At 41.0% G+C, this 72,089-nt stretch overlaps 1 protein-coding gene across 2 annotated transcripts; it reads right to left on the reverse strand.

Annotated features, from left to right (window-relative positions):
- Window positions 1–10,403: 10,403 nt before the first annotated feature.
- Window positions 10,404–31,864, reverse strand: ASNS (asparagine synthetase (glutamine-hydrolyzing)). 2 transcript variants are annotated; one of them, XM_030822126.1, is made up of 13 exons: window positions 31,738–31,828; window positions 29,155–31,376; window positions 27,980–28,251; window positions 23,318–23,555; window positions 17,412–17,597; window positions 17,052–17,153; window positions 16,481–16,608; window positions 14,895–15,021; window positions 13,559–13,665; window positions 12,791–12,891; window positions 11,503–11,584; window positions 11,257–11,412; window positions 10,404–10,745 (listed from the first exon to the last, which is right to left on the reverse strand). In XM_030822126.1, the coding sequence occupies exons 3-13, from the start codon at window positions 28,226–28,228 to the stop codon at window positions 10,536–10,538; spliced, it is 1,686 nt and encodes a 561-aa protein (XP_030677986.1). In that variant the 5' UTR covers window positions 28,229–28,251; window positions 29,155–31,376; window positions 31,738–31,828; the 3' UTR covers window positions 10,404–10,535. The 2 variants fall into 2 exon arrangements, with proteins under 2 accessions (XP_030677986.1, XP_030677987.1); XM_030822127.1 differs by lacking the exon at window positions 29,155–31,376 and having other exon boundaries at window positions 31,738–31,864.
- Window positions 31,865–72,089: the final 40,225 nt, after the last annotated feature.

The following is a 72,089-nucleotide window of genomic DNA, read 5'->3' on the forward strand; positions in this document are numbered from 1 at the left end:
AAATGAATAAATAAATAAAAATAACCATTTTAATCGATATTTTAAAATCAGGAATTTTTTTCCACAAAAATCTGGATTTCTGGATTCTCTCACAATAAAAGACCACCAGTGTTGCCACATGGCATCAAAAGGCTGGATCTGAGGAGCAGACTGTGCCTGGGCTTTCTTTGCCATTGGCCACAGCTCCCCACCCCTGCCCAGGAGGCTTCACATGTTCACCCGCCTGGCCCCTTGCAGCATGTTAGTGTGTAACTTCTGGTTGGGTGACAAAGTATGATATTACATATCACATGGTCCATATGTCCACTGCCGTCATCACCAACTTTTCTGCCTGTTCTAAGTCCTTTTGTGTCCAGAATTGGTGGGTTCTTGGTCTCGCTGACTTCAAGAATGAAGCCGCAAACCCTCTCCGTGAGTGTTACAGCTCTTACAGGCAGCACGTCTGGGGTTGTTTGTCCCTCCCGATGGGTTCGTGGACTTGCTGGCTTCAGGAGTGAAGCTGCACACCTTCGATATGAGTGTTACAGCTCATAAAGACAAAGCAGACCCACAAAGTGAACAACATTAATATTTACTGCCAAAAGGGAAAGAACAAAGCTTCCACAGCATGGAAGGAGAGCCCAGCAGCCTGCTTTTATTCCCCTATCTGACCCCACCCACATCCTGCTGATTGGCCCATTTTACAGAGAGCTGATTGGCCCATTTTACAGAGAGCTGATTGGTCTGTTTCGACAGGGTGCTGATTGGTGCATTTACAAACCTTGAGCTAGACACACAGTGCTGATTCGTGCATTTACAATCCTTTAGCTAGACACAAAAGTTCTCCAAGTCCCCACTAGATTAGCTAGACACAGCACTGATTGGTGTGTTTACAAACCTTGAGCTAGACACAGAGTGCTGATTGGTGCATTTACAATCCTCTAGCTAGACACAAAAGTTCTCCAAGTCCCCACCAGATTAGCTAGATACAGAGTGCTGACTGGTGCATCCACAAACCCCTGAGCTAGACACAGAGTGCTGATTGGCGCATATACAATCTTCCAGCTAGACATAAAAGTTCTCCAAGTCCCCACCCAACTCAGGAGCCCAGCGGGCTTCACCTAGTGGATCACCTGTCAGGGCTTTGGGTGGAGCTGCCCACCAGTCCTATGCCATGTGCCCGCACTCCTCAGCCCTTGGGCGGTCAATAGGACCAGGCACTACGGAGCAGGGGGCGGCGCCCCTCTAGGGGAGGCTCGGGCTGTGTGTGGTGGGTGGGGAGGGCCCTTGGGCATGGTGGGCTGCAGGTCCTGAGCCCCGCCCCACAGGGAGGCAGCTGAGGCCCGGCGAGAATTCGAGCACAGTGCGGGAGGGCTGGCAGTGCTGGGGGACCCAGCACACCTTCTGCAGCTGCTGGCCTGGGTGCTAAGCCCCTCACAGCCCGGGGCCAGCAGCACCAGCCAGCTGCTCGGAGTGTGGGCCCACCGAGCCCACACCCACCTGGAACTCACACTGGCCTGGGAGCACCACGCGCAGCCCCAGTTCCCGACGGCGCCTCTCCCTCCCCACCAACCTGCAAGCAGAGGGAGCCGGCTCCCGCTTTGGCCAGCCCAGAGAGGGGCTCCCACAGTGCAGCAGCAGGCTGAAGGGCTCCTCAAGCATGGCCAAAGTGGATGTGGAGGCTGAGAGCAAGCAAAGGCTGCTAGCACGTTGTCACCTCTCACTTTTGCATTGCTACAAAGGAATACCTCATACCAGGTAACTTACAAGAAAAGAGGTTTATTTGGCTGACAGTTCTGCAGGCTGTACAAGCATGGCACCAGCATCTGCTAGGCTTCTGGGGAGACCTCAGGGAGCTTTTGCTCACAGCAGAAGACAAAGGAAGAGCAGGCAGGTCACATGGCCAGAGAGGGAGCAAACAGTGGGGGCAGGGGTGGGAGGAGAGTCTAGTTTCTTTTAAACAACCAGATCTCATGTGAACTAACTGAGCAAGAACTCACTCATCAACAAGGGGGTGGCACTAAGCCATTCATTCATAAGAGATCTGACCCCATGACCCAAATACATCCCACTAGGCCCACCTCCAACATTGGAGGTCACATTTCAACATAATTTTGGAGGGGGCAAACATCTAAACCATATTACTGCCCAAAGAAGAACTCACATTTCCCGCCCTTCCGCAGTGGCCCTCCCCAACCCTTGCTTTCTCCTGTATTCACTATTTCAGCTAGGGAGACGACCTCCCCCACCACTAGCCAAAGTGAATCAGAGTCAGGGTGGAGCATGGGGAATAGTGTATTTCAATGTCAGGAAGATGGAAGAAAGGTGGCTTTGCAATGCCATCCAAGGTCTGTGACATTACATATCACATGGCACAATATGACAAAGATGTGTACAAGGTCATTAGCTGGGGTTTTGGTTTTAATCTATGACCACAAAAAGTGCTTAACTACAAATTAACAGATGCACAAGATTCAGATGTTAAAACCGATAGAAAAATTCCCGTTTGTGGAGCAGTCAGTTGAGGATCATCTTACCCCACCTTGTGGTCATTTGGGAGCATACAACCTATATAGCTCCAGTGCCAAATAAAACAGTTAATGTGTTTCATTATCCTTGGTCACAGGATAATGTAATAGGATTGCTATAAGGTTGCCTTCAGTGTGTTTAGCAAAGCTCCCAAGCTAGCAGTTCATTGAATTTGATCTGGTCAGTTGGTACATAGCGCCAGAAACCCAGCCACTTTATGCAATAATGAATCATTCTTTTTTTTTTTTTTTTTTTTTTGAGACGGAGTTTCGCTCTTGTTACCCAGGCTGGAGTGCAGTGGCGTGATCTTGGCTCGCCACAACCTCCGCCTCCTGGGTTCAAGTGATTCTCCTGCCTCAGCCTCCCAAGTAGCTGGGATTACAGACATGCACCACCAGGCCCGGCTAATTTTGTGTTTTTAGTAGAGACGGGGTTTCTCCATGTTGGTCAGGCTGGTCGCCAACTCCCAACCTCAGTTGAGCCGCCCGCCTCAGCCTCCCAAAGTGCTGGGATTACAGGTGTGAGCCACCGCACCCGGCCTGAATCATTCTTTTTAACTATGTTTTCTTCTCACTCCCTGAAATGGACTAACACACATGCTGGGTTCTTACCTGCCCCTCCACTTTCAAACCTGCTGCTCCATAACTTCCAACATTTCCACTAAAACCACTACCTGTGAGTTCAATTCTGTGAAGCATAAAGTTAATAGAGGATACAGCTTTGCTGATAGGAACTAAAGGCACTTCTTGCACAGAAAGAAGGTCATCGTAATGGGGGCTCACCACGTTCTATGAATCATCTGTCTACATATGAAAATTGCCTTGTAATATGGAACGCTTTTCTGTGGGATCCATTATAATTGACAGACGATTCTATTTGCCACAAATTGACCATCTTCTTGTTCAATGTTTGGGCTGCTTGTACATTGTTTCTTGAACCATAAAATGGGGATGGTACCAACAGTGGGTGCCTCCCAGAATTGTCATAGAGACTGAGTATGGTCGTACACCAGTGTTAGGTGCACAGTAAGTCATCAGTACACATTAGCTGGTATTATGTGTAAACTAAGTGCTCAATACACATTTTGTCTTTTAGCTACATTTGCATAAACTGAAACAAGTCAGGGTTTAGTGGAGTGGGTGATTATGAAAATGAGTTTATGTAGATTTTTGCTACATTCAAAAAGCAAATAACAGATTTGAGATTGTTCACATCTTCTCTTACCTTCCAGAGTATAAAGGATCTCACTTATGTAAGAATACACATCGTGCAGGTATGTTTAGGCTAGTGGATCAAAGAAGAGGGAGATAAAAGGTTCACAAAAACAATACATATACAGGTTCATAGTGGCCTGTACAACAGTCATATGATGTCTACAAGTTAAAACTGCTCACTACTTAAGCAAATTATAGTTAAACTGCTCACTAATTACTTATAGCTAATTATTAAAACTGCTCACTAATTACTTATAGCAAATTATAGAGCTTCTGTGCGTGGGTGATTTTATGAAATAAAGATGTCATCTCTTCAATTTAGCATAGGTATAAAATTGCCTCAAGAGAAAAATATGTGTTGTGGCTGCCACCCTGTGGTTTTGTTTTATATTGTAGCCCTCAGATAGTAAATATTTTATACTGCCACAACCAATTTCTAAAATATACTGGCAATTTCTAGGTATGGCTTTCTTCCTAGTATTATTAAAAATTCACCAAGTTGCAAAGAGGACTATGAATTAATTTATCGGTATCAATTTATTGACTAGGTAGGGCCTGAAATCAGGTAAAAACTCACCAAGATCAAAATCACATCTAAGTCACAGAAGATCTAAATTACTCCACTGATGCATACATATACATGCTCATGACAAATTTTAAAAATTAAAATAGTATCTTATGCTTAAATTTATAGATATCCTAAATAACGTATGAGCTACCCATAAAATAGGCCATATACTCCCATTAACAAGACAGAAGTAGAGAAAAAATATGGAATTATAATTTTTCCATGTACCTAATTATATTCTATAGTCTATCCCTTTGAAAAGTAACACAGAGTAGGGGTTAAGCATGAGGTCTCTAAAACCCTGAAACCTGGGATCCAATATCCCACTTCTATTAGGTGTTAGCTATGTGACCTCAGGCATGCAATGTAACACCTCTGTATGTTGCTTTCCTTATCCACAAAACATGGATGAGCTCAAAGGAACAAACTTCACAAACTGTTATGAAGACTGATTATACCTTTTAGAGCAGTCCTTGGCACTCAGGAAGGGTAACCAATTAATGTTAACAATTACTCTGTATAACCACAATTATAATGGTATGAGCCAAATTGGCTTTATTGCTACAAATCAACCCTTCCCCTTCAAACTGTTCCGTTTCTCACCTGTGCTCAGATACTGATTCTCTCAGTTCTTTCAGTGTGCCTCCTTCTGCCAACACATTGATGTCTTGGCTGCTGATGAGCCCTGAAGGGTAATTTTCTGCTGGAGTTGGAGGCCCTCAAATGACTGACCACAGGATGTCAAAATTGCTCTGAAGTAGGGCTTGGTATATTTCTTCTGTTTTATTCTTTTTGAATATGTTTTGTTGTTGCCGCAGTTATTCTATTCCTGCTGAATTATATAGTGGACAGATGGGGAGCAGATCACTTTTTTCTTAGTTCATGAAGTGCCATCTCCAGCCCTGAAATAGATTTCCACATAAGTACATCACCCAGAGATCCTAAACTCTGGGCTTGGAGTCCTTGCACAGTGGAATTCCTCAGTCGTAACTCTCCAAAGGGGGTGAATATATTTCTTGCATAGGAGAGTGAATTCAGTATTTTGTTACCAAAGAGCAGATGTGGGGAGTCGCTAGTGCTATTCTCCAGATATTTTATTTTCCTTTCTGGTACATGCTCCTTTGAAGTTAGGTGTGGCCACGTGACTTACATGTAATGTGAACAAAAGTGATGTGTCACTTCAGAGTGGAAGCTTTAAGTTTCAGTAAATAATTCACCACTTTCTCCATCCCCTGCCTTGCTGATGGTGGAATTATGTCAAGGTCGCGCCTCCATCAGCCTGGGTTCCAGAGTGCTTATAACCCCCTCAACAATGTGCAGAGCCCCCCATAGGCTAAGGTGGACACACAGTTTGAGAAAATTAACAAAAACCTTTTGTGGTAATGCACTGAAATTTTGGGATTGTTTTTTCAGTATCACCTAGCTCACGCCATTACAGAAAACAATTAGCCTCACTGCAATCCCTGGGAGATTCCCTGCAATCCCTGTTCTTGCTCCCAATAAAAGCCCTTTCCCTTAGTCTCCCAATTCACACCAGAGACCCAGGATACAGTTTCAGGCTGACATTGAAAGACAGTATTTAGAAAAGAACAACTCAAAGGCTCTGCAGTCAACCTACCTAGCTAATTTGAGGTTCCACCGCTTACTAATTAGCCAAATGACTGAGCAACGTATTTAATATGTGTAAAATGGGGATAACAGTGTTTATCTGTTTCAGTTACTATGCCCGTGTAAGAAACCACAAAACTTAATGGTGTCAAACAAGCTTTTATTATGCTCACAGATTTGTGAATGAAGAACTTGGACAGAGCGCACAGCAGAGATGGCTCATCTCTCCTTCCCATGCGTGGGCTCCAGGTAGAAGACTCAAAGATTAGCAGCTGGAACCATCTGGAGCCTCACTCCCTGACACAGCTGGCAGTTGGTGGCTGTTGTTGGCTGTCGACTGAGCCCTTTGCTAGGGCAGTCAGCCCAAACTAATTACAGCCTCTCCATGTGGCCTGGGCTTCCTTATACATCAAAAGAGAGAAAGCAGAAACTACATCACTTTTTGTGACCTGGTTTCAGAAGTCACGCAGCATCACTTCCACTGTATTCTACTACTAGGCAATTGCAAAATCTTGCCCAGGCTCAAGGAGAGAAGAAATAGGCTGCTTCTTCAGAGGGGCAGCCAGGCTCTGGAAGAGTACATGGGACCAGGAACACTGCTATGGCCACTTTTAGAAAATAAAATCTGCCACACTTCCTAAGATTGGAACGAGCTAACACAATAAAAGTACTTAGAAAAGCTGCTAAGTACATGCTTGGTACTGATTTTTCCACTGCACAGTCTAGAACCACACATAACTGCCTCCCTGCCCAGCTTCCACTTTGCTTCTTCGTGGCCAGACTTTCCCTTCCTAGGGACCCAGTCCAGGGATCCTTTATCAAAGATTCTAGACCAAACTAAGGCAATTCCAAGAGAGGAGGCATTCAGGAGCATGCTCTGACTCTGTGGCCTCAAGATGTTCATACCACAGTCTAATACAAGCACATTTCCCACAAAGTATAATCCTTTGGAGACTGCATTATCATAGGCTTAAGGTTAGTTCCTTTTTATATTTTTCCTTGTAAAGGACTTAAGAAACTTTCAGGCATTATGTTAACCAAGATAATCTACCACACATATACAATTGTCCCTTTGTAGCAAAACATCTTCAAGAAAATGTTAAAACTTTAAAAGTAGATATTAGGTGGATTTTACTTTTTTTTTTAAATAGAAGTGTGTCATTCTGTCAAACTATACGGTACCTTTTAGCAGATTTTAAGAGAAAGTGAAATAAACCTCTAAAGGGCAGGTCATTCACGACAGTGCTCACATCAGACTGAGATGGCAGAATGACATCAGCTAATAATCTTTTAGTTTATGCTCAAAAGAACTGGACTATTGGTTGTTAGAGATGCTGTGTAGATTAGTACCTCCTTGGCACTAAATTACCAATATCCAGGAAAACAGGCTTAGCCAATAAGTGAGCTATTAAGTCATGTGTACAACAACCCAAGGGCCATTTCTTCAAATCTTCTATAATTTAAATTGCAAAAGAAGAAAAAAAGCTAGCTTTATTCTTTGTGCCAAGAACCTTCTGTAAGCCTTGTGTGTAGTTTGAAATCCAGAAAGGTGCTGCCATTATAATTGACCTATAGTTTGCAGCTATGAAATTGGCTTAACTAAGTATCTTTACTATCAAACTTCTGGGTGATAACTAAATATGCCAGATCTCAGTCACTAAAGTTAAAAACCTAGAGCGAAACCCCACTCCCTGGAAAACTGGCAGTTTGGGGTTTATGTCATACATTATTCTTGTTATGTACACTGTGTAATCATTCTCAACCAAGTTTCCCAAGTATTTTCGATGTCATTTAGCTTGGCTGTCTGAGGCTTTACCAGGAATAAATATGCCTAGAATCAAATCATTCTAGGTTTAGGCAACTTAAGCACCTACAAACACAAGATTATCATTAAAAGTCATCTACTAGGCCCGGGTGTAGTGGCTAACACCTGTAGTCCCAGCAATTTGGGAGGCCAAGGTAGGTAGACCATTTGAGGCCAGGAGTTTGAGACTGGCCTGGCCAACATGGTGAAACCCCATCTCTATTAAATACACAAAAATTGGCCGGCACAGTGGCATCTGCCTGTAATCCCAGCTACTTGGGAGGCTGAGGCACAAGAATTGCTTGAACCCAGGAGGTGGAGGTTACAGTGAGCTGAGATCAAGCCACTGCACTCCAGCCTGGGTGACAGAGCAAGACTGTCTAAAACAAAACAAACAAAAAAAGTCATCTAAGATGAATGACTTTCCTCACTTTCTTAGCGATATTCTTATACAGGCTTACAGGTAGCCTAAAATACACGCTTCTTCCAACTTACCAGATAATTTTCTGCCTACTCACTCCTCTATTAAGCATCCTTGTATTTATCTGTACACCAGCAGTTCCCTTTTCAAGTTTCTAAGAGCTAAACTCACCTTTATAATGTATTTCAAAATGTTGTCCCTAAACAACCAATGAGCATTCAGATGAAAATCTTCTACCTGTTCTTTGAATGCATTATTGTACTTTTTTTTTTTTGTACTTTCTCTTTCAAGTTGGTTTAGACTTTTTTTATGGTACTCACTTTTTTTTTTAAATTATACTTTTAAGTTCTAGGGTACATGTGCACAACGTACAGGTTTGTTACATATGTATACATGTGCCATGTTGGTGTGCTGCACCCATTAACTGGTCATTTACATTAGGTATATCTCCTAATGCTATCCCTCCCCCCTCCCCCCACCCCACAACAGGCCCCGGTGTGCGATGTTCCCCTTCCTATGTCCAAGTGTTCTCATTGTTCAATTCCCATCTATGAGTGAGAACATGCAGCATTTGGTTTTTTGTCCTTGTGATAGTTTGCTGAGAATGATGGTTTCCAGCTTCGTCCATGTCCCTACAAAGGACATGAACTCATCCTTTTTTATGGCTGCATAGTATTTCGTGGTGTATATGTGCCACATTTTCTTAATCCAGTCTATCATTGTTGGACATTTGGGTTGGTTCCAAGTCTTTGCTATTGTGAATAATGCCACAATAAACATACGTGTGCATGTGTCTTTATAGCAGCATGATTTATAATCCTTTGGGTATATACCCAGTAATGGGATGGCTGGGTCAAATGGTATTTCTAGTTCTAGATCTTTGAGGAATCGCCACACTGACTTCCACAATGGTTTAACTAGTTTACACTCCCACCAACAGTGTAAAAGCATTCCTATTTCTCCACATCCTCTCCAGCACCTGTTGTTTCCTGACTTTGTAATGATTGCCATTCTAACTGGTGTGAGATGGTATCTCATTGTGGTTTTGATTTGCATTTCTCTGATGGCCAGTGATGATGAACATTTTTTGATGTGTCTTTCGGCTGCACAGATGTCTTCTTTTGAGAAGTGTCTGTTCATATCCTTTGCCCATTTTTTGATGGGGTTTTTTTTTTCCTTGTAAATTTGTTTGAGTTCTTTGTAGATTCTGGATATTAGCCCTTTGTCAGATGAGTAGATTGCAAAATGGGGAAAGGATTCCCTATTTAATAAATGGTGCTGGGAAAACTGGCTAGCCATATGTAGAAAGCTGAAACTGGATCCCTTCCTTACACCTTATATAAAAATTAATTCAAGAAGGATTAAAGACTTAAATGTTAGACCTAAAACCATAAAAACCCTAGAAGAAAACCTAGGCAATACCATTCAGGACATAGGCATGGGCAAGGACTTCATGTCTAAAACACCAAAAGCAATGGCAACAAAAGCCAACATTGACAAATGGGATCTAATTAAACTAAAGAGCTTCTGCACAGCAAAAGAAACTACCATCAGAGTGAACAGGCAACCTACAGAATGGGAGAGAATTTTTGCAATCTACTCATCTGACAAAGGTTTAGACTTTTATCAGAAATGCTTAGTTAGCTTGGTTGTTCCTCTAGAACAGCAATCAACAAACTATGGTCCACAGGCCATATCTGGCCCACCATCTGCTTTCATAAGTAACTTTTAATAGAACATAGCCACGCTCGTTTGCTTACATATTGTCTATGTAACTGCTTTTGCACTATAATGGCAGAGCTGAACAGTTCCAAAAGAGGCCCAGTAAAATATTTACTATCTGGTTCTTTATTAAAAACAAGTAAAAAATAAAAAAAAGCTGGACCCCTGCTCTAGGACAAGTCTCCAGAAGTGGCTTTAGCTCAACATGAAAGAGAAAAAAATGAACTGCTATCTTGCAAAATAGAGCTGTGATGAACTCCTATAGAAGATGCAAGTCTTGAGTCTGCCTAGGCAGCTGTTAGGAACGTAGGCAGAACAAAAATAGTGTAGTCCTTTGACGACGTCCCTAAGATGAGGCAAGGACTGGAAGGAAGCCACACGGGCACAAGACGCAAATGTCATCTAAAGCAGCTCTGCCGGGAGAGGGCTGTGAGTTCTTGCAGACATCTGATCATTTTCCCTTTTCCTAGCTTACCCTCCACTTTACTGTGATACAGCAAAACATTTCTAGTTACCTCTTATGAAGAGACTGTATGAACATAAATGACTACAGCAATGTTTTAGATTTAGGACTTGTATTTTTTTCACACCCAAGTTAGCCTGAGTTGACTCTCATTGTTCCCCTATCTACCCATAGTCCCCATACAACAGGAAGAAATATTTGCTTTCACATTACAGCATAAAGACCACCTAAACTTTGACAGCTGACTTGTAGTGGGTCAGTGTGCGGGCAGAAGGGTCAGTGGCATTGATCCACTTGGGCATCCAGTAATGGCTCAGCCAGTCAGCCCGGCCTGGGTAATGGCGTTCAAAGACTTGACGGTAGTAATATCCTTCTTTGGTTTTAGGAGTATTGAAGGGAAATTTCTGGGCTGCATTTGCCATCATTGCATCATCAACCTGTAACAGCAAAACGGTTTAAAATAGCAGGAAATACTTGTGTTTACTCTCATTTCACAGAACAGAAAACGTTAAGATAAGACATGACTGTAACTTGTATGAGACCCTTTGAATCACCCATCACTTAGAAAATGCTAAAGTATTCATAATATGGATAGCTGCAGTGCCTTTTAAAGAACACTCATATGCATATTTTTAATACTTGGTGGCTCTGTTTTAGTCATTTGTGCCTAACAAGATCTGGCACCCAGCAGGTGCCCAAAAATCTGATAAATGAAGATCAGTGATGATTAGTAGTAAGTCTCCTCTCTCTTTCGATTCTAGATGCTACTTTATAATCCTTCATGCTACTTAATTCTTACATAATTCTTATAAAAGAGATAATTGTTTACAGAGACTCTGAATCTCTCTGATAGGGACAAAGCATTCAAACTAAATACAAAATGAACAGCAATGACAGCTCTGCATCCAAATTATCTTATTCCTGAAAATGTTTTTAAAGACATTATACCTGATGTTCAACGTATTCCTGTAAAATCTTAAACCAGGAATTCTTAACTGAAGTTATTCCATCACTGAAGGCTTCTTTTGGTCGCCAGAGAATCTCTTTGGGTATCAGATTGGACTCCTCAAACGTCTCTCTCAGGAGATGTTTTTCTATCCCATTCTGACATGACAAAAAAAGGAGCATCAGTTAAAAATTACAAATATAATCTGATGGCAATGGACAGTTTTTACCTTGAGTTGATTTACCTACCTTTGGAATTCTCATTTCTGGTGGCAGAGACAAGTAATAGGAAGAAAATCGATGATCTAGAAATGGGACTCTTAGTTCAAGACTTACAGGAGAAAAGAAGAAAATCTAAATTAAAATGGGTATTTAGTGCCTGCCAGTTTAGGTTCTGATTCAGTTTCCCATCAATTCAACCAGATCTTAAGAAATGTTAAGGTCATACAGTCACATACAAGCCTCCTAATGACTGCCCTACACTAATGAATAGATACAAAAACAAAATCTTCATTTAAAAATAATATATATATCATGTCATCTCGGGAGTAAAACTAACTGAGACTATTACTTTTACTTTCCCTTCTAGGAATAGTTAAATGCGTATTTCAAAAAGCAGAAAAAGTTACAAATCATGAGTGACCCAATCATTAAGAAAATACCTTGCCTAGACCTCTCTAACTCAGTGTTTTCTAGGTGAGACCATCTCTTCTAACAATTGTGATGACAATACGTATTTTTTTGCCACTGATTAACAATTCACATACAATATGCAATATAAACCAGTGTCCCACTATATTTCATCAAATTCCATATCACCGGTTTCCTGAAGCCTAGTGACTCTAGTTAGGACAAGCAGAGAGGATAATAACCAGATTCAGTTCATTCCCCCAAACCCATATTTAATTATATCCTGATCTAGGTGTGATTCAGCAGAGGCAACTAAAACATTTAACGTTAGTTGTTTATCTTGTACAGTAAAAGTCTTCAGTTCTTCAACATAACTTTAGACAACCAGAAATGATACCAAAGAAACCTGGTTCTTTATAATGTAATCAAACCCCTTGCATCTTCACTACCCTATTCCCTCAGGGTCACTACAGCACCAAATAGGCATGGTGGGCACTCAGTACTTGTCACATGATGTTTAGAATCTTTACTTCTCTTTAAAACACTTAACAGTAGCTGCTGTAGCAGCCTTCCCTCTTCCATCTTGGTTGTTCAGATGTGAGCAGAATGTTGTTACCCTTTAAAGGTGAAAACTCCACCTCAAACAACCTATGGAAGAAGACTTCTCTCCATATACCACAACACCACTTTGAAATGTGGCCTAATCCTTTTGGGACAAAGTTAAGAAACAGCTTCATTTTCTCTATAAAATCACACTTTGTAACATATAGCCAACTATACTTAACATATAGCCAATCAGCTATTGATTTTTATTTTCTCAGGGTATTGAGCTTTTTGTTTTGTTTTGTTTTTTTATTTTTTTGGTGTTTTTTTGTTTTTGTTTTACAATAGCCTCTAAAAATATTACCCATGGGCAGCAGTAGTTCGATCTGCGCGGAGAACATCAAACAAATAGAGTTCCCTCAGAAGCCTCTCACTCTCCTCCTCGGCTTTTTCAGGAGAAGGAGCCTATTTCACAAACAAAAACACCAAGAGTTTTGCTTTGGCACACAAAGCAGTTTTTCTTTCTCCCTCTCCAATCCTAAAGATGGATAAGACAAAAAGTTAAAACAAATTTAGGGAAGGGAGTAAATAACTGAACAGAGGTGAGCAATGCTTTACAAAACATGCCTTCCTTCCTACCAAACTGCTAATATTAGAATAAAATGAACACACTGGGCAACAGTCATAATTCCATAGGATGCAAAGAAATGGCAGAAAGGTGATTCTCAAGCTTAACTAGTTTTATTTATTTATTTTTAATTTTTTTTTTTTTTTTTTAGAGACAGGGTCTTGCTCTGTCAACCAGGCAGGAGTGCAGTGGCGCAATCACAGCTCACTGCAGCCTCGATCTCCTGGGTTCAGGTGATCCTCCCACCTCAGCCTCCTGAGCAGCTAGGGTTATAAGCATGAGCCATCATACCCAGCTGTAACTAGTTTTAAAGAATAAAAATTATCTGACACATTAAAATTTCCTTCTTCCCCAAGAGATAGAAAGCAAATACTATATTCCCTTTTGTAACCTCACGAGATACTCAAAAATATTACTGTCATACTGAAAGATGACAGAAAATAGTCAAACAATTCATACTTTTCTTAATATAGCACGAATATCCCTCCACTTCAGAGTGGTTACCTTGTGAAAATATATGTAACCCTGCGTAAGTTCATCTGACCCTTCTCCAGAGAAGATCACCACGCTATCTGTGTTCTTCCGAATATACTTGGAAATTAAATACATACCTTAAATGAGAGAGAGAAATTAACTTTAATGTCAACATAACCTTCCACCAAAAATGCCTTTGATTTGATTTTTGGAAATAATTGAAAGCTTTACTACTATACTGGACTTCATATTAACATAAGGTAGTTTCCACAATAATGACCTTGTATTTACAAGCCATTTATATGTACTTAATCCAAAAGTACTACTGTAAAATAAAATAACCCAGAACCATTTTGTCATTTTATAAACAGGTTTTAAAATTCTAATGTTTTTAGACCAAGAATGTCCACCTCAAAACTTTGCTAAGCTGAACAGTGACTCAAATACCTGAAAATCATGACTTTCATAGTGGTATTATGACACAAAAATAAGAATAACCGTTTTGGTGGTTTAGTGTTAATTTTAATATGTATTTTCCCCCTGCCACTCCCCATTTACCAGATTTCACATAAAGCTGGGGAGACTATATAAGTTATTAAACTTGCCTCCTTGGTCCTTCACCACATTTCTCTAAACCAGTGTTTCTTCTCAACCTTGTTTTTATTATCACCTCAGCTAGAGAGCCTTTTTAGACACTTATTTTCCTATCCTCACCCCAGCCCCATGAAATTCCAATACCAGAGCTATCCTGTCTATCTGCTTATTTACTGTGATGTTTTGGAGGGCCATAAACCATTGTAATACCTAAGATATTTTTGCCTTCCAAGGCAAGTCTCTCAAGGGAGGCAGTAGCATATAAAGGCTCAATAACATTGGATCAGTCTGATTTGGGGTATACTGCCAATCTCAGTAGATACATTATCTACAAGATAAAATTAGTATTGTTTGCAGAGCAATGATAGCTAGTGACTGGTAAGTTGTGTGATGGAATATATCTAAAATGACTATTTCTTATCAAAAATGCATTACTAAATAGACCTATTTCTTCACTGTATATAGACTGTAGCCCAAGAGACTATAAGAGAAACGGGAGGTAGAGGGCAGAAAATATGTATCTGCTCCCTGGGGAAACACCAATAGTGACACCAACAATGTGGAGGTTGAACTATGTATTTATTGTTCCCTTCACTCCAAAAGAGACTCAGAGAATTCTTAAGTGGTCTTAAATAATCAGTAACATAGGGATTTAATTTGCATTCATCCTTAAATAACATTTTTAAACTATGGCTTGAAATAATTTTTTTAAACCTTACATTTTTTTCAGTATTAAAAAAGCTTTCTATTTAATAATATCATAATACCTTACCTACTGAAGCACGAACTGTTGTAATGTCATAAGTTTCCAAGGAAAATATGACTTCATCCAGAGCCTGAATGCCTTCCTCAGAGTTAAAAAGGACTTCATAATGTTCACTTCCAATATGATTTGCCACCTTATTATATAAAGAAATACCCATTTACTTGTTAAAGAAAATAACTTCCCTTGAAAATCAAACATGATGGGAGTTCACAAAGCTTTATGAATTAACAATGGTGAAAACTAAACAAGGGAAAAAAAGAAAAATGACTTTACAGCCCACCACATACAAGCCCCATCCAGCACTGTTCCCTTACCTGCTTCAACTCCATCACCAGGAAGTAAGTCTCCCCTCAGCTCCTCTGGTGCCAAGGCTTCAACCATTCTCCCAGTTGGCACCTCCCTCTCTACCTATTTTACCTAACCCACCTCATCTCTCTCTAGTCCAACATGATCCCATGCTAAGCTTGGTCTTTTTTGGTCCTTCTGAAATGCCTAATTTTATATCCAGGATGTTATTCTTACAAAGAATGGCCGTTCCCCTCATTCTGCTTCCCTTGGCTATTTTGGATTCTCTCGGCATTGATCACCTTGCATTGAGACTGCTCTCTAGCTTTTTCTCATCCATGCTACAAAAGTTCTCCATAGTGGGAACTAGGTCTCCTGCTCACTGAATACAGACAAGCTGCCCTCTGCCCACAGTATTCTAAGTACAGTACTTTTTAAAATAATAATAACAGCTAACACTCATTAATTACTTACTACATGCTAAGTTCTACCCTACTTACTTTACATGAATTATATCATTTCACCTTAAAATTTCCCCAGAGCAGACACTATTATTTTTGTAACATAAATGAGTAGAGCCAGGATTTCAAACCATAAGTCAGGCTCCAAAGTCTGCAGTCTTAGCCATGATACCATGCCTTTACATTAAAAAAAAAAAAAAAAAAAAAAAAAGAACAAACAAAAAACCTGTTTTTTTAATTTTTCAAGATGGGGTCTTGCTACATTGCCCAGCCTAGACTTGAACTCCTGAGCTCAGACCTCCCACCACAGCCTCCCAAGTATCTGGGACTATGGGTGTGTGCCACTGCACCTGACTTATGCCTTTACTTTCTTTTTTTTTGAGACAAGGTCTCGCTCTATCACCCAGGCTCCCATGAGGCTAAGACTACAGGTATGCGCCACCAAGCCTGGCTAGTTTTTGTAGAGATGGAGTTTCATTATGTTGCTCAGGCTGGTTTCAAACTCCTGACCTCAGGTAATCTACCTCCCTCAGCCTCGTAAAGTGTTGGGATCACAGGTGTAGGCCACCACGCCCAGACACCTTTACTTTCAAAAGAGCATAATCATCATCATAGGGTCTTTGTGAGAATTGTATGGGTCACAACAGATAAAAGTACATAGAGGACAGTGTACAACACAGTGCATATTCAACAGCCATTTCATTCTATTTTAATACATTTAATTTAAAACAATTGTCCCAGTCAATACAGCAGCAGCAGTAGAATCATCCATTATTGACTCCATTTTCATCCTAATAACAAGTCTACTCTAACTACACTACACAAGGGACAGAGACAGTACCTTACCTTTCTAGCAGCCAGTAAATCGGGGCTGTCTTCCATGCCAATTGCAAATGTCTGGAGAGGATACTGTACTTGGGCCTCTTTCAGCTGCTTCAACAGGGTGGCAGCAACCAAGCTGGAGTCCAAGCCCCCTACATGCAAAAGAGGAAGTGGAAGTGTCCTAGTTATGTGCCTTGCATAAGACAGGGACAGAAGATGTATATTCCTGATAAACACCAAGATCATAGTTTTACCATTTAAAATCCGCAAGTGTTATAAACTGAAATCAACTTCAACGAGAGAAAAATATATAAACTGTGATAATAGTAGTATTTGAATTGGTTAAAAATCACTACACAGAATTCTAAAGAACATTCACTGACTCTTAACACAAATAACATAGCTATAGTGTAACTCAAGTTGGAGTATGACTATGACTATTAAATGCAGCTTATAAAAAAATTGTTTCCATCCTATAATGAAGGAAAGAGTAAATCATACAGTAAATATTTTATAGTAAAAACCAAAGGGATGGCTACAAATCATTTCAATTAAACACACATGAAATATAATTAGGTTTTTTAATTGACTTCACCTGATAAAAGGCAGCCAATCCTTCTGTCTGTCATCAAACGTTTCTTTACAGCATTATTAAAAAGGATCCTGAGGTTGTTCTTCACAGTTTCTATCTCAAAACCTATAAACACAGCAAGTAAATCAAACAGCTCCAGAAAATCTTGGGCTGGATTAGTCATTGAAATCAAATACACAATCATCAATATCTATCATGATGGTATTTACTCAACGGTGGAGTGTGCCAAATCTTAATGTGTTCCCTCCAAACAAAATAGGAAGAAGGTCTTGAAACTAAAATCATTCAAATGATGGGAGGGTACAACTTAAAACTTTTTTCCCTTGGAGAAGGATGGGGAATAGGTGGGTGGGTGTCTGCTACCTGGAAAGAGTTTCTCCACATTGTCATAGAGGGCGTGCAGGGGTTCATCCCGACAGTGATGATATTTAACCATTTCCATGGATGCAACTTTGCCATTTGGCTTTAAATCCAAAACTTCATAGTGTCCAGGAAGAAAAGGCTCCACTTTTAAAAAGGGAGTCGTGGAGTGCTTCAATGTAACAAGACCTACAAATTCACAATGATACCTTTGTTCAAATTAGGTAACCCTTCCCAATAACTTTCACGATTAGTTAACATCGTCTACATTCCTATTTATTTTCCCTTTTCAATACAAACACATGCCCATTAAATAAGCAAAATAGGAAAAAAATTTTCCTATTTTCCTAAGCCCTACCATCTACTTACCTGAGAGATAATAACGGCATAGGGATATACTGCCAAATTACACTAACTTTTAGTAATTCAAAGAAATAGAAAAATCTCCAGTGTTCAATTTCTTCTTCTTAGATTTCTAATCAAGAAAACCTATTTTCTATACTGAAGCAAATATATACAAAAGGAAAAGACACACTCATGAAGCAAAGGGATGAACTGGAGTCCTAATGTTATGATAGGCTGGGAGTCATTTATTTGTCATCACTGAGGTACTTTCAGAAAATAGCCATGGTTTCCAGACCTTTAACAAGTACAATGATCCACTTTTAGCTACTTTAAAGTCAGATAAGAAGACATCTAGGCCGGGCATGGTGGCTCAAGCCTGTAATCCTAGCACTTTGAGAGGCCCGGGTGGGCGGATCACGAGGTCAGGAGTTCGAGACCATTTTGGCCAACATAGTGAAACCCTGTCTCTACTAAAAATACAAAAAAATTAGCAGGGCGCGGTGGCAGGCGCCTGTAGTCCCAGCTACTCGGGAGGCTGAGGCAGGAGAATGGCATGAACCCGGGAGGCGGAGCTTGCAGTGAGCCGAGATTGCGCCACTGCACTCCAGCCTGGGGGACAGAGCCAGACTCTGTCTCCAAAAAAAAAAAAAGAAAGAAAAAAGAAGACATCTATCCCTTAACTAGTTGTTATACACGATATGTGAATAAAACCATGTAACTTAAATTTCCTCAATAAATTCTCACAGACAGTACCCAACCTCACATCACCATGATCTTTCATACAAACATCAACATTTTATTGTAGATCGTAACAGACTATCTACATGGAATACTCATGATTTACAATTTGAGATTGTCTACCCAGCAAGTAACCTGTGTAGCACTGAATTCAAATACCAGAAAAAGGACTCAGATTCCCTTACCAGCCAGCAGAGCTCAAGTAAGCTACACAACCCGGATAGGGAATGGGGAGTAATTAAAAGGTTTTAAGCAGGCAATACTATAATCAGAAGAGTTTTTGACAGGTTATTCTAAAAGCACTGAGAAAAGAAAATTGTTGCAGTATTCCAGATGAGATAATTTGGTCTGGAAAAGGACAGTGTCAAGGATACAGAAAAGAACAATCAAGGAACTTCAGAGGGTAAGTTCCATATCAAGTGATCATCAGGTTCAAAGAAGGCCCAGGGGAGCAGGAGGCTGCTTTTCCCCGGTGTTCTCTTTACCAGGCTTGACCAGCAGTCCTGGCAACTGACATATATATATATATATAACATATATTATATATATATTATGTATATTACATATATTATATATATTACATATATTATATATATTATATATCACATATATTATATATATTATATATCACATATATTATATATATTATATATTATATTATATTATATATATTTTAAATATTATATAATATATAATATATATATTACATAGAATATATATTATATATTATATATTTTATATATTATATAGAATATATATTATATATTTTATATATTCTATAGAATATATATTATATATTTTATATATTATATAGAATATATATTATATATTACATATATATGTTATATACAATATATGCATTATATATTATATATTGTATATATTATATATATGTAATATATATTATATAATATAATATAAGATATAATATATATTATATATTATAATATATAATTATTATAATATATAATATATGTTATATAATATATAATATATATATGTTATGTAATATATAATATATATAATATAATATATAATATATGATATATAATATATATTTTTTATATATATATATATATATATGCTTGTTCTTTGCCATCTGATCACACTAGAAATGCCTGAAAATAAGCCAGTTCCGGTATTAGTACACTGTGACTAGCGTCCTAAGGACCCCTTCGATCTCATTATCCCTGCTTCAGGCAATATTAAATCTGAAAATTAAGTGAGAAAGAACTTAAAGAATGGCAAAAAGAGGCAGGGAGAGAGATATTATGATGTTACTGCTGTATAGGTAAGGGATAAAAAATGTCTTCCTCAAGTTTACCATCAAAAAGTGCTATACATGATTTGCAAGTATTTTCTTCCAACTTGTGGATTGTCTTTTCACTTTCTTGATGGTGTCCTTTGATGTGCAAAAATGTTTAATTTTGATGAAGTCCAATTCATCGATTTTCATCATTGTTGCTGGTCTCATATTTAAGAAAGCTTTGCCAAATCCAGGGTCATGACAATTTACTTCTATGTTTTCTTCTCAGGATTTTATAGTTTTAGCCCTTACAAGTGGATTAGTTCAAAACTGATTCATTTGATCCTTTTTTTTTTTTGAGACGGAGTCTCGCCCTGTCCCCCAGGCTGGAGTGCAGTGGTGCGATCTCGGCTCACTGCCAGCTCCGCCTCCTGGGTTCACACCATTCTCCTGCCTCAGCCTCCTGAGTAGCTGAGACTACAGGTGCCCGCCATCACGCCCAGCTAATTTTTAGTAGAGACAGGGTTTTGCTGTGTTAGCCAGGATGGTCTCGATCTCCTGACCTCGTGATCCACCCGCCTCGGCCTCCCAAAGTGCTGAGATTACAGGCATAAGCCACTGCGCCTGGCCTGATCCATTTTTCTGTATCCATAATTTTTGTATATGATGTTGGGTAAAGGTTCAACTCCAGGTTTTGCATATGTTTACATATCTGGTTGCCCCTGTGCCAGTTTTCAAATCTCTTTCCCCACTGAATAATCTTGGCACCCTTGTCAAAAATAAGTTGATTATATATGTATGGGTTCATTTCTGACTCTCAATTCTATCCCACTCATCTATACATCTATCCTTCTGCCAGTATTATATTGTCCTTATTACCATTGTCTTGTAGTAAGTTTTAAAATCAGCTAGGTATGAGGTCTCCTACTTTGTTCCTCATTTTCAAAAGATTGTTTTGGCTATTCTTAGTCCCTTGCAATTCCGTATGAATTTGAGAGTCAGCTTGTAGATTTCACAAAGAACTCATCTGGGATTCTGATAGAGATCAACTTAAATGTGTAAATCAGTTTAGGGAGGACTGCCATCTTAACAATGTTAAGCCTTCGATTCATGATCATGGGATACTTTTCCATTTATTTAGATCTTCTTTCATTTCTTTCAACAACGTTTTATAGTTTTCAGAGTACAAGTTTTACACTTCTTAAATTTATTTCTCAGTATTTTATTCTTTTTGATGCTATTATAAACAAAGTTGCTTTCTTAATTTCATTTTGATTGCTCATTTTAAGTATGTAGTATTCAGTTAAAGTGTGTCAAATACCATTGATTTTTGTATATTCATCTTGTATCCTGCAACCCTGATGAACAGAAGGGATTTGTATCTAGAATATATAAGGAACTATTACAATTCAGTAATAAAAAGACAAAATAACTCAATTAGAGATGGGTAATTCAAGAATGGATAAACAAACTGCATTGCATGCAAACAAATGGAATACTATTCAGCAAGCACACCAACATGGCACATGTATACATATGTAACAAACCTGCACGTTGTGCACATGTACCCTAGAACTTAAAGTATAATAATAATAATAAATGAGCTATCAAGCCATGAAAAAACACAGAAGAACCATAAATGTATATTGCTAGGTGAAAGAAGCCAGTCTGAAAAGGCTACATACTATATGATTACAACTATTATATGACATTCTGGGAAAGGCAAAGTGAGAGAGAAAGCAAAAAGATCAGTAATGACTGCGGGGTTAGGAGGAAGAGGACGGGGAGGAATGAGTAAGTGGAGCACAGGAGATTTTTAGGGCAATGAAACTGTTCTACATAATACTGTAATGGTGGGTACATGGCCTTAAACATTTGTCAAATCCAAAAATCTATAAAACACAAAGAGTGAACCCTTATGTAAACTATGAACTTCAGTTAATATATAAGTATCAGTTCATCAAATCTAATAAATGTAGCACAGTAATGCAAGATGTTAAGAGTCGGGAAAACTGGGCGGGGGCACTGTAGGGGGAGCATATGTGAACCCTCTGCACTTTCCTCTCAATTTTTTCTAAAACTGCTAAAAAAAAAAAACTCTATTATGTTTTTAAAATAAAATGATCCCTAGAAGGAAAAAAAAAAAGGCAAAGGATCTGAACAAATATTTCTCCAAAGAAGATATACAAATGGCCAATAAGCATAAGATAAGATGCTGGACATCACTGTCAACAGGAAAATACAAATCAAAATCACAATGAGATACCACTCCACATACACTAGAATGGCTAGAATTAAAGTCACACAGTAAGTGTTTGTGGAGATGTGAAGAAACAGAAATTTTAATACACTGCTGGGGGGAATAAAAAATAATGCAGCCATTTCAAAAATTAGTCTGGCAGTTCTTCAACTGAACATAGTTATCATGTGTCCCAGCAATTCTACTCCTAGATATATACCCAAGAGAAATGTCTACACAAAAACTTGTACACCAACGTTTATAGCCACATTATTCGTTAATAGCCAAAAGGGGTAACGTCCTAAATGTCCATCAACTGACAAGCGGATAAATAAAATGCAGTGTATCCATGTAATGGAATATCATTTGGCCATAAGTAAGTACTGATACATGCTACAGCATAGACAAATCTTGAAAGCACTATGCCAAGTGAAAGAATCCAGTCACAAAAGCCCACATGATATATAATCCCATTCATATGAAACATACAGAATAGGGAATCCAGAGGCAGAAAGACGTGATTGCCGGGGCTACAACTGCAGGCGTGCAGATGATGGATATGGAGAGATGGAATTCAAAGCCAAAGGGCACAGGAGGCAGAGTGCTGTGGTGCATGCCTATACTCCTAGCTACTAGGGAGGCTGAGGTGGGAGAATCGCTTGAGCCCAGGAGTTCAAGGCTACCCTAAGCTATGATCAAACCACTGCACTCCAGCCTGGGCTGGGCAACTGAGCAAGACCCCATCTCTTAAAACAAACGAACAAACAAAGAAAAAAACCTAGTTGATCCTGCCAGAAAAAACTAAGGTAAAGGGCATAGGATTTGATTTGTTTTTTTTTTGAGGTGGAAAAACAATTCTAAAACTGATTGGAGTGTTACCAACATCTGTGAATACACTAAAAACCATCGAACTGTATACTTCAAGTGGGTGAATTACATGGTATGTGAATTATCAATAAAGCTGTTTTAGAAATCCTAACATTTGCTGTGCTATAATGACGGCAAAGTACCACAGTGCAATAATTGCAGAGTCAACCCTACGATTATAGTATGACATGGGAAAACTTAAAACTGCACTTAAGATCAAGCTAGATGTAGAGCATATTAGCACAGCAAAAAATAAATGACTGCACTAAAGAATCATCCTTCAAGGATTACAGAATGTAAGTGCTGAAAAGGAGAGTACAACTCCTCTGGTTTTTTTAAAAAAGGTAAACACTCATAACTTAATTAGTCACTTGTAAAATTCTGTATTGCTCTCTAAGAGCTTTTCAAATATAATTTAAGAGAAAACATACAACCAAGACAATAATGAAAATGTATAGAAAAATTTATTATTACCTTTAGCTTCTGAACATACAGCCAAAAATCCATCTTCTGTAATTGCTTTAAACAAAGGTCTGACTCCATATGTATCTCTGCCCAGGAACACTTTCTTATTGGCAGTATCCAGTAAAACAAATGCAAACACACCATCCAACATACAAATTGTTTGCTCAATTCCTCCTTTGTCATAAAGATGAAGGATTATCTCACCATCCACTTTGGTCTGGTATTCAAATTCAAAATGCTGTTGCATCTTAGGAAGCAACAGCAAAACCAAAATGTTAGACTCGTTGTACATCCACTAATAATTTTTTATTGCAAAGATGCTTCAGTATTTCTGAGCTCTATAATCCTTTCATGCACTTTGGTGATTTAGGAGAATCATAGCATTATTAAACTAGGGTTTGCTTCAACTCATATTCTGCAAATTCTGTTCAACATAAAGCTGAACCCATGAAAATTTTAGTTGCAGTCTGATAAACAGAATATAATGGGAATGTGCCAGAACAGTAACCTGTGGAGGGATAGAAATGTATATTATATACATACTATGTATGTAATATATATACATAGTATATATGTGAGTATCCCTTATCTGAAATGTTTGGAACCAGAAGTGTTTTGTGTTTTGGACTTTGGAATATTTGCATATATGTGAGATATCTTGGGCATGAGACCCAAGTCTAAACATGAAATTCATTTATGTTTCATATATCTTATACACAAAACCTAAAGGTAATTTTATATAATATTTCAAATAATTTTGTGCATGAAACAAAGTTTGCATACATGGAACCATCAGAAAGCAAAGGGGTCACTATCTCAGCTACCATGTGGAAAATCTGTGGCCGTTTGACATCACTGACCATCATTCCTGACTTTGAATTTATATGCTACTGATGAGCAATCATTTTCATATACTTATAAAAAACATGACATACCATTAATACAGTAAGAAAGTAATAAGTAGCATAGCAGAATCACCAGAATACCTGCATCAGCTGTTAAACAGCTATACAAACAATGGCAGGCTTTCAGATTCCACCTACAATGCTGTGTTTTGATTAAAAGGTTACTATACACTGCATTTTTTTTTTCCTTTTTCAGATGAGAAGAAATATCAGAAGCAGCTGAGCGACTAGGAAGCGGGTCCTCTGAGATTGAAGAGGCATTCAGCCAGATGACTTTTTTAAATGTTTCTCCAGAGTCATCTGCTTCATTAACAACGGCTTTTGTCTTGGAAGTCTCTCTTTGATTTTATAAACTGACATGACCTCTTGTTCTATTATGAATGCAGGTAGCTCTAGTCCTTCAATATCTCTATCACACATTTTCACCATGTCATCTATACCTTTACACTACAGTCCAGTTTCTCCTACAGCTTGACTTTCTGTGTTATAAGTGTTTCTACTTTTCCTTATCACTGCTGCTCACAGAAATATCTACAGGTCTTTTTCACATTTTCAGAATCTTAACACCACAGAGCAGAAAATAAGCAAAAATACACAATGGATAATGCACATAGGTGCCATCTGTGGGGATCCTGCCAATGGCGTGTCCAGCTTGCACATGTGCCATTCTATTACCCTTTGTGGGGCGTGCTTGCACGGGGAAATCTGGGCATGTGTAGAAAGGTTATACTGCAGCTGAAGCGGGCTGAGAGGGTCTTTTTTCCCTAGGGAACGCCAAATAAACTATGTGTTTTACACCTGCATTTTGACTGTGACATCAAAATGCACATGTAATGTCATGTCAGTGCTCAAAAAGTTTCAGATTTTGGAGCATTTCAAATTTCAGATTTTCAGATTAGGGATGCTCAACCTCTAAATTTAAGTTAAGATAATAGGTTGCCTGGTTGCCATGACACTAAAAAATGTGTCTTCTGCAACTATAAACTTTTGGTTTGAGAAGATAGTATTGGCTAGGAAGTTCCTCCAGTTCAGCTTCAAAGTCCTAGCTATAAAAATGTAAAGCAAAGGGACAAACATCATTTGGCATCATTCCCTGAAAAATAAATGGCTCCATCACAATAACAGATACATGATCCAAAACAAAGCTGCTGGTCCCCAGGGGTGGATGATAATGCCCAGTGCTTCCACCACTGCAGTAGCATTAAAGCTACTCCTTACTGATAGATAAAATGACAGTGGCGCTTTATTAGTCTGCATTCCCCAAAGGAACAGCAAAGGGACTGTCTGCCACTGCATGCAGAGTAAGGTTTGATTGGGCTACTCCCCAATTCTGACACTCTCCACCATCAATGGCAAACTATGAGCCATCAATGGCAAACTATGAGGATGAACAGTCCTTGATGTATTCCTCTTTCTACCTTGTACTCGGGTTTTTGGCTGACATTAGAGGAAGAAGAGGTTTAAATCAGGTGGAAATCCTAGATAAGCTTAAAACATGCTTTCAAATTTCAAAAAGTAAATCTATTATGTATGTGCATGACCCATAAATATGCTTCACGCTCCATCCAGCTCACTCCATAATTTGTGAATCTTTTGTCTATAAGCCCTCACTGAACTGTCCAAAAATGGGCTTTGCCTCCAGTGACTATAAAGTCACTACCTGGTCACCCCTCTCTGCTCTATCAGGGATGATCTGTAACTAGCAGGTGGGGCCTGGAAACAGTCTTCTGCTGACTGTTCTGGGCTGAACTGCCTGAAGGGTTAGTGACCATAAAGCATTCGGTGATATTAGTAAGCAACAGCTTCCCAAATCTACCTTGCCCACCTCTTTGGCCTAAACTTTGCAGGTAATTTATTTAAAAAGGAGAAGCGTCCTTTGGGTAACGGATGTATTACTTCCTACTCTCCTAAAACCAAACTCCAATCTTAGATAGAAGCCCTCAAATCTTGCCTCCTGACGTCATGCTGTCATTTGACTTGGCTGCAGGCCCCTGATACTCCCCTGCAGGGAGAGGGCCTGCTCTTTGCCCCAGCCTTTACCCCATTCCTCCTTTCTTTCATTCAGTCTCCTTCTACTCCCAGTACACCTCTGGCTGTATTTTATTGTAGTGGTCAACTTTATTTTTACCAAAAAGGAGGTGTGGGGGGGATTTTTGAATACTTTATATAAGCCTAAAATATACATTCTGCTCATTAGACAGACTGCCAGCTGCCCCAACTACATAAGCTTAGATGCTTGGTAGAAGCAATGGAACAAACTTCTCTACTTTTACAAATATAACATTTGGCTGATTTAGAATAGAAATTAATTATTTTCAAAATATTTAACTTCTTATTACTTTTTAATAAAAGAAACAACACTGTTCAAGTGAAACAGGGCACTTCCTATTTCATTTAAGGGGAAAGCCAAGCTGATAATGCCATAATACCATCTAGCATTCTCATGTATATGACATTATTTGACTTATTTGACTTAGAAAGAAAAAAATTTTAATACTCTCTTCTTCTACCTCCCACTAGCAGGAAATTCCAGTCTTGCCTTTCCTTTTCACCATTTCATCTCCAGTCACCTAGAAAAATGATGTCTGGTGCATAGTAGACCCTTAATAAAGGAATAAAGAAATGTGCAAAAGGAATTTCCTGAATAATTATTTTAAAACTTTTTAAATGAGAAGACTATTATTAAGAGTCTTCCTATGAGCAGGCAACAAACAATGACAAAAGCTATTGTTCAGAGATAAAAATGTCCAAAATGTGATTAGGATATAAATCTCTATCAATGCATGACAAGTATCTATCAAGAAGTCTCAAAAAATACCAAGAAACGTACCAACCAAATGCATGAACCTTGAATGAAATCTGGCTCAAAACAAACAAAAACCAGCTATAAAGATATTCTTGGTAGCACTTTCAAAGGTCAAGGTGGGCAGATTGCCTGAGCTCAGGAGTTCCAGACCACCCTGGGCAACATGGTGAAACCCTGTCTTTACTAAAATACAAAAAATTAGCCGGGCATGGTGGCAGGTGCCTGTGGTCCCAGCTACTTGGGAGGCTGAGGCAGGAGAATTGCTTGAACCTGGGAGGCAGAGGTTGCAGTGAGCCGAGATCGCACCACTGCACTCCAGCCTGCGTGACAGAGTGAGACTCTGTCTCAAAAAAATAAATAAATAAAAACAAATAAAAAAATTCTTGGGACACTTAGGGAAATTTCATTTAAGTATTAACTGGATATTAGGTGGTGTTATGGATTCTTAGGTTTAGTAATGGCATTGATGTTATGTAGAAGAATGTCCTTATTCTTAGTAGATAAATGCTTATATATTTAAGAGTGTCATAATATCTGCACTGTACTCTCAAATGATTCAGCAAAAAAATTGTGTGTGTGTGTGTGTGTGTGTGCACGCACGCGTGTGTAGAAAGAAAAATCAAGCAACTATGGCAAAACATTAATGACTATTCAATCTGGGTGCTCACTGTTCTGTTCTTTACTGTATGTTAGGAATTTTTTCAAAATGAAAAGCTGGGGAGAAGGAGAAAAAATTCTAAGAGTCAATGAAACTGAACTGTAATCCCCATTTTTATCACTTTTTTTGTGACCAAGTCATTTCGCTCACCTTTTTATTCATCAGTTCCCTATTTACATACTTAGAGCAAATGAGATAACAAACATAGAGTGCTTTGCAAAGTAAAAAGCATGATACAGAATATGTAACATCATCGTAACCAACAAACTCTGAAGTTTAACATCTGGTTTCTTTCTCCTCACCTTCTTATGGTTGTAGATTTCACCATTGTAACAGAGCCACAAATACGGATATTTCTTCACTCGAATTGGCTGCATTCCAAACAGCGGGTCAACTACCGCCAACCGGTGAAATCCAAAGCAGCAGTTGGTGTATCCATTGACATTCTCAAAACGGAATGCATCTGGACCTCTGTGTGCAATCTTCATAGCACTCAGACACTGAACAGAAAGGCAGTCATCACTGCCAAACAGCGCCCAAATGCCACACATGGTGCAATGAAGCTATAAGCTCTCTATGGAGAGAAAAGCAGACAAATCAAAAATATTCAATATCCAATCCAACTCTGCATTAAATCTTGATTGCGGAAACGTGCATAAACCGCTTCAAAGACTAAAATTTAAACCATCTTTTTTTTTTTTTCTTTTTTTTTTTGAGACGGAGTCTCTCTCTGTCGCCCAGGCTGGAGTGCAGTGGCGCAATCTCAGCTCACTGCAAGCTCCGCCTCCCAGGTTCACGCCATTCTCCTGCCTCAGCCTCTCCGAGTAGCTTGGACTACAGGCACCCGCCACCACGCCCGGCTAATTTTTTGTATTTTTAGTAGAGACGGAGTTTCACCGTGGTCTCGATCTCCTGACCTCGTGATCCGCCCGCCTCGGCCTCCCAAAGTGCTGGGATTACAAGCGTGAGCCACGGCGCCCGGCCTAAACCATCTTTTCTATAGCGACTTCCCATTAGGTTGGCAGGCACACAGGAGTAGAGAATGATTTACTTACAGGTATTCAGAAAAGATAGTGACCTCTACATTCAACCGGCTACAGCAGCTTAGCACCTAGCCAAAGCCTGCATCTCTCCCACCTTAGGATTTAGTGGTTGGCTAGAGCTGGCAGCGTCCAGGCCACATCTGTCTCTGCATTCTAAGTTTGCTTCCAAGATATAGATACAAATGCAGGCTGGCTCCAACCTAGCCAGAGATCCCAGCCCCACTCTCAACATCCCAAAATCCCTCAAAGATCCAAGAGACTTTCCAGATTACTAGAGTCTCCTCTCAGGTTCCCTTGACAGTTAAATGCCCTCTCTTTATCTGAACTAGCTGCAGGTACCATATAATGGGTACAACAGAAAATCATACTGCTGTAAGTGTAATACTAAGATACACAGCTCTTTTAGGCATTTCACTATATTACATTTAGGTTACCTTTAAGTGATTTATTCAGATGTGATTGAAGAAAATCTAAAGGGAAAAAAAATTTAATTTGATATCAGATATCCTGGCTTTATAAGAAATAAAACATTTTAAATTAATAGAAGATACAAAATGTCCACTATCAAAATGTCCTAACTGACAAAAATGTTCTCAAATATTTCTGTCTCAAAGTTGCATTGTTCATTCAGTAAGGAAGCAAAGTAGGTGGGACTTATACAGCAACAACATCCCTAATAAAAAACTTGGCTCATCCCTATAAGCCAAGAAGCAAATAAATCATCCTTACATACATTAATTACTTTCCAATTTCAAATTCTCAACTGTGAAATAAAGGGCTGTTTTATTTGGCTGCTGCCAGCTCAAAATGACACATTGCACCATGTGTAGCATTTGGGCCCTGTTTGGCAGTGATGACTGCCTTTCTCTTCAGTGTCTGAGTGCTATGAAGATTGCACACAGAGGTCCAGATGCATTCCGTTTTGAGAATGTCAATGGATACACCAAAAACAAGATGTTTTAATTAAAACATCTCTAACTTGAAAAATAACTATTTTGGTGTTTTTTTAAAAAAACTGCAAATTGCAGCAAATGCCCAGATAATTTGGGATAAACACTCTAAGGAAAAAATATATATTCAAGTTGCATAAGTCACTTTGAGCAATTCTTTGATGATAATTTCATTTATATCTAAAAGAACCAAAGGTTTAGCTGGCTTTTCCAGAAAACCAGAACCAAATAATATATGGTTATAATGAAAATCATCTCAAGCAATTTGGAAATGAAGTACCACAGGTCCTATGCTGTCCCTTCCATGCACTTGGCCAAATAGCCCAAATAGCCTTTAACAAATTATTTGAGATTTACTGGAAAAATTCCATAAGATTTAAATGAGATGACTACTAATCAGCCATCTCCCTTTGACTCTATATCAGTTTAAAACGGGTTAGGAAAGTGCTTTGAAAATCAAGTGTGGTCATCAGGGAATCATTTACCTAAGTCTTCTTAGCACTGCTTAGTGAATCCCTGTATTAATCCTGCTATAATAAATACATTCTAACCGCTAAACTGGAGGGGAAAAGTGAGAACAAAGAGGCATGTAAAGTACACTTATTTTTTCTAGTAGGAAAAAGCCAATTAAAACTATAACCTATTATTTTTATTGGAATCAGTCTTATAAGGAGGGCAAAGTTCCTACTGCCGCTACCTGTTCTCAATATTTTTCTTATTTCTTCCTAAACTTCTAGAGCAGTGCTGTCCAATAAATATGTGAGCCACACATGTAATTTTAAATATACTAGTAGCCCCATTAAAAGAAAAAGGTGAAATTAATTTTAAATAAACTTAACTCAGTACGTACCAAATAGTAACATTTTAACATATATGTAATCAATATAAAAAATTATCGAGCAGATATTTTACACTGTTCTTGCTACTCCAACAACAACAAAATCCAGTGTATTTAACACAATACATCTCAGGACTAGCCAGCATTTCAAGTGCTCAATAGTTACAGGTGGCTAGCGCCTACCGAACTGGACATGGCAGTTTCAGTGCGTTTAATTTCTATTCCACTTAGCGCTACTTACAACTTCACCCTCTCACTTTACTTTTATGTTAAGATCTCAGTAAGTAACCAACTACAGACAGGTTCAAGCCCTACTTTACCTCTAATTACTCTTGCAGCAATGCTATGAATCATGATTTAAAATTAAAAAAAAAAACAAAACTGCTGTTAAATTATTAGTCAAGCGCCCAGGGCAATGGACAGTAAAGAAATAATGTAGGCCACGGGCCGAGATGAAAACTGTCCTTTTTATTTAAAGCTATAACAATCATCTGAAGCCAGCCCTGCAAAATGACATCCATTGAAAAAGGCATGCTAGTTCTTTTGCCTTTTTCTGTACTTGGCCGCCTGTGTCCCTAAATAGACCTCTTCTCGGCAGGGTTTGCTCAGCGAGTCACTTGCTGAGTCTTGCAGTCTACAGAGAGGGGTGGGGACTGGTGGGGATGGCGGGGTGAGAGGGGAGGAGGAAGGTGAGGGGTCCAGGTGAGGAGGGGGGCAGTTGAAGCGGAAAGCACAGACACCGAGGCGGTGATAAAGCCGGAGTCTCTTCTTCCTAGATCAGGACCACGCGACACCTGACTGCGCCCTGGCCACGAGCACGATCCGACCCGTCCGCCGCAGGGACCCGGACTGCGAAAATGTCCACGGGCTTCGACGCCACATGGTAAAAAAAAAGGACACATATAACATTTACAGGGGCTCAGACCACCGCTGGCTTCTCTCCGGAGCGGTCCAGCCTGCCGGCCGCGGTTCCCTCTCGATGCCTTAGGCAACCAGGACAGAGAGGTCCTTCCGCTAGTTGCCGGGTGCGGAACAATCGCTGGGCGTCCGCCCCACCCTCTTTACCGCAGGAGCCGCAGCCTCAGCAGGCGCCCCCGAACCGCGTCTGCAGGTGCCAGGCTGAAGACCGCATCCTCCAACCCTTCCTCCCGGAGCAGCCCCAAGGCACGCGAGGAGGATGCTGGCGCGGGGCACAGGGCGCACGGCACGAGGCGCAGGGCTCGGCTCACCTGGGCGTAAGCAGGTCAGGGTGATGTGGCAGGCAGAGGCCACCGCTGCGGACAGCTTGCCGGGCAGCGCGGCTGCTGGCGCTTATACCGACCTGGCTCCTGTAATGCGTGCGGGAAGTTTCATCATGCCTGCGAGGACCAACCAGCGCGCACAGGGGCGGGGCCGCGGGGTGTCCGGGGCGGAGCAGGACTAAGTGGGGCGACGGGAGAGCGCAAGGCGGAGCTCTTTTGTTTCCAGCGCCTTGCGTCTCAGTGCGCCTGTTTAAGGATAGCCTCAGAGCTCCGCCCAGGCTGCCTGCTGTTCTGACAATTAGGGAGGCTTCTGAACTTGGTTTGTTCTTAGGGAAATCATCACCGTTTTTTTGTTGCACTACCGTCTGATTTATTATGCAGTGCAGAGAAAAGCTTGTCCTGAGAAACTGATGCTTGAGGCCTAAAATGTCCTTATAAGATCTATTAATAAATCGGGGCCAGGAGCGGTGGCTCACGCCTGTAATCCTAACACTTTGGGAAGCCAAGGCAAGAGGATCACTTGAAACCAGGAGTTCAAGACCAGCCTGGGAAACACAGCGAGATCACATCTCTACAAAAAATGGTGGCACACCGTGGTAGTCCCAGCAACTCAGGAGGCTGAGGCAGAAGGATAGTTTGAGCCCAGGAGTTTGAGGTTGAGGTGAGCTCCACTCCAGCCTGGGCGACAAAGGGAGACCCGCATCTCTAAAACAATAAAATAAACCCTAAATCTAATCGATACATGAAGCCAAAATACATCAGTGGTCCTTAAACATTTTAAGTACAAAGATTCCTTTTAGAATCTCAAAAAGGATTTTGTCAACTTGCCTCCACAAGATGATTATGTGCTTTTAAGTATCTCTTTGATGAAGAAAAGACATCACGATTTAAAAAAAAGTATCATAACACTCTTAAATCGTATTTTACTAATTACATCAGCACCGAAATAAATTGAGAAATAGTAAAATTATATGTGCACGACCTACTATGATCAGACTACAGTCAATGCTTGGAGAGCATGCAGGTTTGATATCCCCATACAACGCATTCCCGACTAAATCAAAAACCCCAACAATTTAAAATCCCTAAGAACAGAAGATGGAGTAGTCGCTTAGTAGTTACAGGCAACAGCAAAGATGAGAGATGGCTTGTTCTAAGGTTCATTCTTGCTGGAAAGTTTTCAGTATCAAACAGACTTTGCTGTATCCTAATTGACGTACTTTAAACCTGAGAGCAATGTGGGAAAGTAAGTCTTCTATCTACATTTTACAAATGAAAAAATAAGACTCAGAGAAGTCGAGGGATTTATCCAAACACAGCTTCACAACAGTAGAGAATTAAGTCATAATCTGTGTAAACCCAGAGCCCATTTCCCGTAGCACCTTGCCTGTGTAGTGGAAGACAGGTTCCCCTGCTTGGTGTGTTACCTAGTGTGATTGGTTGTGCTGTGTATCTCCTGCTTGTCCGTCCAGAGCTCTACCCTTCTCCACCTCACTTTCTGTCCTGGCTCCCTTGCCCTCCTCTTTCAGGGAGAGTGTGCAAAGGCAGACATTTCAAGGAAATGCAAAAGGTGGGATGGAGTAGTCTCAGGACATTTAGCCCCCCCCCGGGCTCTCTTACCTCAAAGCTCATCTCCTGAAGGCCACAGCTTCTGTCAACTGACCCTTTGCACACCTTTTCTTCAGATTCCAGGAACTGCTCCCTATCTAGCTACTCTATCACAATGCTACTTGCTTTCTCACTCTAGGATCTGTTAAAACAAAAAGTGAGTCTGGGTGCGTGGTTCACGCCTGTAATTCTAGCATTTTGGGAGGCCAAGGCAAGAGGGTGGCTTGAGGCCAGGAGTTCAAGACCAGCCTGCTCAACATAGTGAGATCCCCCTACTCCCATCTCTGGTCTCACACACATACACATGCGCACAAATTAAATTTTATCTAAAAATTTAAAAATTGTTTTAAAAGTGAAATATTTACATGGATTATGTATATATTCATTTTGTAAAACTATAGACCTCATGGAACTGGGAACTCTTTACTCTTCCAGCAAAACATTTATTTAGCCACAAATAAAAGAAGACCAGTGATTTAGCCTGTACACACAAAAAAGAAGTAAGAAAATACTGCTAAGGCTGGGGCAGGGGTGGGGGAAAGAGATCTAAAAAATTAAAATTTTACTGGGAAGGACCACTAATTAGAATCAGAATAATTACTGTTTTACAGCATTTAAGAATAGAGCACAACGAACCCAGGGAAGAACTAAATATGATTCAGAGTCGAGCTAACAGAGCAGATGGTATCTCAGCTGAGACTGATAGAATAACATTAATAAGGGCATTCACTGCCATTTATTATCTCCTAACTGCAATGCATTTTGTATAAGTTATTTGTACTCTTCACATCAACCATGGAAAATAATGGTTATTCTTATCTTTTGACATTAAGGAAGTGGTAAGTGGTGTAAGAAGATAAATTAACATGCCAACACCAAACAGCTCAAGATCGATAACTCAGGATTGCCCGTGTAGCCCCAAGAGGTTGCTCAGCAGGCTGACCAGGTAGAGAGAGCCCTTCCAAGAAGTGGCAGTGAGACGTGAAACGTCTCAGTGTGTCTCTAAGAACAACAGAAACCAGTACGTAGACCAAGTGGAAAAAGCCAAGGAAGAGGCAGGAATTTCCTCTTAAGAGAGCAAGAAGAATAAACAGAGCAGGACTGAAGGAAGCCATGGGAAATGGGCAGAATACCATGCATTAAGCAAGAAAAAACAACTTTTACTTTAGAATAGGAAAGGGGGAAGGAATGGTGGTAGTCTAGGTAAGCCTAGAAGAAGAGTAAAGGGCAGCAGAGAAAAAATAAACAAGATGTATTAGGGTTCTCCAGAGGGACAGAACCAATCGGATACATATATATATATAACGGAGTTTATTAGAATTGGCTCACACGATTACAAGGCAAAGTCCCACAATAGGCTGTCTGCAAGCTGGGAAAAGAGAGAAGCTGGTAGTGGCTCAGTCCAAGTCCAAAAGCCTCAAAACCAGGGAAGCCCGCAGTGCAAACTTCAGTCTCAGGCTGAGGGCCTGAGAGCCTCGGGGAAGCTGCCGGTGCAAGTCCCAGAGTCCAAAGGCAGAAGAACCTGGAGTCTGATGTCCAAGTGAAGGGGTGGGTTGCCCCTCCACACCTGTGGGTGTTTCTCGTTAGGTGGAACAAGAGACTTGGTAAAGAAAGAGACACAGAGACAAAGTATAGAGAAAGAAAAAGGGAGCCCAGGGGACTGGCGTGCAGCATACGGAGGATTCCACCGGCCTCTGAGTTCCCTTAGTATTTATTGATCATTATTGGGTGTTTCTTGGAGAGGGGGATGTGGCAGGGTCAAAGGATAATAGTGGAGAGAAGGTCAGCAGGTAAACACGTGAACAAAGGTCTCTGCATCATAAACAAGGTAAGGAATTAAGTGTTGTGCTTTAGATATGTACACACATAAACATCTCAATGCCTTAAAGAGAAGTATTGCTGCCCGCATGTCCCACCTCCAGCCCTAAGGCGGTTTTCCCGTATCTCAGTAGATGGAATATACAATCGGGTTTTACACCGAGACATTCCATTGCCCAGGGACAAGGAGGAGTCAGATGCCTTCCTCTTGTCTCAACTGCAAAGAGGTGTTCCTTCCTCTTTTACTAATCTTCCTCAGCACAGACCCTTTACCGGTGTCGGGCTGGGGGACGGTCAGATCTTTCCCTTCCCACGAGGCCATATTTCAGACTATCACATGGGGCGAAACCTTGGACAATACCTGGCTTTCCTAGGCAGAGGTCCCTGCAGCCTTCCGCAGTGTTTTGTTTCCCTGGGTACTTGAGATTAGGGAGTGGTGATGACTCTTAACAAGCATGCTGCCTTCAAGCACTTGTTTAACAGAGCACATCCTGCATAGCCCTAAATCCATTTAACCCTGAGTTGACACAGCACATGTCTCAGGGAGCACAGGGTTGGGGGTAGGGTTACATATTAAAATGGAGTCTCTTATGTCTGCTTTCTATACAGACACATTAACAATCTGATCTCTCTTTCTTTTTCCCACATCCAAGGTCAGGAGGAACGGAAGCAGGCTTCCTGCACGGGAAGAAGAAAAAAAGAGGCTTCTGGCAGAAGCCTCAGCTAGCAAGGTTATCCCACCTTCCTCCGCCTGCTTTGTTCTAGCTGCTCTGGCAGCTGATTGACTGGTGCCCACTCACCTTGAGGATGGGTCTTCCTTCCCAGTCCACCAACTCAAATGTCAGTCTCCTCTGGCAACACCCTCACAAACACACTCAGGAACAATACTCTAGGCAGCTGTCAATCCAATCAAGTTGACACCTAATTTTAACAACATACAAGATTTATAAGCTAAGTATGTCGATGATGATAAGTGTTGTGGAGAAAAACAGAGCAGAGAGGAGAAAAGGAATGCAGAGAAGGGTTTACAAGTTTTAGAAGAATTCATACTTATAGGCCCATTTTCCATAAAAAACAGGAGGCTCATCTTCTGCAGGTACTGAAGGGCTTGGGATGTTGTGAGGGTGAACTTGAAAATAACAGACAAATATCAGAGTTAACGAGGGCAAAAAGAAAAGATGGGTGGGCATCATGGTGGTCCAGCAAAGGAGGAAAACCCAAGCATGAATGTGGATTGGCACCATCAGAGAGAGCAGAGCCTCCAATAACATGGGGCAGTCTGGGAGCCAGAGTCAAGACGTGGGGGGAATGGATCCAGGTTCTGTGTTTGGCACAGTGTGTGTGGAAGAAGGATAAGAGGGCTCGGGAGGACAGGTACAGTGAGTGTGCCTCCACAGGGATGCACTTTTGGTATGTTCTATTATTGCCCAAAAATATGCAGTGCCCCTCCCTGGGGGAGGATTATGCTATATCTAGCCCATTGGTATCAGCATAGCCAGGTGACTTACTATTGCCAGTGAAACGTGAGTAGAAGTGACAGGTGTCACTTGCGAGCAGAAATTTTAAGAATCGTGATGTAGCTCAACACCAGCTTTTTTCCTCTGCTAGTATTCCAGGTAGGAGCAACTCCCCCAACCAAGGGCCCAGAATGAAAATTATGTAGAGAAGGGTCACAGCCTATCCATGATCAATATGTAGCTGGAGTGAGCAAACAAACTTTTCCGGTGGTAAGTGTCTGAGACTTGGGAGTCATTTGTAACTGCAGCATAACCCAATCTAAAATGGCTAATTAGAGCTTGAATATTTTAAGTTGGAAGGGATATAAGTAAAGCCATAAGTGACCTAATTTGTTGAGAGCAATAACAGTAGCTGATGATTAGAGGCTTGGTTGCAGGCTATGGGAGAGAAGTATGGGAGTGAAAGAGACAGATGAACTGGACATTTTCATGAGTGAGGAATGTATAATTTTACAGTGTTAAATAAAACGATGAATGTAAGATTATTTAGCCCAGATCCCTGAACACAATGTGTGTTAAATAAACAAAAGCTTTCTTCAAACAGAATTCCCCTAAGCATTTCCAGGTTGTTCCCTGTCCAGACATAGATATGCCCTGAGCAGTCATAGATACTGTTTAAAGATTCTGAACTAGGAATCAGGAACCCTGGAGTAACAGGCCCCCAGAAAATCAGAGTGGAATTGTTAGTCCAGAAGCTTGACAAACATCGACCTTCATTGTCTTCCAACTGTATCTCTGACTTCCTTCTCCCTAGTTGATTACATCCCAGTCATATTGATATCTTTGCTGTTCTTGAACACATTAAGGAGAGGTGAATAGGGTTTTTAGCTGCTGAAAGTTAGGCTTGTGGCTAGAGACCAGACTAACCCCTTTTCCTTTGTGTGGAGGTTATGATTAGGATTGTCAGAGGAGAAAGTTAGGGTTTAATTTTTTCATTAAACTAATAATATGTTTTGAGTATCTATTGTGTTATGGGGCATAGAGCTTAATACATTCATGGTGCAGAGGAAGAGGGGGAGTTAACAAGGCACATAAATTACATATATAAATGAAGATAAGTGCTATGGAGAAAAATAGAGTAGAGGAGAAAATACTATAATGGGGCCCCGGCATTGCATTATGTAATATCATCCTATATAGTCTGCTATAGTCCAAATAGTCTGCTATCATTTGGTTTTCTCATTGGATAAAATGTTGTGAACATCTCTCCAGGATGAAACAAAAACATTCTGCATTGCTGTAGTGAAAGGTCCTGAGAAGGAAATCATTTTGTCATTCCTGAGGCTTATTAGATATGACCAACCCATCCACCGCATCGCAGTCATAACTACTCTAAACAACACCCACCAAAGGGGGAAAGGGCTTGCTGGAATCCAGCCATCAGTACATCCTTGCAGCAGCTGAAGACTCATTTAACTTTTACCCTAATTTGGCCATCATGACAGCACCCAGGCCAACATTCCAAAGCTAGCTTCTTAACACCATAATGGGGACCACTATTTCCTAGGAGGTACTAAAGGGTTTTGGAGGCTGCAGACACAAATGATGCTTACTGCTATATCTGCAGTGCAGAAAGCTGAGAGCAAAAGTGATTAGATACCAAGGCTGCCTCTATGGTCTGGATGCTTTCTTTAAGAAACTGGCACCAAGTGTAGGCTATATGCAGACTGTCCAGATCAATTGTGACAGACCTTGAAATAACAATCATAGCTACTATTTATTGAGAGCATTTTGGGTCACCTCTTCAAAGTGATTTATTTTTGTCCACTGTAAAGTAACTGGCTTAGAAGCTGAACTCACAGGATATGGCAGGGTCAGCCCCACCCTCAGGAAATCCTTCAGACCAAGCATGTCTCAGCCATCAGGCCCCAGCATAGACAGAAAAACACATCTCCCCATGGCATCTGGCTGTGATCTACAACATCTGGTGACAGGACAAAGGTGAGGAAGACTGAGAGGAAATTATCAGAACAAGCAAACAACAGTCCGAAATTCGGATTTCTCTGTGAGGCTAACTCTGTCCATTTCTATCTCTGAACATAGTATGTAGATGAGTTGGCGTAGTAGTCAAATGGTGGCCCCCCAAAATATATACACATGTCCCAGAACCTGTGAACGTGACTTTATTTGGAAAAAAGCATTTTTGCAGATGTAATTAAGTGGAGGACTTCAGGATGAGACCACAATGGGTTATCCAGGTGGGCCTTAAATCCAAGGACAAGTGTTTTTTTTTTTTTCTTATTATACTTTAAGTTTTAGGGTACATGTTCACAACGTGCAGGTTAGTTACATATGTATACATGTGCCATATTGGTGTGCTTCACCCATTAACTCGTCATTTAGCATTAGGTATATCTCTGCATGCTGTCCCTCCCCCCTCCCCCACCCACAACAGGCCCCGGTGTGTGATGTTCCCCTATCTGTGTGCATGTGTTCTCACTGTTCAGTTCTCACCTGTGAGTGAGAATATGTGGTGTTTGGTTTTTTTGTCCTTGCGATAGTTTGCTGAGAATGATGGTTTCAAGTTTCATCCATGTCCCTACAAAGGACATGAACTCATCATTTTTTATGGCTGCATAGTATTCCATGGTGTATATGTGCCACATTTTCTTAATCCAGTCCATCATTGTTGGACATTTAGGTTGGTTCCAAGTCTTTGCTATTGTGAATAGTGCCACAATAAACATATGTGTGCATGTGTCTTTATAGCAGCATGATTTATAATCCTTTGGGTATATACCCAGCAATGGGATGGCTGGGTCAAATGGTATTTCTAGTTGTAGATCCCTGAGGAATTGCCACAATGACTTCCACAATGGTTGAACTGGTTTACAGTCCCACCAACAGTGTAAAAGTGTTCCTATTTCTCCACATCCTCTCCAGCTTCTGTTGTTTCCTGACTTTTTAATGATCACCATTCTAACTGGTGTGAGATGGTATCTCATTGTGGTTTTGATTTACATTTCTCTGATGGCCAGTGATGATGAGCATTTTTTCATGTGTTTTTTGGCTGCATTAATGTCTTCTTTTGAGAAGTATCTGTTCATATCCTTTGCCCAATTTTTGATGGGGTTGTTTGTTTTTTTCTTGTAAATTTGTTTGAGTTCATTGTAGATTCTGGATATTAGCCCTTTATCAGACGAGTAGATTGCAAAAATTTTCTCTCATTCTGTAGGTTGCCTGTTCACTCTGATGGTAGTTTCTCTTGCTGTGCAGAAGCTCTTTAGTTTAATTAGATCCCATTGGTCAATTTTGGCTTTTGTTGCCATTGCTTTTGGTGTTTTAGACATGAAGTCCTTGCCCATGCCTATGTCCTGAATGATATTGCCTAAGTTTTCTTCTAGGGTTTTTATGGTTTCAGGTCTAACATTTAAGTCTTCAATCCATCTTGAATTAATTTTTGTATAAGGTGTAAGGAAGGGATCCAGTTTCAGCTTTCTACATATGGCAGGCCAGTTTTCCCAGCACCATTTATTAAATAGGGAATCCTTTCCCCATTTCTTGTTTTTGTCAGGTTTGTCAAAGATCAGATAGTTGTAGATATGCGGCATCATTTCTGAGGGCTCTGTTCTGTTCCATTGGTCTATATCTCTGTTTTGGTACCAGTACCATGATGTTTTGCTTACTGTAGCCTTGTAGTATAGTTTGAAGTCAGGTAGTGTGATGCCTCCAGCTTTGTTCTTTTGGCTTAGGATTGACTTGGCAATGTGGGCTGTTTTGGTTCCATATGAATCTTAAAGTAGTTTTTTCCAATTCTCTGAAGAAAGTCATTGGTACTTTGATGGGGATGACATTGAATCTACAAATTACCTTGGGCAGTATGGTCATTTTCACAATATTGATTCTTCCTACCCATGAGCATGGAATGTTCTTCCATTTGTTTGTATCCTCTTTTATTTCATCGAGCAGTGATTTGTAGTTCTCTCTGAAGAGGTCCTTCCCATCCCTTGTAAGTTGGATTCCTAGGTGTTTTATTCTCTTTGAAGCAATTGTGAATGGGAGTTCACTCATGATTTGGCTCTCTGTTTGTCTGTTATTGGTGTATAAGAATGCTTGTGATTTTTGCACATTGATTTTGTATCCTGAGACTTTGCTGAAGTTGCCTATCAGCTGAAGGAGATTTTGGGCTGAGACAATGGGGTTTTCTAGATATACAATCATGTCATCTGCAAACAGGGACAATTTGACTTCCTCTTTTCCTCATTGAATACCCTTTATTTCCTTCTCCTGCCTGATTGCCCTGGCCAGAACTGCCAACACTATGTTGAATAGGAATGGTGAGAGAGGGCATCCCTGTCTTGCGCCAGTTTTCAAAGGGAATGCTTCCAGTTTTTGCCCATTCAGTATGATATTGGCTGTGGGTTTGTCATAGATAGCTCTTATTATTTTGAGATACGTCCCATCAATACCTAATTTATTGAGAGTTTTTAGCATGAAGCGCTGTTGAATTTTGTCAAAGGCCTTTTCTATATCTATTGAGATAATCATATGGTTTTTGTCATTGGTTCTGTTTATATGCTGGATTACGTTTATTGATTTGTGTATGTTGAACCAGCCTTGCATCCCAGGGATGAAGCCCACTTGATCATGGTGGATAAGCTTTTTGATGTGCTGCTGGATTTGGTTTGCCAGTATTTTATTGAGGATTTTTGCATCGATGTTCATCAGGGATATTGGTCTAAAATTCTCTTTTTTTGTTGTGTCTCTGCCAGGCTTTGGTATCAGGATGATGCTGGCCTCATAAAATGAGTTAGGGAGGATTCCCTCTTTTTCTATTGTTTGGAATAGTCTCAGAAGGAATGGTATCAGCTCCTCCTTGTAACTCTGGTAGAATTCGACTGTGAATCCGTCTGGTCCTGGACTTTTTTAGGTTGGTAAGCTATTAATTATTGCCTCAATTTCAGAGCCTGTTAATGGTCTATTCAGGGATTCAACTTCTTCTCGGTTTAGTCTTGGGAGGGTCTATGTGTCCAGGAATTTATCCATTTCTTCTAGATTTTCTAGTTTATTTGCACAGAGGTGTTTATAGTATTCTCTGATGGTAGTTTGTATTTCTGTGGGATTGGTGGTGATATCCCCTTTATCATTTTTTATTGCGTCTATTTGATTCTTCTTTTTCTTCTTTATTAGTCTTGCTAGCGATCTATCAATTTTGCTGATGTTTTCGAAAAACCAGCTCCTGGATTCATTTATTTTTTGAAGGGTTTTTTGTGTCTCTATTTCCTTCAGTTCTGCTCTGATCTTAGTTATTTCTTGCCTTCTGCTAGCTTTTGAATGTGTTTGCTCTTGCTTCTCTAGTTCTTCTAATTGTGATGTTAGGGTGTCAATTTTAGATCTTTCCTACTTTTTCTTGTGGGCATTTACTGCTATAAATTTCCCTCTACACACTGCTTTGAATGTGTCCCAGAGATGCTGCCAAGTTGTGTCTTTGTTCTCGTTGGTTTCAAAGAACATCTTTATTTCTGCCTTCATTTTATTATGTACCCAGTAGTCATTCAGGAGCAGGTTGTTCAGTTTCCATGTAGTTGAGCGGTTTTGAGTTTCTTAATCCTGAGTTCTAGTTTGATTTCACTGCAGTCTGAGAGACAGTTTGTTGTAATTTCTGTTCTTTTACATTTGCTGAGGACTGCTTTACTTCCAACTATCTGGTCAATTTTGGAATAAGTGCGGTGTGGTGCTGAGAATGTAAATTCTGTTGATTTGGGGTGGAGAGTTCTGTAGATGTCTATTAGGTCCGCTTGTGCAGAGCTGAGTTCAATTCCTGGATATCCTTGTTAACTTTCTGTCTCGTTGATCTGTCTAATGTTGACAGTGGGGTGTTAAAGTCTCCCATTATTATTGTGTTGGAGTCTAAGTCTCTTTGTAGGTCTCTTAGGACTTGCTTTCTGAATCTGGGTGCTCCTGTATTAGGTGCATATATATTTAGGATAGTTAGCTCTTCTTGTTGAATTGTTCCCTTTACCATTATGTAATGGCCTTCTTTGTGTCTTCTGATCTTTGTTGGTTTAAAGTCTGTTTTATCAGAGACTAGGATTGCAACCCCTGCCTTTTTTTGTTTTCCGTTTGCTTGGTAGATCTTCCTCCATCCCTTTATTTTGAGCCTATGTGTGTGTCTCTGCACATGAGATGGGTCTCCTGAATACAGCACACTGATGGGTCTTGACTCTTTATCCAATTTGCCTGTCTGTGTATTTTAATTGGAGCATTTAGCCCATTTACATTTAAGGTTAATATTGTTATGTGTGAATTTGATCCTGTCATTATGATGTTAGCTGGTTATTTTGCTTGTTAGTTGATGCAGTTTCTTCCTAGCCTTGATGGCCTTTACAATTTGGCATGTTTTTACAGTGGCTGGTACCCGTTGTTCCTTTCCATGTTTAGTGCTTCCTTCAGGATCTCTTTTAGGGCAGGCCTGGTGGTGACAAAATCTCTCAGCATTTGCTTGTCTGTAAAGTATTTTATTTCTCCTTCACTTATGAAGCTTAGTTTGGCTGGATATGAAATTCTGGGTTGAAAATTCTTTTCTTCAAGAATGTTGAATATTGGCCCCCACTCTCTTCTGGTTTGTAGAGTTTCTACCGAGAGATCAGCTGTTAGTCTGATGGGCTTCCCTTTGTGGATAACCCAACCTTTCTTTCTGGCTGCCCTTAACATTTTTTCCTTCATTTCAACTTTGGTGAATCTGACAATTATGTATCTTGGAATTGCTCTTCTTGAGGAGTATCTTTGTGGCATTCTCTGTATTTCCTGAATTTGAATGTTGGCCTGCCTTGCTAGTTTGGGGAACTTCTCCTGGATAATATCCTGCGGAGTGTTTTCCAACTTGGTTCCATTCTCCCCATCACTTTCAGGTACACCAATCAGATGTAGATTTGGTCTTTTCACAAGTCCCATATTTCTTGGAGGCTTTGTTCATTTCTTTTTATTCTTTTTTCTCTAAACTTCTCTTCTCGCTTCATTTCATTCATTTGATCTTCCATCACCGATACCCTTTCTTCCAGTTGATCGAATCGGCCCCTGAGACTTTTGCATTTGTCACGTAGTTCTTGTGCCTTGGTTTTCAGCTCCATCAGGTCCTTTAAGGACTTCTCTGCATTGGTTATTCTAGCTAGCCATTTGTCTAATTTTTTTTCAAAGTTTTTAATTTCTTTGCCATGGGTTCAAGCTTCCTCCTTTGGCTCGGAGTAGTTTGATCATCTGAAGCCTTCTTCTCTCAACTCGTCAAAGTCATTCTCCATCCAGCTTTGTTCCGTTGCTGTTGAGGAGCTGCGTTCCTTTGGAGGAGGAGAGGCACTCTGATTTTTAGAGTTTCCAGTTTTTCTGCTCTGTTTTTTCCCCATCTTTGTGGTTTTATCTACCTTTGGTTTTTGATGATGTTGACGTACAGATGGGGTTTTGGTGTGGATGTCCTTTCTGTTTGCTAGTTTTCCTTGTAACAGTCAGGACCCCCAGCTGCAGGTCTGTTGGAGTTTGCTGGAGGTCCACTCCAGACCCTGTTTGCCTGGGTATCAGCAGCGGAGGCTGCAGAACAGCTGATACTGGTGAGCAGCAAATGTTGCTGCCTGATCATTCCTCTGGAAGTTTTGTCTCAGAGGAGTACCCAGCCATGTGAGGTGTCAGTCTGCCCCTACTGGGAGGTGCCTCCCAGTTAGGCTACTCGGGGGTCAGACACCCACTTGAGGAGGCAGTCTGTCCATTCTCAGATCTCCAGCTGCATGCTGAGAGAACCACTACTCTCTTCAAAGCTGTCAGACAGGGACATTTAAGTCTGGAGAGGATTCTGCTGCCTTTTATTTGGCTACTTCCTGCCCCCAGAGGTGGAGTCTACAGAGGCAGGCAGGCCTCCTTGAGCTGTGGTGGGCTCCACCTGGTTTGAGCTTCCTGGCCGCTTGTTTTACCTACTCCACCCTGGGCAATGGTGGGCGCCCCTCCCCCAGCCTCACTGCCACCTTGCAGTTTGAACTCAGACTGCTGTGCTAGCAATGAGCAAGGCTCAGTGGGCCTGGGACCCTCTGAGCCAGGCGCAGGATATAATCTCCTGGTGTGCCATTTGTTAAGACCTTTGGAAGAGCGCAGTATTAGGGTGGGAGTGACCTGATTTTCCAGGTGCCGTCTGTCAGCCCTTTCTTTGACTAGGAAAGGGAGTTCCCTGGCCCCTTGTGCTTCCCAGGCAAGGCAATGCCTCACCCTGCTTCGGCTCATGCTGGGTGCACTGTACCCACTGTCCTGCACCCACTTTCTGGCACTCCCCAGTGAGAAGAGCCCAGTAACTCAGTTGGAAATGCAGAAATCACCCGTCTTCTGCGTTGCTCATGCTGGGAGCTCTAGACTGGAGCTGTTCCTATTCGGCCATCTTGGCTCCACCCCCGACAAGTGTTCTTAAAGAAACACACAGAAGGGAAACAGGGAAGGCCACGTGAAGGCAAAGATTAGAGTCATGCAGTCACAAGCCAAGGAACATCTGGAGCCACCAGAAGATGGAAAAGGCAAGGAAGGGATCTTCCCTAGATGCTTCTTAGGAAGTGTGGCTCTGCTGACACCCTAATGAGAGACTTCTGGTTTCCAGAACTTCAAGAAAATAAATTTCTGTTGCTTTAAGCCACTTGGTTTGTGGTAATGCATTACAGCAGTCCTAGGAAACTAATACACTTGATGACTCTCTTTAGCTTGACCCCACCTTTGATGCCTACCACCAAGACAAGAAGAAGCCCAGGCAGCAGCACCACTGCCAATCCTAAATGCCTCTGCAGTTGTCATGGCCTCCATTTCAGGTGCGCTCCCTGTCATATTTAAACTAAGGGATCTCTTGCACCTCCATCCTCCCAACAACCACCCAGGTTGGAGCAAGCTACGTAATCATTAAAGAGATTCTCAATCTTCATGGACTATTCAGCCAGTTAGCCTCCAACCTTCCATTCTGATGGATGCCCCCACTTTGCAAGACACCATTCAAAACTATCTATGCAATTACCAGATGCCCTTCTGATACACCCCTCCAGACACCTTGGCTCTTTTACCTGCTCAGATTGCATAGAAATGGGCTACAGTGAATCAGTAAATTGCTATTTTCCTCTTACAGAATAGCCATTTGCCTGAAAGTTATCATTTCCTCCTCTACCTATTCTCGGGTCTCTGCTGCTCTTGACACAGTGCAGAGCCAAGCACAATGCCTGGCACGTAGAAGGCACCCAATAAATGCTTGCCAACTGAATGACTAGAGGCCAGGCAGCTTAGGAACACCCAGGAGGATAACCTAGAACCCACAAAAACATCAGGGAGTGCTCTAAACACTTTCCCACTGGCACTGCTACCACTGGCCTCCTAATACATTTCACCACTCTCCTTAGCTTGACTCTACTTTTGATGCCTGCACCTAGTGATGGTGGAAGCCTATTCTGGCCTCCCCACAGTGGGCACATGGAGCTTGCTTCGGGCAAAGTCTTTCTGCCAAAGGGAGAGGAATTTACCAGGTGAACAAGCAAAACTTCAAGCACAACCTCTTCCTTCTGGCTAGCATTCTGCCTCCCGCCTCTTTTCTGTTTTGGCCTCCCTGGTTCCATGCATTGTGTTCAGACACCCAGAACTCTTGTCTCTTAGTGTTTGGATCAACTTCTCTACTTAATGTTAGGCTCACAAGCTCTCATGCTGTGTTTTGGGAGTGTGATAGTAAGAAATATATACTTGGTCTTTGTCTTTGGTTTCCAACACAGAGCTTTAAAAAATAATAATAATTTTTAAGAGACAGGGTCTCGCCAGTGGCATGATCATAGTTCACTGCAGCCTTGAACTCCTGGGCCCAAGTAATCCTCCTGCCTCAGTATCATGAGTAGCTGGAATGACAGGTGCTTGCCACCATGCTGACTCCTGACAGAATTCTAAAACCCTTGGAATTTCCTGAGTGACAGGGGTGATAGGAGCATCTTTTGTTATCATAGCAAGCACCTTTCAACCATATCTGAGTTTATGCTAACAATGTGACTCTTGAAGGATAAGGGCTGGTTGTCCTAGGAACCAATGAAGTGATTACAGGGTTGGAATTTTCTCCCCCACCCCTCGACCTCCTGGGAGGGGAGAGGGGCTGGAGATTGAGGTAATCAGCAATGGCCAATGATTTAATAAATCATGCCTATGTAATGAAAGCTTCATAAAATGCCTAAATGGTGGGGCTCAGAATGCTTCTAAATTGGTGAACACAGCCAGGGTCTGGGAGGGTGGTGTACCCAGAGAGGGCATGGAAGCTCCGTGTACCCACCCCATACCTTACACTATGCATCTTTTCTGTTTGGCTGTTTCTGAGTCATATCCTTTAAGATAAATTGGTAATAGTAGGTAAAGTGCTTTCCTGAGTTCTGTGGGCTGTTCTAGCAAATTATCAAACACGAAGAGGGAGTCTTGGGAATCCCCAATTTGTAACCAATCAGTCAGAAGTATGGGAGGCCTGAGACTTGGGATTGGTTTCTGAAGCAAGGGCAGTCTTGTGGGACTGAGTCCTTAACCTGTGGGATTCATGCTTACTCCAGGTAGGTGGTTAGAACTGAATTGAATTCTTGGACACCCCATTGGAGTCCGGAGAGTTCAGGGAGACAGGATCTGTCCTATGGTATCATACAGATCAAATATGAGAACCTCAGCTACATTACCTTTAAGCTGTATGACCTTGAGCAAGTCCCCTCAGATTCTCAGTTTCTTCACTTGCCAAGTGGAAAAAAGATAAGAACTATGCAGGCTTGTTTGGAGACTTAGGAATAATGTGAGGATTAGCAAACTGGCAGGGTAGTTGGAACACAATAAAATTTCAAAATATATCAGCTCTTGTTATCATTGGACTATATTCATGTGTGGCCTCCAAATTCATAGCATTTAATGAAAAAAGGAGTTCTTGCAGAACCCTGGGCAACCTCGCTCACTCTTTCAGACCTGAAGAGGTGAACAGAATACTCCCAACTATTCCCAGATGTTTCTACAATTCTCTCTTACTGAACTGGGGATGGAAATAACAAAAGCCATTAGAAAATACTAGTTTGAAAAAATTAACTTTCTTAGCACTTAATTTTATCTCCAGCAAATGTAACTTTCTAGTTTTACACAGTATCAGCAGATGTAACTCAAAATGCCTTACAAGAGTACATCAGTCACACAACGTTGTGATGTACTAAATATCACTGAATTGTACACTTTAAAATGGTGAATTTTACCTCAATTAAAAAAATTTGTTTAAATGTGGTTGATACAGGAGTTAAGAAGAAATTACTTAGGCAGATAATGAGGGTACAGACATAAGGTAAGGTTTTTCCTTTTAATGAAAAGCAGCCCCAAATTATTTTCCTTCCTAACAAAGAGCAGCCTGTAAAATCAAGCTGCAGATGATGCTGGCAGTTGTGCCAGTCAGAGCAGACAAAATGGTGCTGCCAACGGGAAAGTTCATTTGCATAATAAGATTATGTTGGGGCAAGCCAGCCTTCTTCCTTCCCCGACTATGTAAACATTATACCTGATCAAAACCAATCTGTGAGCCCTATGTAAATTAGACACTGCCTCCTCAAGCCTGACTATAAAATCCGGCACATCTGCCACAGGCCAGCCTTTTCCTCTCAGAAGTCCCCTCTCTCTCATTAAAGAGAGAGCTGTTTTCCTTTCTCTTTCTCTTTCTTTTGCCTATTAAACCTCCACTCCTAAACTCCTTATGTGTGTCCGTGTCCTAAATTTTCTTGGCGTGAGATGACGAACCCCGGGTATTTACCCCACACAACGTAACTGCTGCACAGTGACTGATATTGTCTCCAGGATCAGAATGTTAACCTGGAGTTCATTTTAAAAACAGGTTCTTGAGATTCTGATTCTCTGGGTCAAGGTAAAGCATGGTCATCCATGCCTTGTAAAATCTCCCTTAGAGATTCAGATGAGCCAGAGTTGAGAACCATTGATTGATGATTTAAAATATCTCAAAATTGGGCAAAGGATATGAATAGAGTAGAAATTGCACTTAAAAAAAGAAAAAGACTGTTGTTATCTGGCTAAGATGGTTGGATTCTGGGGGCACTATTTTCTCTATCATTTCTATTATTTGAATTACGATAAAATTTGGGTTTTCTTGTTGTTGTTTTGGGGGATTTTTGAGACAGGGTCTCATTCCTGTTTCCCAGGCTGGAGTAGCTGGGAATACAGTCACACACCACCAAGCCTGGATTTTTTTTTTCTTTTAATTTTTAGTAGAGATGGGGTTTCATCATGTTGCCCAGGCTAGGCTCATTAATCCAGGGCACATTACTCATGGGCTCAAGAAATCCACCTGCCTTGGCCTCCCATAGTGCTGGGATTATAGGCATGGGCCACCGTGCCCAGTCTACAATAACATTTGAGCAATGCATTTAACTATGTACTTTTCTGTGGGTTTTTATTCATTTTGTTTTTAGGAAGAAGTATCTGTTTAGTGTTAGGGGCAAACTTGGGAGCTATAAGGGGGGAAAACAAAACACGGTCCCTATAGCACCCTCTGGATTCTCCTTATCCAGGAGAAGATGAGACGAGCTGGGGTAATATAGCAAGACCTCATCTCTGCATTGAACCTCTTCCATTCAAATGGGTCCCAACACCAAAAGCAATTTCAACAAAAGCAAGATTTGATACATGGGACCTAATTAAACTAAAGAGCTCTGCACAGCAAAAGAAACTATCAACAGAGTAAACAGACAACCTACAGAATGGGAGAAAATATTGGCAAACTGTGCAACCCACAAAGGTCTAATATCCAGAATGTATAATGAGCTCAAACAAATCAGTGAGCAAAAAACAGCCCCATTAAGAAATAGGCAAATAACATGAACAGATAACTTTTCAAAAGAAGACCTTCAGGTGGCCAATAAGCATGTGAACAAATGCTCAACATCACTAATCATTAGAGAAATGCAAATCAAAACTACAATGAGATACCATCTCACACCAGTCACAATGGCTATTATTGTTGTTGTTATTATTATTTAGACAAAGTCTCACTCTGTCACCCAGGATGGAGTGCAGTGGTGCTATCTTGGCTCACTGCAACCTCCATCTCCCAGGTTCAAGCAATTCTCATCCCTTAGCCTCCTAAATCGCTGGGACTACAGGTGTGTGCCACCACACCTGGCTAATTTTTGTATTTTTGGTAGAGACGGGGTTTTGCCATGTTGACCCAGGCTGGTCTCGAACTACTGACCTCAAGTGACCTGCCCACCTCAGCCTCCCAAAGTCCTGGGATAACAGGCTTGTGTCCCGATGCCCAGCCACAATGGCTATTACTAAAAAGCCAAAAAACAACAGATGCTGGTGCGGCTACACAGAAAACGGAATGCTTATACATTGTTGGTGGGAAGGTAAATTAGTTCAGCCACTGTGGAAAGCAGTTTGGTGATTTCTCAAAGAACTTATATCAGAATTACCATCTGACCCAGCAATCTCATTATTGGGTATATACCCAAAGGAATATAAATCATTCCACCATAAAGACATATGCACACCTATGTTCATTGCAGCACTATTCACAATAGCAAAGATATGGAATCCACCTAAATGTCCATCAATGATAGACTATATAAAGATAATGTGGTACATATATACCGTGGAATACTATGCAGCCATAAAAATAATGAGATATGTCCTTTGTGCAACATGGATCAACATGGATGCAGCTGGAGGCCATCCTAAGCAAACTAACACAGACAGGAACAGAAAACCAAATACCCCAAGTTCTCACTTATAAGTGAAAGTTAAATGTTGAGTAAATATAGATACAAAGAGGGGAACAATAGACATCGGGGCCTACTTGAGGATGGAGGGTGAGAGGAAGTTGAGAATTGAAAAACTACCTATCAGGTACTATGCTCATTACCCAGGTGATGAAATAATTTGTACACCAACCACCCCTCCATTGCAACATGCAATTTACCTATTTAACAAACCTGCACATGTGCCCCTGAACCTAAAATAAAAGTTTAAAAAATAAAATAAAGTAGTTGTGAAACTCTTTAAAAGAAAAAAAGTGTCCCCACGCACAGCTCAGCAAGCTTTTGTGTCCTGATGGGAGGTGGGCAGTGGGGATATGAACTTTCTGGGATGACTGAGGCTCTTCAGTGAAGCAGTGTGAGATCTGGAGGAGAGAGGCTATAGAGGAACAGCCAGGGTGCAGCAGACAACACTCCAATGCTCGGTTGTCTCCAGCTTTCCCTCTGACCTCCTCCCCTCACACCACCTACCACCCACCCCACCTCACCCCCAACCCATCTTCTCCTCCACCTCCAAGTCCACTTGTAACTGGCATATGAATGTAGACTGAGCAGTATGTCATTTCTGAAAGGGCTTGCTGCTTCCAGGAATATTTCATCTAAGGCAAAATCTTACTAGATTTGTAAGCAAAGAACAAACAACCCCACTAAAAGGTGGGCAAAGAACATGAACAGTCACTTCAAAAACAGACATTGGTGCAGCCAACAAGCATGTAAAAAAATATTCAACATTACTAACCATTAGTGATATGAAAATCAAAACCACAATGAGCTATCATCTCACACCGGTCAAAAGAGGCGGGGAGAAAGGGAATCAGGTGGCAGAAATATAGGGAAGTATTAAAGCTACATCTGTGAGCCAGACAGAAAAAAAAAGACTGAATTTTAATAAAAGAAAAAATGTTCTTACTAGGTTCTTCACTTGACAGGGTAGGAGAAGGAACCTCATCTCTGACTATTTGGAGTTTGCCCAGTTTGCTATTATATAAGAGAAGATGCTTCTGGATTTTTTTGTATTTCTTTTAGGGATGTAATCACTACTTGTTATTATCCTCCTCTACATTTCATTTCTCCCGCCTCCTTTTGATTGTAAACTCTGACTTTTCAGATCAACTCAAACACTCCCTGGCTGAGTTGTTACCACATAAATATCTGTTGAATTACTAAGTGATTAGTTGAAGTGGAAAATGTAAGAAACGTAGAATGTTCTCCTTTTACTATAAAAGATTTGATGAAGCTTTTCTGGTGGTTCCCAGGAAAATACATTCTTTTTTTCTGAAGCTTCCACCTCTCTCACAGCTGATGTCCCAGCTTATAAGATTAGAAACTGAGTTGAGGTATGAGTCTACTACTAGGCTGTGAGGTCCTACTGACCCCTTCAAGCCATGTTAACAATGCCAGGTTAGGAGGCTACAATATTGAGGTCTAGTCCCAGATGCATATAGTAGTATATTACTATATTGTATATTCAGGCTTCACCTGAATGCCTGTTTTGGAAGTTAATAAAAGACCACAGGGAATTTTTAATTACTTTAATTGAGCTTTTTAGAATGTGGAATTTATTCTATTCCAGTTTTAAAAAGACTCTAGTGTCAGTATCCAAATCTTTCCCCACACCAATTACCTATTTCCACTCTGTAACTCATACATTACCAAAGTTTATTATGCAGAATTAACATGACCTAGCCGCAAGGTCCACAGCCAGAAAACAAATATGTTGAAGAGTATTAGTTAAAATGAGAGCTTTTACATAACAATAACCAAATTGGTATGTAGTTATGAATGAGTATCTTTTTTAATGTCAAAAAAATTGAGCAGACTCATATGACAATCGTGCATTTAGCTACCCATTGAGAAAAAATGAGTGATTTTTTTTCCTTTTCTTTTGAGACAGGGTCTTGCTCTGTCACTCAGGGTGGAGTGCAGTGGCATGATCTCGGCTCACTGCAGCCCTGACATCCTAGGCTCAGGCGATCCTCCCACCTCAGCTTCCCCAGTAGCTGGGACTACAGGCCCGTGCCACCATGCCCAGCTAATTTTTTGTATTTTTTGTAGAGATGGGGTTTTGTCATGTTGCCCAGGCTGGTCTTGCAATCTTCCTGCCTCAGTCTTTCAAAGTGCTGGGAGTCCAGGTGTGAGCCACCAAACCAGGTGGATAATTTATTTTTTATATAATGAATTTATTTAACATTTAGTAAAGATTTTGAAACTTGTTTTCTTCAGCATAAGAAGTATCTACACATATCTTAAAATGTAATTATTCACATATGTTCATGACGTGTCTGACAGGCAAGGAGGGCAAGGCCATTTATATCTCTATAAATCCTCTAAGAACACAAGAAATCCTCTAAGAACACAAATGACTCTGTAGGTGACAAGGGCCATTGGAGATTTTTGGGTGGAGTGGAATGATGAGATTGATTTTTTGAAAAGCTAACCTTGACAGCTGTAGGGAGAACCAGCTGCAGCTGGGAACCCAGCAGCCCAGAGGTCAATTAGGAAGCAGAGGGGAATGCCAGCTGCGCTGGGATGTACAGACGCCTCTGTGGTAACTTGGAGACCAACGGAAAGACAATGAGGGAGAGAAAATCCAAAGTGTTCTTAAGGGATGGTCTAAAGGAGAAACCATGATAAGAAATAAGAAATATCAGAGAAGGAGGTGTTGAAATAGGGACAAATCAGAGGGTAGAAAATGGGTTGAAATGAGGGACAAGTAATATGAATTTAGTTTAATACCTACTAAGGCAGAAGGGCCTGAGCTACATCCAGTAGGTAGTTGGATGTCACAGTCTAAAACTAAGGAGATCTGAGTTACAGGTTTAGAAGATAATGAAATATAGTAGTTATAACAACAGCTTCAAAGTCAAATAGACAATGAGTTCAATCAAATTCTGCCATGGGATTAGAAAAAATTGGGGGCCTTACTAAGCATACACTTCTTCATTTTAGAATGAAGATGCTAATTCTCAGAAGAGTATTTGGGTGAGACAAGCCAGGTACAAAAGTTAGCAAAGTGCCTGGCACGAGTACTATAGTAAATGCTCAGTAAATGTTAGATGCCGTTACTATTACATAGGTTATTGAGTCATGAATAGAGTAGGAATTGAAGCCAGGATGGAAGCTGATAACCCTGAAGTATGTGAGACAGGAGAATCAAAGACAGAGCCTTGGGGATGCCAATCCAGGAGGGGCAGGCAGAGCTGGAGCAGGCAAAACAGACTAAGAACACACAGAGAGAGGGGGAAGGAGAATCAGGATTGGGTGATAACCTGGAAGCCAATGAAAGAAAGAGTTGCAACAAGTAGGAGGATGATCAGAATCATACTTAGCAGATAAGCAGCAGAAAATTAACCATTAGATCGGTCAATAAGGATGTCTTTGTTGACCTGAACAAAGAGCAATTCGAAGAAAGATAGGGTAGAGGCTGTGCACAGAGACAGCATTTAGCTTTCCTATCAATCTGAAAGCTTAATTATTAAAATAGCCATATAATTCCAAAAGAGTGAGTATAATCTAGCTAAAAACCAGGCAGGGACTAATTACTAGTATTAACACAGCTGAGGTGGATCTCCTCAGGAACCTTCCCCTCAGTGTGTGATCATGCTAGTATTTCTCCCATCTTAAAAAAGTAAAAACAAAAACAACACAATAACAAAAAAAATCTCTTAACTTTACAACTCTGCAGCTCTACTTCTTTTTCCATTCTACTTCTGCTCGATTTCTCTTATTACCTTCACAGCAAAACCCTTCCAGTGCTTGGTCTAAATTCCCCATTTCCAATTTTTTTATATTCTTTCTTACACCTACTCCAAAATGGCCTCTCTCTGACATTCCACCAAAACTCTTGTCAGAGTCACCAAGAACTTCCACATTGCAAAATCCAATGGTCAATTCTCAGTCCTCATCTTAGTTGCCCGATTAGCAACATTTGATACAGCCAATCACCCTTTTTCTTTAAATATTTGATTCATTTAGTTTCCAGAATGCACATTCTGTTCACCTTCCTCTTTTTTCATCAGTGACTCTCTGAGTCTCCTTTCCTTGTTCCCTTTTATTGTCTTGACCTCTTAATATTGAAGAGCCCTAAGCTCAGTCCTTAGACTTCTCCAGTATATATTTTAAATCTACACTCCTCACTCAACAATCTAATCCAGTCTTGTGACAAAAATTAATTATATGCTGGTAACTCCTAAATTTGTCTTTTAAGCCTAGAACTTTGCAGAAACTCCAAACTCCTACATCCATGTTCATTTAAAGATTTTTATTTGAAACCCTTTTTTTTAAAAAACTGTGCATTTAAAAAATAAATATCGGGAGCCAAGATGGCCGAATAGGAACAGCTCCAGTCTACAGCTCCCAGCATGAGCGACACAGAAGACAGGTGATTTCTGCATTTCCAACTGAGGTACCGGGTTCATCTCACTGGGGAGTGCCAGACAGTGGGTGCAGGACAGTGGGTGCAGTGCCCCGTGTGTGAGCCGAAGCAGGGAGAGGCATCACCTCACCTGGAAAGTGCAAGGGGTCAGGGAATTCCCTTTCCTAGTCAAAGAAAGGGCTGACAGATGGCACCTGGAAGATCGGGTCACTCCCACCCTAATACTGCGCTTTTACAATGGGCTTAACAAACAGCACACCAGGAGATTATATCCCTCACCTGGCTCGGAGGGTCCTACACCCACGGAGCCTCGCTCGTTGCTAGCATGGCAGTCTGAGATGAAACTGCAAGGCGGCAGCGAGTCTGGGGGAGGGGCACCCGCCATTGCCCAGGCTTGAGTAGGTAAACAAAGCGGCCAGGTAGGTCGAACTGGGTGGAGCCCACCACAGCTCAAGGAAGCCTGCCTGTCTCTATAGGATCCACCTCTAGGGGCAGGGCACAGACAAACAAAAGACAGCAATAACCTCTGCAGTCTTAAATGTCCCTATCTGACAGCTTTGAAGAGAGTAGTGTTTCTCCCAGCATGCAGCTTGACATCTGAGAACGGGCAGACTGCCTCCTCAAGTGGGCCCCTGACCCCTGAGTAGCCTAACTGGGAGGCATCCCCCAGTAGGGGCGGACTGACACCGCACACAGCTGGGTACTCCTCCGCGACAAAATTTCCAGAGGAACAATCAGGCAGCATCATTCGCAGTTCACGAAAATCCACTGCTCTGCAGCCACTGCTGCTGATACCCAGGCAAACAGCGTCTGGAGTGGACCTCTAGCAAACTCCAACAGACCTGCAGCTGTGGGTCCTGTCTGTTAGAAGGAAAACTAACAAATAGAAAGGACATCCACACCAAAAACCCATCTGTACATCACCATCATCAAAGACCAAAAGTAGATAAAACCACAAAGATGGGGAAAAAACAGAGCAGAAAAACTGGAAACTCTAAAAAGCAGAGCACCTCTCATCCTCCAAAGGAACGCAGTTCCTCACCAGCAATGGAACAAAGCTGGACGGAGAATGACTTTGACAAGTTGAGAGAAGAAGGCTTCAGACAATCAAATTACTCTGAGCTACAGGAGGAAATTCAAACCAATGGCAAAGAAGTTAAAAGCTTCGAAAAAAAATTAGACAAATGGATAACTAAAATAACCAATGCAGAGAAGTCCTTAAAGGACCTGATGGAGCTGAAAACCAAGGCACGAGAGCTACATGACGAATGCAGAAGCCTCAGTAGCCAATGCGATCAACTGCAAGAAAGGGTATCAGCGATGGAAGATCAAATGAATGAAATGAAACGAGAGGAGAAGTTTAGAGAAAAAAGAATAAGAAGAAACGAACAAAGCCTCCAAGAAATATGAGACTATGTGAAAAGACCAAATCTACATCTGATTGGTGTACCTGAAAGTGACGGGGAGAATGGAACCAAGTTAGAAAACACTCTGCAGGATATTATCCAGGAGAAGTTCCCCAACCTAGCAAGGCTGGCCAACATTCAAATTCAGGAAATACAGAGAACGCCACAAAGATACTCCTCGAGAAGAGCAACTCCAAGACACATAATTGTCAGATTCACCAAAGCTGAAATGAAGGAAAAAATGTTAAGGGCAGCCAGAAAGAAAGGTCAGTTACCCACAAAGGGAAGCCCATCAGACTAACAGCTGATCTCTTGGTAGAAACTCTACAAGCCAGAAGAGAGTGGGGGCCAATATTCAACATTCTTAAAGAAAAGAATTTTCAACCCAGAATTTCATATCCAGCCAAACTAAGCTTCATAAGTGAAGGAGAAATAAAATACTTTACAAACAAGCAAATGCTGAGAGATTTAGTCACCAGCAGGCCTGCCCTAAAAGAGCCCCTGAAGGAAGCACTAAACATGGAAAGGAACAACTGGTACCAGCCACTGCAAAAATATGCCAAATTGTAAAGACCCTCAAGGCTAGGAAGAAACTGCATCAACTAATGAGCAAAATAACCAACTAACATCATAATGACAGGATCAAAATCACATATAACAATATTAATCTTAAATGTCAATGGGCTAAATGCTCCAATTAAAAGGCACAGGCTGGCAAATTGGGTAAAGAGTCAAGACCTATCAGTGTGCTGTATTCAGGAGACCCATCTCACGTGCAGAGACACACATAGGCTCAAAATACAGGGCTGGAGGAAGATCTACCAAGCAAACGGAAAACAAAAAAAGGCAGGGTTTGCAATCCTAGTCTTGGATAAAACAGACTTTAAACCAACAAAGATCACAAGAGACAAAGAAGGCCATTACATAATGGTAAAGGGATCAATTCAACAAGAAGAGCTAACTATCCTAAATATATATGCACCCAATACAGGAGCACCCAGATTCATAAAGCAAGTCCTAAGAGACCTACAAAGAGACTTAGACTCCCACACAATAATAATGGGAGACTTTAACACCCCACTGTCAATATTAGACAGATAAATGAAACAGAAAGTTAACAAGGATATCCAGGAATTGAACTCAGCTCTGCACCAAGAGGACCTAATAGACATCTACAGAACTCTCCACCCCAAATCAACAGAATATACATTCTTTTCAGCACCACACCACACCTATTCCAAAACTGACCACATAGTTGGAAGTAAAGCAGTCCTCAGCAAATGTAAAAGAACAGAAATTATAGCAAACTATCTCTCAGACCACAGTGCAATCAAACTAGAACTCAGGATTAAGAAACTCACTCGAAACCGCTCAACTACATGGAAACTGAACAATCCGCTCCTGAATGACTACTGGGTACATAACAAAATGAAGGCAGAAATAAAGATGTTCTTTGAAACCAACGAGAACAAAGACACAACATGCCAGAATCTCTGGGACACATACAAAGCAGTGTGTAGAGGGAAATTTATAGCACTAAATGCCCACAAGAGAAAGCAGGAAAGATCTAAAATTGACACCCTAACATCACAATTAAAAGAACCAGAGAAGCAAGAGCAAACACATTCAAAAGCTAGCAGAAGGCAAGAAAAAACTAAAATCAGAGAAGAACTGAAGGAAATAGAGACACAAAAATCTCTTAAAAAAATCAATGAATCCAGGTGCTGGTTTTTTGAAAAGATCAACAAAATTGATAGACTGCTAGCAAGACTAATAAAGAAGAAAAGAGAGAAGAATCAAATAGACGCAATAAAAATGATAAAGGGGATATCACCACCGATCCCACAGAAATACAAACTACCATCAGAGAATACTATAAACATCTCTACACAAATAAACTAGAAAATCTAGAAGAAATGGATAAATTCCTGGACACATACACTCTCCCAAGACTAAACCAGGAAGAAGTTGAATCTCTGAATAGACCAATAACAGGCTCTGAAATTGAGGCAATAATTAATAGCTTACCAACCAAAAAAAGTCCAGGACCAGATGGATTCACAGCCAAATTCTACCAGAGGTACAAGGAGGAGCTGGTACCATTCCTTCTGAGACTATTCCAATCAATAGAAAAAGAGGGAATCCTCCCTAACTCATTTTATGAGGCCAGCATCATCCTGATACCAAAGCCTGGCAGAGACACAACAAAAAAAAAAGAGAATTTTAGACCAATATCCTTGATGAACATTGATGCAAAAATCCTCAATAAAATACTGGCAAACCGAATCCAGCAACACATCAAAAAGCTTATCCACCATGATCAAGTGGGCTTCATCCCTGGGATGCAAGGCTAGTTCAACATATGCAAATCAATAAACGTAATCCAGCATATAAACAGAACCAAAGACAAGAACCACATGATTATCTCAATAGATGCAGAAAAGTCCTTTGACAAAATTCAACAATGCTCCATGCTAAAAACTCTCAATAAATTAGGTATTGATGGGACGTATCTCAAAATAATAAGAGCTATCTATGGCAAACCCACAGCCAATATCATACTGAATGGACAAAAACTGGAAGTATTCCCTTTGAAAACTGGCACAAGACAGGGATGCCCTCTCTCACCACTCCTATTCAACATAGTGTTAGAAGTTCTGGCCAGGGCAATCAGGCAGGAGAAGGAAATAAAGGGCATTCCATTAGGAAAAGAGGAAGTCAAATTGTCCCTGTTTGCAGGTGACATGATTGTATATCTAGAAAACCCGATTGTCGCAGCCCAAAATCTCCTTAAGCTGATAAGCAACTTCAGCAAAGTCTCAGGATACAAAATCAATGTGCAAAAATCACAAGCATTCTTATACACCAATAACAGACAAACAGAGAGCCAAATCATGAGTGAACTCCCATTCACAATTGCTTCAAAGGGAATAAAATACCTAGGAATCCAATTTACAAGGGATGTGAAGGACCTCTTCAAGGAGAACTACAAACCACTGCTCAATGAAATGAAAGAGGATACAAACAAATGGAAGAACATTCCATGCTCATGGGTAGGAAGAATCAATATCGTGAAAATGGCCATACTGCCCAAGGTAATTTACAGATTCAATGCCATCCCCATCAAGCTACCAATGACTTTCTTCACTGAATTGGAAAAAACTACTTTAAAGATCACATGCACACGTATGTTTATTGTGGCACTATTCACAATAGCAAAGAGTTGGAACCAACCCAAATGTCCAACAACGATAGACTGGATTAAGAAAATGTGGCACATATACACCATGGAATACTATGCAGCCATAAAAAATGATGAGTTCGTGTCCTTTGTAGGGACATGGATGAAACTGGAAAACATCATTCTCAGTAAACTATCGCAAGGACAAAAAACCAAACACCGCATGTTCTCACTCATAGGTGGGAATTGAACAATGAGAACTCATGGACACAGGAAGGGGAATATCACATTCCGGGTACTGTTGTGGGGTGGGGGGAGGTGGGAGGGACAGCATTAGGAGATATACCTCGCTACATGACGAGTTAATGGGTGCAGGAAATCAACATGGCACATGGATACATATGTAACAAACCTGCACATTGTGCACATGTACCCTAAAACCTAAAGGATAAAAAAAAAAAAAAGATCATATGGAACCAAAAAAGAGCCCGCATTGCCAAGTGAATCCTAAGCCGAAAGAACAAAGCTGGAGGCATCACGCTACCTGACTTCAAACTATACTACAAGACTACAGTAACCCAAACATCATGGTACTGATACCAAAACAGAGATATAGACCAATGGAACAGAACAGAGCCCTCAGAAATAATGCCACATATTTACAACTATCTGATCTTTGACAAACCTGACAAAAACAAGAAACGGGGAAAGGATTCCCTATTTAATAAATGGTGCTGGGAAAACTGGCTAGCCATATGTAGAAAGCTGAAACAGGTTCCCTTCCTTACACCTTATGCAAAAATAAATTCGAGATGGATTAAAGACTTACATGTTAGACCTAAAACCATAAAAACCCTAGGAGAAAACCTAGGCAATACCATTCAGGACATAGGCATGGGCAAGGACTTCATGTCTAAAACAACAAAAGCCAAAATCGACAAATGGGATCTAATTAAACTAAAGAGCTTCTGCACAGCAAAAGAAACTACCATCAGAGTCAATAGGCAACCTACAGAATGGGAGAAAATTTTTGCAACCTACTCGTCTGACAAAGGGCTAATATCCAGAATCTACAACGAACTCAAACAAATTTACAAGAAATAAAAACAACCGCATCAAAAAGTAGGCAAAGGACGTGAACAGACACTTCTCAAAAGAAGATATTTATGCAGCCAAGAAACACATGAAAAAATGCTCATCATCACTGGCCATCAGACAGTGAGATACCATCTCACACCAGTTAGAACGGTGATCATTAAAAAGGAAACAACAGGTGCTGGAGAGGATGTGGAGAAATAAGAACACTTACACTGTTGGTGAGACTGTAAACTAGTTCAACCATTGTGGAAGTCGGTGTGGTGATTCCTCAGGGATCTAGAACTAGAAATACCATTTGACCCAGCCATCCCATTACTGGATATATACCCAAAGGATTATAAATCATGCTGCTATAAAGACACATGCACACGTATGTTTACTGCGGCACTATTCACAATGGCAAAGACTCGGAACCAACCCAAATGTCCAACAATGATAGACTGTATTAAGAAAATGTGGCACATATACAGCATGGAATACTGTGCAGCCATAAAAAATGATGAGTTCATGTCCTTTGTAGGGACATGGATGAAGCTGGAAACCATTATTCTCAGCAAACTATTGCAAGGACAAAAAACCAAACACCGCATGTTCTCACTCATAGGTGGGAACTGAACAATGAGAACATATGGACACAGGAAGGGGAACATCACACACTGGGGACTGTTGTGGGGTGAGGAGAAGGGGGAGGGATAGCATTAGGAGATACACCTAATGCTAAATGACGAGTTAATGGGTGCAGCACACCAACATGGCACATGGATACATACGTAACAAATCTGCACGTTGTGCACATGTACCCTAAAACTTAAAGTATGATAATAGTAAAAAACAAACAAACAAACAAATAAATAAATCCATTCGCTTCTCCTCGCTCCTTCTTCTCTTCTACTACCTCCCCTAGTAAAGCCACCACCATCTCTGTCCTGGACAGCCTCTTTAGCAGCCTTTCTACTTCCTCCCTTATTCCTGCATCTTTTTTTGATATGCTGTTGCCAAGTAGTCTTCTTAAAATGTCAACTACTCACAACACTCCTGAGCATCACAGAGAGTCCCAGTGAGGAGGGAAGCTACAGTACATGAGATGAAATTGGAATCTTTTTCCTGCCTCAAAGGAAAGACCAGAAGTATGAGTTAAAAAAAAAAAAAAAAAAAACACTGGTCAGGCACAGTGGCTCAAGCCTGTAATCCCAGCACTTTGGGAGGCCGAGGCAGGTTGATCACCTGAGGTCAGGAGTTTGAGACCAGCCTGGCCAACATGGTGAAACCCTGTCTCTACTAAAAATACAAAAATTAGCTGGTCGTGGTGGTGTGCACCTGTAATCCCAGCTACATGGGAGGCTGAGGCAAGAGAATCGTTTTGGACCCAGTAGGCAGAAGTTGCAATGAGCCAAGATCACGCCACTGCACCCCAGCTTGGGCAACAGAGTGAGACACTGTCTTGAAAAATAAAAAAAGAAAACTTTGATGCAGGTTTGCTCTGCCTAATGGAGCCTATATGGAAGGTCTCCATGGTCTCCTTGCTTTCATTCCTCGCCCTGCCTGCCTTCCAGACCCACTCACAGATTATCCTCTGTAGCAGAGGGATCTATGTAAACCATAAATCAGGTCACTCAATATCAAACCATACCTGCAAGTACCTTCCCAAACCAGTGCTTGATCTAAGTTGTCCCAAGTAGGGCCTAGGACTCTTATATTGTCTAATATGTCCAGGAGATTCTAACTTAGCCAAGGCTGAACACCCCTGGCCTAGAGCTGTACTTCTCAAAATTTAACTTAACGGGTCTCTGAACTACACTTTCTCCTGGACAGCCTCTTTAGTAGCCTTTCTACTTCCTCCCTTGTTCCTGCATAATCTATTTTTGATATGCTGTTGCCATTTGATATGCATGTTGTCCAGGAGACCCATTAAGGCTGGGTGGATCCTGAAATGCTGCATTTCTAACAAGCTCCCACGTGGTGCTGGTGCTGCCTCCCGACAACTATATTCTGAGTAGCCAGAGCCTAGAAGGGAAAAACATTGCTCCCCTCTACCTAAACCACGCTTGCTCATCATTACTTGCAACTATATTTTCCACTCTCTACCCAACCTTCTGGACCTGGTAATAACTCTGCAGCCAGCCAGCTCAAGATTGCCTGACAGGACCTTCAGGGCAGACTTTTATAGATGAAAGAATGACATAATGATGGTGCCCTAGGGACGGATCAGAATATGTGAGTGAGAAACACTGTATTTTTTCCCCAGAGTACAGCAGGCTTTCTTCTGGTAAAATTAAGCAAAACTCAGCCCTGCCATGCCCAGTTAGAGACTAGTTCATCAAGGGGGCAGATTGAAATTCAGCCACAGTACCCTCCTATCCCTGATATGCAACTAAAAAGCAGTGACTCTCAACCTTTTAACTATCATGACCTCCCTAAGGAGCCTTTTTAGACGTTTTTTTTCCTAATCACACCCTCCCTATAAAATGTCAATAGCACAGATACACAATATATATGGTTATGAACTCTTGCCCTTTGTAGGACTACAAACCATTAAATGAGACCTAAGAATTTTTGGCCGCTCCCTGTGGGCAATACAACCCTCACTGAGAAGCATGATTGAGATCCATTCACTCATTCCAGCCAGCTAGATTCCAGGCCTGGTGTGTAGACCACATGTTTGGACACATTTCTCCAGCTTTCCCTACCAGGCCAAGTGGTAGAGAGGACACTATCTTTAGAATCACACAAATCAAGTTAAAACCTGGCCTCAGCCATTTATAAGTTGTAGGACTCCAAGCAAGAATCTTTACCTCTCTTATCCTAAGTGCCCCAACTGTTAAATGGAATTAAAATACTCATACTGAAAATTTGCTGTAAGGTGTAGAGGTGAGGTAAGTTTCCTGTAAAGTATAAACTGTAGTGTCCAGGGCAGGACAGGTATTCAAGAAATAGTAGTAACTGGCCATAATTTAGTGGTGGCCCTCCACAGCTTTGTATTTCCTTTGAGATTAGATTCATTACACCTGGGCTCAGTAGCGCCTTGATGGCCCAGTACGCCAGCCCAGTACAACTGCAGAGTTAGATGTCTCTCTCGTCAAGCCCCAGTGCAGAAAAAAGAAAGACACACCTTCCCTAAGTATCCACGTGAGAACCAGGGCATCTTGAAGCAGTCCTGGTAGTGTGATTAGAGTGGAGTGGGGAGCTGAGAAGGATTTGTCAGCATGAGCAAAGGTACAATCTGCATCCAAGTCCACTGCTATCAGTTTGTAGCCCTGACCCAGTCTCTTCAACTTAACACTACCCTTGATACCCATCTTCTGGATAAGAATAAGCCTAGTCAGCCTAGGTCTGCCACACTACACTTTATCTCAAATGAGATTTTCCATTTTCTCAGACTACCCACCACCTAGTTTATAACCTCAACCTCAGTGTGTATCCCTATTTTGCAGAGTACCATTGATATGCTTAGGCCACCCAAATCTCATCTTGAATGTTAATCCCCCAAATCCCCACATGTCAAGGGAGAGACCAGGTGGAGGTAATTGAATTATGGGGGGCGGTTTCCCCAATGCTGTTCTCCTGATACTGTGTGAGTTCTCATGAAATCCAATGGGGCTCTTCCTCCTTTGCTCAACACTTCTTCCTGCCACCTTATGAAGAAGGTGTCTTGCTTTCCCTTCACTTTCTGCTGTGATTGTGTTTCCTTAGGCTTCCCCAGCAATGCTGAACTGTGAGTCAATTACACCTCTTTCCTTTATAAACTATCCAGTTTTGGGTAGTTCTTTATAGCAATATGAAAATGGACTACTACAACTATTCAAAGCCGTCATTGAATATCTTCTCCTGTCAAGCTCCCAACCACAACCAGAAAGAGTGAATCAGCTCTTGCCCTTTTTTCTTGTATTCGAAAGACACCATGGCTGCCAGCCTCCAAAAAATAGCCTCGTCTCTCAAAATGAAAATCTTGCCTTACACCAACTCCCTGGTCTCCACTTCTCTTGGAACCCCTTGTCATAAGCCAGTGCTTAGCCCAGTTCCCCACAAATAGCCCTAAATAAACACCTGTTGCCTGTTCCTCTATTGTCAGCACCAGAAATACCCATCTCCTAGGGAGTATCTGGCTCTATCACCTGCAGGCTGTGTGACCTTTCTACAGCTGGCCATGCCTCCCTGAGCCTCAACTCCTTTACCTGTCAAATGGAAGTAAAAGAACCACCTCCCAGGGCCATTTCAAGTGTTGGGATAATTAAAGAATTAGACACCTAGCAGAGAGACTGAATCCCACCCAAGACCTCTCTAGTGAGAAACTAACCCATCCTCTTTTGATGGCCTGGTAATGCTGCCTGAAACTGATGGCTTCACCGGGAGGGGAAATCATTTTCAATCTCTTTTTTTAAACCTCAGGATGTAGCTGAGGACCAAGTTATGTTGTACTACTGTACAGATTTATTACTAAGGAATTATTATTACTTTTTCCTGACTTTAACCTCTTCCCATATTAGGTCCTATCATCAAAGCCAAATGCTTCTTAAGATTCTACCACATAAAAAATAGAAATGATCTTGTAAACATTTATTATTTCAACAAATAACAAAAAACCTTAGTATATTATAGATAAATAAATTTTAGCCATAACTATTATTAAGGCTTTTTCTCTTACAAAGGAGAAAGGTAAAGGTTTATAATTTCCCTATTAAGTCAGCACATAAAATGCAATTGTAACTTAAAATTCTGTTAAAAGTATATTTATTGTCATAGTTTCCAGCCCTGATTGGTCCTAAGAATCACCTGTAGAGCATCTTAAACATAAAGATAGCTATTTGGGGCCATTACAAATGTAGTACTAAGAACATCATATATAGTACCTATCTTTTGGGGCACATATGTATGCATCTCTGTGAAGTGTATATCTGAGAATAGAATTGCTAAATCAGGATATGCATGTGATTAGCTTTCATAGATACCACCAAAGAGTTTTCCAAAATGGTTGTACAAATTAACACTCACATCAGTGCAATATGAGAATCCCCATTATTCCATATTCAATACCATTGCTTGGTATTTTATATCTTTTTAATTTTAACCACTCCAGTGGATATTTTAATTTTTATTTCCTGAGCCATAAATGAAGTTGAGCATATATTTATTCAGTATTTGCATATTTTCTCTGAGGTGTGCCAAGTGTTTTTAAAATTGAGCTGTGTTTTACTGGTTAATACATAGGATTCCTGTCTATATATTCATTCCCTCTCACCAGGGTACAAGTCTTTTATTTTTTATATGTGTATTGAGAATATTTTTCTTCACATATCACTCTCTTTAATGGTGACTTTTGTTAAATTTTGTTGTTCCCTAAGTTTAATATGCTCCAATTTATCAATTGTTAACTACCTAGATGCCCATCAACAGTGAAATGGATAAATAAATTGTGGTTTATTCAATCAATGAAATACTATAAAGCAATGAAAATGAACAAATCACAACTACCTGCAACAAATATGAGTGAATCTCATATAACATTGAGGGAAGGAAGCTAGCACAGGAGTACATATTATTTTAATTTTTTTTTTTTTAGTTTCAAAAACAAACAAAACTAACCTATGATGTTAGAAGTTAGGATGTTGACAACTTTCACTGGGCTACAGTAGCTAGAAAGGGGCCCTAATGGCTCTCTTGAGCTGCTGGTGAGAATCTGTTTCTGGATCTGGAAGCTAGTTACTCAGTTTTGTTCAGTTTGTGAAAATCTATCTAGCTTCACATTTATGATATATGTTTATTTCAATAAATATTTGACTAAAATAGAGGTACATATATCTGAGCATCAACACCTGGACATCCATATTTCTTAGTGATTCAAATGGGCAGCCAGGGCAAGGGCCTTTGATCAATATTCTGATCACAAATATGTGTGCAAATATAAGGACTGGAAGCCCCATTTCTTGAAAAATGTCTGTGGTTTGTGGGAAACATTAAAATGGTGGGATTCTAGAGTTGCTGTTTTCTCTAACATTGCAATTTGTATTCTTACAATGTTGTTTTGTGCAATTGTGAAAATCCTGTGAATTACACTTCTCTGTGCTCTCATTTGTCAGTGTTGTCCATTTCTAGGAAGAAACATTTGCTTGCATGTCTAGAAGTGTGGTAAGAGGGAGGAGGGACAGAAGCTATGAGGAAGTGAGAAAATAAGTGCTGGCTTTCCTCCATCTTGTGTTACTCTGATTAGTCCCAGCTCACAGCCAAGCATCCTCCTCTGACCAGATGTGGGGGCACAGTGATGATGTACACTCGCCAGGAGGGCAGAGTCCAATATTTATGGGGTTCTGCAAATTACTGGAGCAGAGTGTGGTCCCGAAGAACAGGAGAGACAGAGGAAGCTTCCAGCTACAGCTTTCTCCTCCACTTTTTCTCTGCCCTCTCATGCCCTGCTTGTCTGGCAATTTGAATGCAGACTAGACATTTCATCATTTGTTACAAGAACTTATGAAAAGGGATACGGACTCCAATGTTGTTGGGCAGGTTCTAGTTTAGGCTGGAAGCTGGGGAGTAGGGGAGAAGACATAAGAGAGGAGGATGAGGTGTTAATGCTGTGTGTACTTTTGAGCCAGGAAAGAAATGTGATTCTGGATGATGAGGGTCTTGGCCAAAGGGATCTGTTTTTCAGAGAGACAAAGAGCCCCTGTGATATTGTGAAGTATATATTTGGTATCTGTCCCCTTTCCTGGCATACAGCTTTTAAAATACTTTGAATCTCCGAAGTGTTTTTTTTTTTTTCATATGCAATTGTTGACTGATAGATTCAGGATGGGACTGGCCACTAAAAAGACAAAGGCATGATCACAGGGTTGGGACTTTCAGCCCCACCCCACAACCTTCCGGGGAGGGGAGAGAGGCTGAAGGTCAAGTTGATCGCCAATGGCCAATAGTTTAATCAATCATGCCTATGTAATAAAGCCTCCATAAAAACCCAAAAAGGCAGAGTTCAGAGAGCTGAACACATGCAGGCTGACAGGAAGGTGAACAAGAATTTATTCATGTGCCAGGAAGATGGAACACCCCAATTCCACAGGGGCAGAAACACCTGTGCTTGGGACCCTTGCAGACCTCACCCTATGTACCACTTCTCTAGCTGCTTATTTGCATCTTTTAAAATAGGCCAGGTGTTGTGGCTCCCACCTATATTCCCAGTAACGCTTTGGAAGGCCGAGGTGGGAGGGTCATATGAGCCCAAGAGTTGAGACCAGCCCAGCCAACATAGTAAGACTCTGTCTCTGTGAAAAATAAAAGAAATTATCCAGGCATGGTGGCATGAGCCTGTAGTCTTAGCTGTTTGGGAGGCTGTGGCAGGAGGATCACTGGAGCCCAAGAGTTTAAGGTTACAGTGAGCTATGATCATACTGCTACACTCCATCCTGGGCACATGTGCAAGACCCTGTCTTAAAAAAAAAAAAAAATCAATAAAGGAAAATCCTTTAAAATAAACCAATAAAAGGCTGGGTGCAGTGGCTCATGCCTGTAACCCCAACACTTTGGGAGACCGAGGTGGGTTGATCACGAGGTCAGGAGATTGAGGCCATCCTGGCTAACACGGTGAAACCCCATCTCTACTAAAAATACAAAAAATTAGCCAGATGTGGTGGCAGGCGCTTGTAGTCCCAGCTACTTGGGAGGCTGAAGCATGAGAATGGCATGAACCTGGGAGGCGGAGCTTGCAGTGAGCCGAGATTGCGCCACTGCACTCCAGCCTGGGCCACAGAGTAAGACTTCATCTCAAAATAAATAAATAAATAAACCAATAAACGTAAGTAAGTGTTTCCTGAGTCTGGTGAGCCAATCTAGCAAATTAATTAAACCCAAAGAGGGGATTGTGAGAACCCCAACTTGAAGCCGGTGGGTCAGAAGTTCTAGAGGCCTGAACCTGCAACTGGTGCCTGAGACGGTGGAGCAGTGTTGAGGACTGAGCCCTTCACCTGTGGAATCTGACATGATCTCCAGGTAGATAGTGTCGGAATTGAATTGAAGGACACCCAGCTGGTGTCTGCTGCAGAATTGATTGCTTGCTAGGAGCAAGAAATATCCACATATTTTGGGGTCACAGAAGTCTTCTGTGTTGATGATTATTGATGTGTGGTATGAGAGCAGAGGAAGAAACGCAGTTAGAGTTTTTCCCAACAGTTCCCATCCCCAGCTACTTGATGGTTGCCAGTTTTTTGCCACTATAAATCAGGGGACTTCTGTAATCATTTATGCCTCGTTTAGGGAAATAATCAAATAATTGCATTGTTCGCTTCGGTATCTTATTTCCTCCTCCCTTAAACTGTTAGTTGTTTTCAAATACAACATCCTATGTAGTCCAAAATTAGCATTTCTATACCATAAATTGATTGTATTGAATTAGCGAATAATGAGGCAAATTGGAAGAGCCAGAACAATTGAAGACTCTCATCACATATATGGCAAACCTCCCAAAGCCTTACTTTTTATCGCAGAGAAAGCAAATCCCTCCTTTCTTCTGCTGTGCTTGTCACTTCTGTAGAGCTGCTATTCCAGCTGGCCTGCCCTCTACTTGGTGATATTAGAGATTTGTAACTCACCCTAGACCACGGGTTCTCAGAGTGTGGGCCCCAGAGCAGAAGCATCATATGGAAACTTTCAGACATGCACATTTTAAGGCCCCAGCCCAGACTTCCTGAATCAGAAACTCTGGGTATGGGGCCCAATGACCTGAGATTTAACAAGTGTTCTAGGTGATCCTAATGCGGTCTACAGTGGTTCTCAAACTCTATAAGTTCCTTTAGGTAAAGAGCACATCTGAGGTACACCCTGCAGGACTTGGAAACCATTTGAATCTGGGAAGGTAGAGAGGAAGTAAAAGATAAAGATGTTTCAACTTTTAGAGACTAAACTGGTTGTTGTACCATGAAAGCAAGTAACGAATACAAAGAAAAGAGGTGTTTTGGTTTTGTTATTGTTTACTTGTTTGTGGTATTTACACAGAAAGAAGTAGGTGATAAAAAGCTTTTTTATTCCTATTTTCAAGAGCCCGTTCTACATACATGTGTTGTCCGCTAGGCGGCTCAAAACATCAATCTGCTACAGACAGCAGAAACCATAGCTGAGGAGTCACATGGGTTTGGCTTTAAATCTAAGCTCTGCCATTTTTAATTCTTTGAGCCTGGGCAAAGCCTTGCACATTCCTGAGCTTTAGCTTCCTCATCTGACAATTAGAATAGTCATACCTACCCCACAGAGTTCCTGGAAGTATTAAATGAGATCATGTATACAAATCAATTACCAAAATTCCTGACTCAAAAATGGCTGGTGCTATTTGCGTATAGATTTGTGAGCCTGCAGAATGTATACGAGAAATGTAGACAATAGAATGGCTCTGATAATCCTAGTTGTGAAAGAGAGATGGAAAAAGGAGCACACTTGAGGATGCCAGCACTGGGAGGGGCTGGAGGAGGAGCAGGCAGAGAGACTGATGAGAAGGCACATGGGAGAGGCAGGAAGAGAATCAGGAGAGTGGCCTGGGAGCCAATGGAGGACGGAGTGAATCAACAGCCACACAGGCTGCAGAGATTAAGTAGGACTGAAACTAAGAATTAACCATTTTATTTGGCCGTGAAAAATTCACTGTTGGCCTGGAAAACAGCAACGTCCATGGAAGTGTAAAGGGAGAGGCAGAACCCACTAGAAGGACCATGCAATCCTGAAGTGCTGTAACTTTAATCATGGAAATGGATTGATAACTGGAAGAGAGAAAGAGGATGTAAGCCATCTTCAAAATGGATAGAGCCTGATTAATGGCATTAATACGTGTAATGAAAGAATTTTGCTGAAATGAAAATTTTGGAGTTATCCATGATTCATTTCTTTCCATCACATCTCACATGTGATATGTGAAATATTTGTTAATATTTGGTGATAGGTCCAACAGAGGTTGTTAAGTTCATCCGCAGCCTCTTTTGGACCTATCACCAAAATAAATCCCAAATATATCCACTTTTCTGCTCCACTACTGTCATACTAATCCAGACTACCCTCACCTGACTCCTAGGCAACTACAATGGCTACAACTGGCCTCCCTATCTCCTTTCTTGATTTCCTCCCTGCCTCAGCTCTCTTCCCAGCAGCCCCAGAGATATTTTATCATGTAAATAAACTACAGTAGTCGCTAATTCAAACCCTTCACAATTAGCAAATAATCCACAATATTTACTTTGGTGAGCAAAGCCTCACCTACCTGGTTCCTGCTAACCTTCTGATACCATATCGTCCAATACAACAGCCACTAGTCACGTGTGACTGCTGAGAATTTGAGATGAAGCTAGTGTAATAGAAAAGCTAAATGTTAGATTTTATTTAATTTATATCAACTTAAATTTAAATAGCCACATGTGTCTAGTGGCTACCATATTATCCGGCACAGATTCAGAACATGTCTATCATCACGAGCTCTGTTGAATAGCGTTTATCTGACCTGGTGTCTCTGTGTTCTTCCTTCCTTATTGCACTTCAGCAGCATTGGCAAACTCACCCACAACAAGCTACTTCACCCTTGAAAGCCTTTGCACAAACTGGATATTATGAGAGGATGTTATTACTCCCAATATTGCAGAGGCAGAGATAATATTACTACCAATACCATAAACACCCTGGGTTTACACCATCTGTGATATTGTTCATAATATCCAGGGGGGAGAGGAAGATATTACTCCACATATTGCAGGGGGTGAACAACCCGCCATCATATTGTTTGTAATATTCAGGGGGGAAGAAGATAATATTACTCCCCATATCGCAGGGGATGTACACCTCCTTGTGATATTGTCTGTAATATCTGGCGGGGGAGAGGATGACATTACTCCCCATATTGCAGGGGGTACACACCCCACTGTGATATTGTTCATACTATCCAGAAAGGATCACTCCCCATATCGCAGGGGTGTACATCCCCCTGTGATATTGTTCATAATATCCAGGGGGAGAGAGGATGATATTATTTACCTGTGACGTTGTTCGTAATAACCAGAAGGGAAGAGGATATTACACTCCATATTGCAGGAGGTGTACACCCCCCTGTGATATTCTTCATAATATCCAGGGGGGAGAGGATGATATTACTCCCAATATTTCAGGGGGTGTGCACCCACATGTGATATTGTTTGTAATATCCGGGGAGGGCATAATATTACTTCCAATATTGTAAACACCTGTGTACACTGACAGTGTGATATTGTTTGTAATATCCAGGGAGAGAGAGGATAACATTACTTCCAATTTCATAGGGGGTGTACACCCCCCTGTAATATTGTCCATAATATTCACAGAGGCAGAGGATGATATTACTCCCAATATCGCAGGGTTTATTCACCGCCCTGTGATATTGTTCATTACATCAAGCGGAGGAGAGCTTGACATTAATCCCAATATCTCACAGCGTGTACACAACCCTGTGATATTGTTCATAATATCCAGGGGGACAGAGGATGATATTACTGCAAATATCGCAGGCAGTGTGCACCTTCCTGTGATATTGGTCATAATATCCAGAGGGGGAGAGGATAATACTACTCCCAATATCGCAGGGGGTGTACA

The sequence above is a fragment of the Nomascus leucogenys genome, chromosome 11 (genome assembly GCF_006542625.1).
Source record: "Nomascus leucogenys isolate Asia chromosome 11, Asia_NLE_v1, whole genome shotgun sequence".
Classification (NCBI taxonomy): domain Eukaryota; kingdom Metazoa; phylum Chordata; class Mammalia; order Primates; family Hylobatidae; genus Nomascus; species Nomascus leucogenys.

Coding starts and splice junctions, on each gene's coding strand:
- ASNS (XM_030822127.1), bottom strand. CDS start 28,228: ATGTGTGGCATTTGGGCGCTGTTTGGCAGTGATGACTGCCTTTCTGTT. Junction 16,609..17,051: donor GATTGGCTGCCTTTTATCAG/GTGAAGTCAATT, acceptor TTTTGCATGTAG/GGGGCTTGGACTCCAGCTTG. Junction 11,413..11,502: donor CAGAAATGAGAATTCCAAAG/GTAGGTAAATCA, acceptor TTGTCATGTCAG/AATGGGATAGAAAAACATCT.